This window comes from Eublepharis macularius, chromosome 18 (assembly GCF_028583425.1).
Source record: "Eublepharis macularius isolate TG4126 chromosome 18, MPM_Emac_v1.0, whole genome shotgun sequence".
In the NCBI taxonomy this organism is placed as follows: domain Eukaryota; kingdom Metazoa; phylum Chordata; class Lepidosauria; order Squamata; family Eublepharidae; genus Eublepharis; species Eublepharis macularius.
Window position 1 is genome coordinate 28925633 of NC_072807.1, and position 72089 is coordinate 28997721.

The window sequence follows — 72089 nt, forward strand, 5'->3', positions numbered from 1 at the left end:
CAACACAGTTTGGGTGTTAGAGATAATGAACCAAGGCATACCGAGTAAAAAAATGTTTTTTATTCTAAGAAACTCAAACTTTGCAAGCATCTATAAAATAACAAATCCTTACTAAAAAGCTAATTAAGGCTAACATAACTGAAACACAGATTAGCTGACTAATACTCCCACAGGTCGGCCTCATCAACGGACTCCATTGCATGATAACAGGTCTTGCGATGTTCAGATCAAAGTAGTGGTCCAGCAGCATCGATAGCAGAACAAAAGGCCGCGCCCAATGATAGTCTCCTCAATTGGATATCCAATGATAGCCTCCTCAGTTGGCTATCATTGATATTCCATATCACTGGATCACCTCTGTAATCTAATTTTTGCATTTATTGCTTCACAGTTTTTGACACTGATACACAGAAGGAAAAATATTGTTTGGTTATTTTGCATTTGTCAGGCTCTGTATTCTGCCCACAGGGTAACTGGTGTGTGGGACCATCCAAGGAAAGAAGCAGAGAGGGAGAAGTTTTCAAGATGACGGTTGAAGGGACAGCTCTAGAAGGCTCACAGCACAAGCCACAGAGTTTCTACCTGCATATCTCTAAAGATCAGTTATCAATGGAGATGGAGATAGGTCAAAGTAGGCAAGAGTTCTGATGCCATCTCCAGATAACCAGGGCCATCTATCTCTGGATAACCAGGGCCATCTCTATATGTCTTCTCATCCTCAGTGGCAAATGTAGACCAGCTAGGCAGTTTTCAGTTGCTTGGATAAAACCTACAGGGGCCTGAATCTCACAATATCAGACGACAATCTCACAATAGCAGACGACTGTCAACAGTATCACCTCCTTAGGCCATGACATGAGAACTATATATTGTTTCCCTCTTCCTCTGTGGTCATTGCTGCTACATGTCAAAGGATCTGGGCTCCATCACATTCCATTCATCATTTGAGATCAATACTTTACTTAAGTGAAATGAAAGACTAGCTGGCATCTTGGCTTTTTTACAACCTGCCCCCCAGATGTGGCTTCCATCCTTACTCCATTGCAGATCAGCAAAACTAGGAAAACTAAATATGTGGGTGGGTGTTTGAGATTGTTGCACCTCTGTACATTGAGCAGGAGCTTTGAACAAAGCCCTGTGTGTGCACAACTCAATTCATTTCCAAACAGTAGGGGATCCTGAAAATAACAGGTTCCCTGATTGTTTGTAGCATTGTACTGCATAGGGCAATTTTTTCACTGAATGTATAGAAGTTAGGAAATGAGGAAGGCTGGTGAAACCCCAGCGCACACACACACCTTTAACTTGTCCAATTTTGAAGAAGAATTCTTTTCTCATTTCCACTTATTCTTGAGTAGCAAAAACCGAAGCACCAGAACATTGTGGGAATGGAAAGTTGCCTCTGTTTGCTGTTGTCTCCTATAGAGAACTTTCCAAGCTGGCCAACTGGGAATCCTCTATGCCACGCTAATGTTCTTCTTCAGCCATTCTTTTTCATAGAATATGTTGGGAGGTGACCTAATCAGACCCCCATTGGAGATATGTAGGGTGTTAATAACAAGTGATACAAAATGACCATAGAAATTATATAATTTGTGCCTGGTATTGAGGGAAAGATGAAGAATTGGGGAAACAAAGGCGTTATTTTCCCTCACTTTGTGTAACAATGCCATTACTACAGAAATATTGCATTCTCAGTTTTAATATCTTTTCTGCTGAAGGTAGAGGCATACATTTTCCTATTCCTCATGGACGGAGCTCACAACAATACTAATGTTTAAGGTATACTTCTTTGGGAGAAACCCCCCCCCCCTACAATATTGTCCTCTTGGGATTTACTCAGTATATATATTTTTTTTAAATCATCCATTAAAACCTGGCAGAAATACTTTTGGGATTGTCCCCTCACCACTCTACAGATTTCAGTCTTTCCTCAAGGCACATCTAAAGCCTAGCAAATGAGGGGAAACTGTCCTTATAAATCCTTGAACAAATGCCATAACCTATCTGCTCCATAAGAAACTAGTCGGTCATGCCAAGGAAGGAATGTAATGCTTGCCCAGCCTTGCTGAAATATCTTAACATTACAGATTCCAGAGCAGAGAAAATTCATAGATTTTTTCCCCCAGCCCATGCAAAACCAATTAGAATATCTCCAATATCCTGAAACCTGTTAAGTTCAACTCAGGGCTTTTTTCTAGCTGGAACGCAGTGGAATGGCGTTCCGGAACCTCTTGAATATGGTCACATGGCTGGTGGCCCCGCCCCCTGATCTCCAGACAGAGGGGAGTTTAGATTGCCCTCCGCGCCATGCGCCATGCGCCATGAGCCATGCGCCATGCGTGGAGGGCAATCTAAACTCCCCTCTGTCTGGAGATCAGGGGGTGGGGCCACCAGCCATGTGACCATTTTCTCCAAGGGCAACCCACTGAGTTCCACCACCTCTTTTCCCAGAAAAAAAAGCCCTGGTGCAACTAATGCTTAACCCCGCCTATTTGACAACCTTGGTCTTGTATGGCATGAGTTTGTAGCTCCATGGAAAAGCTACTGCTTTGCATGTGGAAGGTACCAGGTTCAATCATCGGCAAGATCAGACAAAGGGTAAAGGGAAAGATCTGTGGGCAGATGCCTTGATTATTTAATTTGTTGCGATATTCTAAAAATTCTCTTAAGGCACACTAATATGTCCTGACATGCAGTTTAAGGGTGCATGCCAGACTAGGGGCCATGGCTTATTGGCGGATCACTTTCATTGCATGCAGAGGTCTGCAGGTATAATCCAGGGTGTCTCAAATTAAAGTATTCCAGGTAGCAGGAAAGATTATTAGGAAAGAGCTTTGTCTAAGAGAGCCTTTGCTTGTCAAAGTAGATAGTACTGAGCTGGAAAGAGAAATGGTTTAATTCAGTATAAGGCAGTAGAAAAGAGCAAGAGTCCAGTAGCACCTATAAGACTAACAAAATTTGTGGTAGGGTATGAGCTTTCGTGAGCCACAGCTCATTTCTTCTTCTGATCTGAAGAAGTGAGCTGTGGCTCACAAAAGTTCATACCCTACCACAAATTTTGTTAGTCTCAGGGCTCATTTTGAGGGGGAACGTGCAGGAATGCAGTTCCGGCAGTTCCCCAAAGAGGTCACATGTCAGGTGGCCCTGCCCACCTGACTCTCGGCCATTTTGGGCCCGTTTCAGCCTGGATTGGGGCCGAAACAGCCCAGATCAGGCCTCTGCCAGGTGGTGGATCACTCTCCCACTCAGCCATGGCCTGATCCTGACCATTTTGGGCCTCTTTTCAGCCCTTTTTGCCATTTTTGGCCCAATTTTGGTCATGAATGGCCAGGATTGGGTCCAAAATAGCCAGGATAGGCGATGTCAGGGGGTGTGGCATATGTAAATCAGTTATGCTAATGACACACTTCTGGTGATGTCAAGGGGCGTGGCATATGCTAATAGGTTATGCTAATAAGTTATGCTAATGAGTTCCTCCAGATTTTTTTCTACGAAATGACCCCTGGTTAGTCTTATAGCTGCAACTAAATTCTTGCTTTTTTCTACTGCTACAGACAGATGAACACAGCTACCCATCTTGATCTATCTCCAGTATAAGGAAGTTATGTATGTTCCTAGACAACCCCTGTGCAGAATTTCTCAAACATCTATTAATAGATGAAATCCTTTTCTTCCGAATTAAAAATGTAGGCACGCTATAAGATGATACTTGGAAAGTTTTTTTTTAAATGAAGGATTTTAGACTTCTTCAGAGGAACCTGCCCCCTATGTTTTTGCTTGTTTCTATTCTAAGTAGACCTCCATAATTGAAAAGTGGTGATGTGTCATGCAGAGAACCAACAGGCACACTCCAATGAAAACAGGTATTTCTATTAAACCTCTGAAATGGGAGTGTTTTAATCATCCCATAAAAGCAGAGGGAGAGGCTGGGGCGGCGGGAACCCTCTGCATAGGAAACTAATACATTATAGAGAAAGATTATTAGAACTTTTCTCTCCGATCTGCTCATTTTATGGGTGGATATTTTTGTTGTTAAGGGGACACATTCAGCCACTTGAGTCCTTCTCACCTACAGTCTGAAGTGGTACAGCCCTTTCCCAGCTTTACCCCGCCTGAGAACCAGGCCTCCATCTATGCTGCTTAAGTGAAGGTGTTGGATGGATTTGGTGTGAAATGGCTTTCTGTTTCTGTGACATGGAGGGGCACTTCTTCCTTTCTTCCAATTAGTTCCCAGCTATGAAAAGGATGCCAGCATTAAGACAGTCAGGGCAGCCTTTTCTTGCAATTTGGCGTTTGGCCTCCAGCAGTGGAGATTAGCTCTTCAAGAGGCAAAAAAAAAAATTGATTCCCTAGCTTGAACGCTGGTTAGATTGTCTCCGGAAAGCTTTTAGCACAAGCAACATGGAACACTTCTTACCCGCCTCAGCCCTCGAACACAAAAAAAGAGTCAAAATTGCAGCTTTTATCATAACCATGGGTACAGTCCACCGGGAGGTCTTTTACACAAGCCCTGCTGGAAAGGAATGGAAGCGATGCACCCTTTTATTAAAAACCGTGCCCTGTCTTTTCAAGGAAGGACAAAGAACAAGAAGCTCTATAATTAAAGTTCGGGTACTAGAAGTCTATTAACTAGGCAATAATTAAAAGTGATTTTGAGATCCAGTCACTTTCCCTTGATTTTAATTTCTTATACCACTACACTGAAGGAAAGAATCATAGCCAAGCCCTCCTGAATAGATGGGGCTGCCATAGCCTCAGGAGGAGATATCAAAAGGCAAATGTAATTCCAGTCACCAATGAGCTGCTGTGGTTAATTTCACCTCTTCCATTTTGCTGAAGACCATAAGAAGAGGCCTGCTGTATCAAACCAGTGGTCCATCTAGTAGTGGGAGAGAGTGCCCTCAAGTCAGAGCTGACCTATAGCGACCCCTGGTGGGGTTTTCATGGCAAGGGACTAACAGAGGGGGTTTGCCGCTGCCTGCCTCTGCAACCTGGTCTTCATTGGAAGTTTCCCATCCAATTACTAAAGGCCAACCCTGCTTAGCTTCTAACTGACGAAATCTGGCTCACCTGGGCTATCCAGGTCAGGACGTCCATTTAGCCCCACCTCCTATTTCTAACAGTGGTCATACAGAGGCCTCAGGGAGGCTAACAAGCAGGGCATGCTGGCAACAGACCATAAGAAGAGACCTGCTGTATCAAACCAGTGGTCCATCTAGTAGTGGTGGAGAGTGCCCTCAAGTCAGAGCTGACCTCTGGCGACCCCTGCCAGCTGCTCCCCAGCATCTGAGAAAATCTGCCTCTGAACTTGGGGCTTTCTTGCAACTATCAGGGTAAACAGCCAGAAAAGTCAGCTGTGCTTTCGACTCCTCCTCGGGCTTCCTGGTAGCTAACCACATGCGGGGCTGGAAGCCAAGGTTTCAGTCATGCCCACTGCACAATGCTGTGCCTTTCCCAAACAGAATGGCATTCTCCCCACCTCTGAAGCGACACTGCTCAAAAGCTCTTTGGCATCGGCAGGGAGACTGACCTTGTTGGTCTCTGTATACGAACAAGCTGGAGTGTGGGACTTTGGAAGAGAACCTTCAGGGACTGTAGGCATTTCACAGCACTGCTGTGCTGTGGAGTTCATGTCCATCCACCATTCAGCCTTGGTGCACATTACTGAACAGCAGAGTGAATAGCAACAGACTCCGAAAGCTCAATGGTAGCTCTAGTCTGCTGCACCCAAGCTTCAAAACCTACCGGGGATATTCTGTGAATCATCTAAAGACTGTTCAGCGGTCATTTTTGAGTCATTCAGGATTTCCGAACATTGAACATGCGGTTTGCACAGCACAGCAAATGCAGCTTGTGCAGGAGAGGCCCAAGTTTGTACGCAGGAAGAAAAGCGTGGGAAACACATTCCTCTTTCTCTTTCACCAGAAACTCCACCTGCGTGGTGGTGATGATGATGATGATGTGGAACTTTCCATTTAAAGTCTGCTTACCGGTTCAAGAACTTGTTCTAAATTGACTGTATTCCAAAACAACACAGAGAGCCCAATTCTTGGTGTGAGACAAGATGGACATTAGAAAATGACCTTTCTGGCAGTCTAGAATCACCCGTTCCTAATCATTTATGGATACTAGGTTTATGAATTCTAGCAGTTATAGGCCCACAGCTTCTGTTCCTAACAAAGATGCTAGATTTGGGGGCAGAAGGGCCCAAACCCTTCTTTATTTAATTGCTTTTTCATTCCACCCTTCTTCCACAGACATTGGGGCAGATTATAATGTCCTCCCCATTTTATCCTCAGCACAACCTTGCGAGGCTGAGAAGGAGGGGCTGGCCCAAGCTTCCTCAGTGAATTGCATGCCACAACAAGAATTTGAAAACACCTGGCCTAATTGTGCCCTTTACAGAGCAATCCTAAGCAGAGTTACTCCAGTCTGAGCCCATTGAAACCAATGGGCTCAGACTGGTCTAACTCTGTTTAGGATGGCACTGTTCGTTGTCTATTTAGGGAATTTATGTGCTGCCTCTCCAGACACCCGCTTGAGGCAGCTTAAAGCAGTAAGGATTCAATGAAGCATTGACAGTATGTGTAAATTGCTCAGGATCCGGACAGTCGGTCTGCCTTTGCAATTAACAAACAGAGTCGCACAGCTAGGAGGGACACAGAGAGAGAGATCTCACATCTCTGTCACTAACTGTGAAATGTAATTGTTTTATTGACTTAAAGAATGTTATGAATGGCCACTGGGGGTTTGGATGCAGCAGTTGATGGGGATAGCCATGAGAAAGGAGTACGGGCATGTGCAAGAAAGCTTCACTGTGCATGTGCAAAACAGGTTGATTGGACATGGGCAAAGATCGTAGAATCATAGAAGGTACCTCCAGGGTCATCTAGTCCACCCCCTGCACATTGCAGGAAATTCACAAGTACCTCCCCCCCACACACACTCCCAGTGACCCCTGCTCCATGCCCAGAAGATGGCAAACCACCTCCAGGATCCCTAGCTAAACTGGCCTGGGGAAAATTGCTTCCTTGCCCAAAAGTGGTGACCAGCATTACGTTGGGCATGTAAAAAGGGGCCACGAGAACTAAGCACTGATGTGACCCTTCCTGCTCTCCCGTCGTGATCCTCCTAGCTTCACAGAATCAGCATTGCTGTGTGGACGGTCTCTCCAGGGGTCGACTGTGGGGCAGTGGCTCAGTGGCAGAGCATCTGGCACGCCAAAGGTCTCGAGTTCAATCCTCAGCATCTCTAGTTGAAAGGACCAGGCAGCAGGTGACGTGAAAGACCTCCGCCGGAGACCCTGGAGAGCTGCTGCCAGTCTGAGTAGACAAGACTGACCAGGATGGACCAAGGGTCTGATTTGCTACAAGGCAGCTCCGTGTGCGTTTATGTGGCTGTGCTGATTGTAAACTAGGAGGCAGGTTACAGACGGATCCCGCAGGTGATCCAGCATCCCCGGCGTCGGGTGGTTTGAAGACAGCCGCCACTGTTTTCAATATCCGAACACAGGCATATCACACAATCCATCCTGCTGCTGATCACATACATAACAATAAAGCCCCTTTCATCCAGAGTCCCTAGCCAAATGGAGATGAATTATAACTCACGCGTAGCCCGGCTTTCTCATAATTGACTTTGGTTTTCACTCTCATAAAGCATCTGGTCTTGCTTTTCCCTCCACATGACTGGCGCTGGGGAAGTGTGAGCAGTTGGACTGACAGATATCGAGCAGACTTCCTGCTGAGCACCTGTAAGCAACAGAAAGATCGCATTGCTTACTTTCCTTTCCTCCCATTACAACCCTAATAAACGTTAATTGCCTTCAGCATGGGTCTCATGCAACCTACCCCTTATTAAAGGTTTGCTCTATTTTGGAACCTGGCAGGTGCTTACGGGTTGGGAGGTTTCTATTTGCCCTTGCATAAAAATGCTCCCCGTTGGAAGGAGCATCTCATGGTTAAACTCAGATCTCCCCCCACCCAATGCATACGCTAGGGTTGCCAGCTCCTGCTTGGGAAATTCCTGGAGATTTGGGGAGTGGGGGGTGGGAAGAGGAGGGAAGCAGCTATTTTCTCCAGGAGAACTGATCTCTGTCACTTGGAGATCAGTTGTAATTCTAGGAGATCTCCATCCACTACCTGGAGGCTGGCAACCTTAGCACGCACACAAGGAATGCAAATTGGGAAATCCATTTTGGCTTGCATTCCACAACTGCAGCTCAGCAAAACTGCAAACTTCCTCTAGCCTAAGGAGCCTTCTTATGACAGAAGGAAGCTCCTCCTGCAGTCGGCAGATCACTTAAGTTGGAGGAAGGCTCCTTAAACTGAAGCAAGGATTCAGATTTGGCAGGGTGGAGTAGAAGTATACAGGCCAATAGTCCCCCAGTCTTGACTCTTATCCTGGGATTTGCAGGCCATGGCCTCCAATGAACCAGCCAAACAGGTTCTGGATCGACCCGCCTTGGGTGCCATGTACAGTGAAATCCTAAGAAGAGTTACTCCAGTGTAAGCCCACTGAAATCAATGGTTTTAGACTGGAGTAACTAGTCTTAGGATTGCACTAATGAACTCTTGCTTTGTCCTGATTTTTGTAAATTTAAACGATATTTTTGTCTACTTAAATCTCAATTTTATGTAAAGTGCATTGCAGTGTTTCGATAAGCCACTTTGATTCCCCTTCGAGGAGAAAAGTGTTTGTTATTGGTCTAAGCCTTCTATTGCATTAGTTTTGTTTCCTGGAATGCAAACATTAGTATACCTAATACAAGGGCTTGAAGGAAGTACTGAGAGATGGAAACTTTCATACCCCCCCTGGGCAAGTACAGTGTCCTCTAGAAACCTCATTCCCTGCCAGTGAGGAGAAAAGCAGAGCAAATAGAAGCCTGAATGTATAAGTACTCCCATTTCTCTTTTGCATGGGCACATTGGGGAATGCAGAGATGAAAAAAGATGCACATTGGGCATGAGCGAGATGTCCCATTTGACTTGTGGCTGCCTCAGGGACTGACTATCACATTGCGCCTGCGGGTTCCTCATAGGAACTCAGTCCTAACACATGGCAGGGCCCAGGTTGGATTGGGACCACAGCACAAGGGGGGAGGAGCTTCTGCCTCCCCCCCCCCGTGTCATTTTCCTGAGCCAAATTGGGCTTTTATGGTGCATTGGAATTGAGTTTCCACAGCTGTGGCAGTAAGTGAGATGTAATGTCTAGTTTGGTTCTTAACTGCCTCAAAAAGTACGGCAAATTGCCCATTCAGAGTTTTCTGTAAAAAAATAATGAGACCAAGGGGGATTCTTAGGGCACAGGAAGCCTTTGGGCATGAGGACAAGTAACTGCAGACTCCAAAATCCAGGGAAAAGTTTGGGCAAACAGAATTTCAGAAGGATCCCTGATAGGTTGGCTGCCCATGCAAGTAGCCTTTCTGCACCCTGGCTCTCTCATGCCTTACATAGTCCTGGTTGTGTATCTCACTTTCACATCCACTTAGCTCATTGATCTGCACAAAATGCATGCTGGGACAAATAAATACAATTTTGTTATTATTATTGTTGTTGTTTGATTTCTAGCCACCCTCCCCACAAGCAGGCACAGGGTGGGGTACAACAGTATAAATAATACAAAAGATAAAAACATTTAAATACATTAAAAATCAATACATATACATTCCAGATCCCAGATAGTGGCCCCCTCCACTCTTCCCTAACCATAAACATGATCAGGAAGTAAAGGGGGCACAAATTGATATTATCACTGTGACTTCACATGTGGGGGGGGAGATGGTTATGTAGCCCCCCCCCCATGCAGAACGTCAACTTATGCAAGGTCACACATGGAGACAAAATTGCATAGGCCACGGCAGCCCTCTAGAATTTGCACAGCAAAGGAATTCCTTGGAGCTGCAATTTCAGGTAGATCAATTTATCTTGCGTGGCACTAGTGCCTCAGGCAACATTCAAATTACCCCATGTACCATGTCACTACAAGCGCTGAGAATGAACAAAGCAGTACAACCAAAGCCTATGATTTCACATTATTGTTAATGACACTGCCAACTGGACGCCGCCCAAATCTATCATGATGTAATCCACCTATGGTTATACAGCTGACGCATGTCAAATCGTTAATGTAGACTACAATCTTTTTGCAGGTTGGTAAGAGGGTAATGCTGTGTGCTTCACTGGAGTGTTTTCATATATAGCCATAGGGTCTTGGAGCCTTGACTTTGTTTCCCAATGTTTATGAATTTCAGGGCATACATGGAAGAGGGGCAGCAGTCATGGGGCTTGGAGCTGTCCAAGCTAACACAAATGCTTGCCATACATAAGGGCCTAAGTTCGACCCTTGATTTCACCAGATAAAAGCTCTCAAGTAGCAGGGTTGGGAAAGACAGAGATCCATAACGGCTACTACCAGCTGGAGTCAACAATAATGTACCATATTGACTGGCAGTTGGACTAAAGATAAGATACTATAATAGACATAAGGAATTGTGGGCTGTTGGGTCTGGGTGCCATATAAATGTGCACATGGGATGGAACACTGCACAGGACTGCCACAGTGTGTGTGTTCTTCAAGGCTTTGGGCATTTCCACGTCCTTAAAATAGTGGCATACTTCTGGAGCACTGGCAACTTCTTTGCACGATTTTTGTTTAAAATGGACGCAGGGCATTTTTTGGGTGCATAATGTGCAAAGAAACCGCCAGCTTTCCAGGAGTGTGCCGCTATTTTAAGGACATGAAACAGCCTCTGTTTCCCGTTTCGTGCAAAAACATGGAACCAAAAGCCCAGGAATTCTGACGTGGACAAATTTTCAGCATGAGTGCACATGATGAACTCGCGCGTATCAGCCATTTTGTTTTCTTGCAGTCCTTCATAACTCCCATTGGTTTCAATAAGGCTTCTGCAAGACAACTTTGTATGTCAGAGCCATGTCTTCTGGTCTTAAACCAGAACCTCAGGCTTGGAGATGGATCAGCGATACAAAGCTTTCGAATGGCCAGACCTGGTATTAAAACTAAGTGTCTGCCTTTCCTTCTTTGCCTGTTCAACGGAGCAACATTTTCTGAACTTCGACAACCATTTCAGGCTGCTAGTCTGGTTCATCTTGAGCCATGGTGCCAGCAGCTAATTTCAAGGGCCCATATTCCAGCTCTAGATTTAGACATAACCTCCACCAGCCCCAGCCAGAAAGTGGCAGGTCAGGTCTTTGGCTGACTTTCATTTTGTGCGGAAGGTTTGCTTTCCTCCTTCCACAAATAATGAAAAATATGAAGAACCTGAGGATGTAAATGAGAGGACCCATGTTTCAGTGGGAGCATACAAGTTTTTTTGTGCATAAGGGCTGAGGAGAATAAGAACAAACCCTCCTCTCCCCAAACTAGCTTAGGCTATGGAGAACAGAAGGAATCTCCTTTTGTTCCCACAGCCTTAGCTCTTGGTTGGTTGGTGGAGGTGGGAAAGCAGACTGCTACTTCTTCAAGTTCTCATTTTGGGGTCTTTTCTTTCCAAAACAGACAATGTGCCAAGCTGACAGCTTGGGAAGAGAGAACTGATCTGCAACAACAGAGATCTGCAACCACAGAGACCTGCTTGGGCCACAGAGAAAAAGAGCAGTCTGTATGTTGCCTGGCCTTCCTATCTACTGACTGTGTTTTCTTGGATGGAAGTCCCATTCGTTACAATGTATGTTCCTTCCTAATAGCTCCAGCACAACCTTTAGGCTCTTGTATGTCTTCCCTATGAAGATCTCTTTTCCTTTTAGCTTTTAGCTTTTAATACAGTCGCTGCTTGTTCCTTGTTCTTTTTGGAGAAATGGGAGGGCGGGCTGAACTTCCAATCAAAGCAAATAAATACATAATCACAGAAGACACTTTTCTTTATGGAAATGTCTGACATCACCATCAAGAGCCACAATCATTTGTGATAATGTGGCAATTGCTGGATATAAAACTGCTTAAATTCTGCTCCTGCCAAACACATTACAGCCATCCTTTTAAAAGGCATTTACAGGGAATTAGACTTGGGCAAGCCAACCTCTCCCTTCCTGTGGCACTCTGTTCAGTAAAATTGGATGTATTGGTTTCATTTTCCATCCCAAGCATTCAAGACATTCCTTCAAAGCAGAATTATGGCTTCTATTAAAATGTGGAGTGTCTCCCTAACTCTCCTCTTTTCTCAAACCTTAATATGAAACAATTGAGAGTTATATCAGAGCGTTAAGAAAAGAATTATTATTGTTATCGTCCCTCTCCGAGGACCTGATTAATGTATCCGGCTCACCTCTCTGACTGAGAATATTGCTGTAAAGATCCAACTGGTGAGCAATTGCACCATTGAAATGGTGTAGCGCACACATTTCTTTGACAGACTTGGTCAATAATTTCTCCGGAAGACAAATGCCCCTTTCAATTAAGATGGAATTGTAAGTAAACTGACATGAAATATGAGATGAGCCTGCAGTACCAGACCTACCTAGTTATTATCAAGAAGAATGCATTTGGGAAAACTCAATAAGGTGCCCCAACTGGATGCCAAACAAACTTGGGAAGACCTTGGAAATCAAGGCTGCAAGCTTTGGACTCTTCCTTGGGACTCACGTTTACAGGATTCGCTCAGATTATGGGCTAGAAGTTTCTTCCAGATCAATGAGCACCTTGAATGATTGGACCCTGGGGACTGGGGAAGAGGACACCTTCAATGATGGGCATCTCCATTTGAAGCCTTATGCTGACGGGCATGGGATGAGGTGGCACGGGTGGCCAATGCCTCTTGGAACAGATTTCTGGGTGGAGAAAAAAAACATGGCAGTTCTGCCAGGCCAATACTGGAGCCAGGATAGAATTGTTCAAAGGCCACCAATCCCATTGGGAAGCCTTTGAAAGAACCCATGCAAAAAGAGTCAGGAGCACTTGGCGGTGGTGTGCAATTGAACTAGGGTTGCCAGCCTCCAGGTGGTGGCTGGAGATCGCCTGGGAGTACAACTGATCTCCAGGTCCTAAAGATCAATTCAACTGGAAAAAATGGCTGCTTTCGAGAGGTCCCTCCTCTCCCATCCCCCCCAAATCTCGAAGAATTTCCAAACCTGGAGCTGGCCACCCTAAATAAAACTCTGAAAATTAACAAAGCCTAGTGTAACTTATTTGCTGAGGCCTGATCTTTGTTTTAGGTGTGGGGCTAAAATCGTTTGAACAACTCAAAATTAATGCTTGGGCTCTATCTGGTTGTGAGATGCATGCAGGTCCAGTGTGCTAATACATGCTTTTTTGTGCATTTGTGGAGTGATACTGTACACAATGTGGAAGCTGAAATACATTACAACAAAATCCTACTTTCAAAGGGTGAAAGAGGGAGCCAGGAGCTTCTGTGCACCAAAGCATGGCACTCCATGTGGCCAGGGCCAGTTTAAGACTGTCGGGGCCCTAAACTCTGTCACGGTTTAAGAGGTCTCACAGCACCTCCCCAATGGGAATTCAGAACTTTTTAGAAACTTGCTTGCATTTAAGCTCCTTTATAATCTGAGGCCCTAAACCGACTATAAATCTAGCTCTGATTGTTGCTCTATAAGAATGACTCCACAGGGTTGCCAGCTTCCAGGTGGTGGCTGGAGATCTCCCAGAATTACAACTGACCTCCAGGCCATAGAGATCAGTTGCCCTGGAAAAAAATGGCTTCTTTGAAGGGTGGACTCTATGGCATTCACTTTGCTGAGGTCCCTCCCCTCTCCAAACCCCTCCCTCTCTAAGCTCCACCCCCCAAATCTCCAGGAATTTCCCAACCAGGAGCTGGCAATCCTAGGGTTATGTCAGCTATGAGGAGAGTATCTAAGTGTTATAACGAATTTTCCTCTTACAGCAAAAAAAGGTTATTATTTTTGCACTGTCATCAATTTGCAGGGCTGAGGAAGAGGCGAGGACATAACAGACTAAAAGCGTGGAATTTGTGCTCTAGGAGAGTTGCTTATTTGGGAAGGGAATTACTTTCTCCTCCCAGGCTGATGTGCTGTGCTTCCTCTGGAATAAAGAGACCTCATTGAGGAATACGAATATCAAACTACTAGCCTGAGGCCAGATATTACAACAAAATCCCATTTTCAGAAAAATGAGAAGTCTGGCGCTTGTGTGCACCTGTGCACGGCTTCCATGCATTGAATGTGTGTGCATTGAAACAAGAAAGATTTACTTTTTTTCTGCAGTGTTTACATGGACGAAGTCTAAATATACTTTTCATTGCTGGGGTGAAACATCAATAATGAAATAATGCAACCTACCAAAGGAAAAAGACAAAGCCAATGTGCCTCTAAGCAAATGCATTTTCTTTACTATCTAGACTTTGGAAACCTGACTATGGTTTTTACCAGAGTTACAGAGAAATCCTAGTGCAATAGTTCCAAAAGTGGGCAGTGCCACACCCTGGGGGGCAGTAGGATTACTTAGGGGGGTGCTAAGAGGCAAGAGGGTGGTAGGGGGAGCTACATTTACAGAACAGTGGAGTAGTTACTAAATGTAGTATCTAAGATTCTTGCTAAATGAGTATCAGACTTTGAAAATCTGGTATCACTAGATTAAGTTCATCAATTTTGTTGACTTGATCAAACTAAACATTGGATTTTGAATAAACGTGAATTGTTTCTGTTTGGAATTTTAGTGTTATCATCTTCCCTAGTGGGTTGTGCAAACTGCTATTCTGAATAATGCTTTTTATAGGGTAAGGTGGAGGGCACTGGGGATGAGTTTATGGAAACAAGGGGGCAGTGGCCCCAAAAAGTTTGGGAACCACTGTGCTAGAGCACCCCACAACATGATGATGTCTCTTCCAGTTACACAGCTGGAAGTGATGTCATGGCATCATGAGAGGCTATTTTGGAAAGTCTCCACCTCACTCCAGTCTTTCGGAAGTTGCAAGCGCTGGCAACACTACTTCTGAATGATATGAATGTGACCTCCACCTAATTGGTTGCAACCAGCTGTTTACTCCATATGATGTTGTAGACTAGCCCTTGCTCCTTATTCTCCCACCTTCCATCACCTACAAGATCCTATGAGAAAAATCAACCATTGGTCTCAGACATGAAGCCGCTTAAATGCCACACTCATAAAGCTGTAACTTCAGTCCACCCAGCAGCTTTGCAATGACCTTATCCCCTACCTTATGAGCAGGTGGGCTAGATTTGCTGTAAACGTCCCTTTCATAGCCCTTTCCCCCCATTACACGGGCGGGTACTCGTATTAGTGGATGTTGACACACTCTCATCACAGCCAAGTGCAATTTCACATTTCACTGAACAGGAAGCAGGTTTGGAGAGTGACTGGAGTGTGGGGGACTTTGAGTTGGCCGTCTAGACCGGACTCTTGCAGCCACCCACTCAAATGGGACATAGCTGTGTTTTGTAGGAATTCTTTAATTAAACTAGGAACTGAACACCAGCATTAGAGCGACCCCTGTCATTCGGAAATACAACTTATTTAAAAACAGCTGTTCTTCTGCTTTGAACCTTTTCCCATGAGCCTAAAAGCAGCTTATCTAAATGTTCATGATTATTATGGCTCAGCTCTCTGTGGCCAAATAATGTTTTTAAATTTTTTTTTGCAGCTTTAGGATTCATGTATCAAGTTAGCTGGAAGGTCAGGGGATCATTTATCATTGGTCGCACTGTAAATGGGTAGCGGAGATTTTGCCAGAGTAGGAGGAAAGAGTGGAGGAGAAGAAAAGAAAGAGGACAGAGTAATTGAGGTCACATTGACAAAGCTCTGAGACATTTCAAGGTGAGACACGGAGAGCAGCCAGTCACAGGGAGAGGGAGAGAAAGGGGCAAGCGATAAGCAAGAAACCGGATGCCTGCTACTTTGCTGCTCTCCCAATGGCATAAGAAAAGTAATTACAGATTGCCTTGGTAAACAGCGGCAGCACCACCTTGTCTATTAACAAAGAGAAGCAGACAGGATTGCAAACAATAACCTTGGCAAAGCCTAAGAGGATATTGACTTTTTGGAAGTCTCAGCCAGCTCACCCAAGGGCCAAACCGTGGTCAATGGACAGATCCAAGGTCTTCAAACAATAGTCAAGGAAGTGAAGCATTAATTCATTACAATAAGCGAGCAAGGGCCGAGAGAGGGTTCTAAAGATGAAGACAACAATTTTCTAGAATATTCCAGAGTTAAAATCTGTGCACAGTGCCATGGCAGGATTCAGTCTATTAATGTTAGGATCCCACCCATTAATAACAATAACAAGAATAATTGATATCGGAAGAATAATTGGTATCTGCAGCAGTGAGTTATGGCTCACGAAAGCTCATACCCGACCACTAATTTTGTTAGTCTTATAGATGCTACTCGACTCTTGCTCTTTTCCACTGCTACAAACAGACTAACACGGCTACCCATCCTGAAGAATAATTTTGTTCTTTTACAGCAGCTGTTATTCATTGTGTTCTTCACCTCCACTTCCCTGTACCATTCTACAGACTAGTTCATCTCTTGCTTGACTTATGCTTATTATGTCATCAGATGAACACAGTTTCCCTGAGACAAACAACGTTGCTTGCTGTTTTTCAAAGGGCTTGAAAACACATTGTTTTCTCAGGGATCTTTTCTTGGAGGTTGGCAGAATTGGCTGAAATATGGCTGAGAGGCATTTGGGGAGAGAGTAACTACATGCCTGAGGAAGGCTGGCTGTATTATTGGGATTGTGCTGTTGTTCTGCTTCCAAATGGGGCTGTGTATTTGTGTTTTACCCACCTTGAAAGGGAGAGTATGAATGTACGAACTATGTGATCTTTGAGCTTAGTGCAAGAAGCAGAAGGTTCAGAGATGTGGTCGGGGTGGGTACCACGTCAACCATGTTTACCCCTAAAAGGAAATAATAGGGCCTTCTTACCCTGCAATAAATGCTCGATTGTAGGTGTTTAACTGTCACAGTCCATTTGCTTGGCTGAAGCATCAATTTTAACCAACTGTGGTGATGGCGAAATGAAACGGCCGTTTTCTAAACTACAGATCCTACTTCTAGGCCAGAAATTGTACTCGGCTTACCTCACCGATAACCACACAGTGAATGAAATATTGGGGGAAAGGAGACATTATGAAAAGAATAATAATAAAGGGGGGGATTTTTCCTGATGGGATTCTTTAATCATGTACAACTTGCTGGCGAACAATAAAATACAGTGAAGATTGCTTCAGAAATTAGGTCTTGACCTGAGTTGTTGAAAAACAGTTCAAAGCAAATTGAAAACATAAATGGATTCATGGGTTATTTTTTCCCCCAGACTGTATTTCAGAATAATGAAGACAAAGTCTGTATGTCACACCAAAGGCGAACATGAAAATTAATGTTACCACCTTTTTTTAAAAAAAAAAATTGATACATTGCTACACTCTGAGGGTATTGTGTGTAATATATCGTAACACCGTTGGGATGCATTGGACACAGATATGCTCACGGATACAGAACTCTCAAACTTGAGATAAGGTATATTTGTGGTACACGTAAGACAAATAAAAGAAATACAGATCTAAGCTGAAGAATTCTCTGCTTGCGGTTCTTGTTGTCGCCAGGGAGCACTCAATAGTGCAATGTTGCAGGGGTGGATATGATCAGAATCCTGGGTGGGAGGAGAACCCATGAAGTGGCCTTATAGTGGGTCAGGGCCAAGCTACAAGTGACGAATGACACTTGCCTGGCAAGTGAACAGACTCACATGTATTCCTCCCTGTTCACTTGCCCTCCACTTGTGCTCCACTTAAGTGGAGAGCAAGTGAATGGCAAGTGAACAGGGAGGAATACACGTGAGTCTGTTCGCTTGCCAGGCAAGTGTCATCCATCACTTGTAGCTTGGCCCTCAGTCTATCAAGGTCTGTATTGTCTGCTCTGTCTGGCAGCAGCTCTCCAGGGCCGTGGGCAGAGATCTTTCCCGTCATCTATGGCCTGATCCTTTTAACTGGAGATGCCTGAGACCTTCGGCATGTCAAGAAGAGGCATTGCCACTGAGCGAGGGCCCTTCTCCATGCACAAGTGATTTTGTCTTTTTAAAAAATCTCCTGAACATTCTGCAGATCCTCTTTTATCGGGGCGGGTTCTGAGCCAACACAAGCTGGGGAGCACCAAACTAAGTGAAGCCATCAACAGGCCCCTTGGGATCAGCCCCACCCACCTCGCTGGGTGATTGTTGTGAGAATAATAATGTTATAAACCGCTCTGAATGGGCATTAAGTTGTCCTGAAGGGCAGTATATAAATCATGTGTTATTATTCCTCCCAGCAGGCAGTGGTACAGGAAGTGATGTCAGGTATGCCGTCTGCCCCTATCTCCAGCTTCAACTGGCCAGGTCTGAGGTAGCCTCCCTGAAGTGCTGATATGACGGTGGAGCTCAGTCGTCTCTCAACCGTGGTGGTTTGTGTAGCTTGGTGTGTGGCTGTTGGCAAGTCCATGGGGACCCCCTTGCAATGTAGCTGGGACTGCTTGCCCGCAGTCAGGAGCTGCCCTTGAGAAGAGGCAATGGGCACAGTTTACTGGTATTCTATTAGAGTTCAGTTTACATAAACTTGCGCTCCAGTGCTTTGGGATGCTCCTGTGTCTTCTTCCTATTCCATCCCATTTTGAACCTGCTGGTTGGGATGACCTACCTCCACAAATCATAATGTCAATTTTCCATCCTACAGAGCTGGAAAGAAATGTTCCTGTTTAACAGCTAATCCATACCAGAGTTTTGCTCCAGTTTGGTTTCTTAACTGCATTGGTTTTTCCCCTCACTTGCATGCAGTTTTTGCAATGGTCCAAAAAAAAAATGGGGAACATTCTTTTAAAGGGATACTATGTGTAAGGGAGGGAGGAAACTGATGTTGTTAAGAAGCCAAACTGGAGGGGAAAACACATGCAAAAAAGGGCCCTAAGACCAGGAGCCCAAAATTCCTATTCATCCCCCTTTGAGTAGCCAGCTAATCCTTTGCTGTCTCAGGACCAAGCTACAAGTGACGAATTACACTTGAATGGCAAGTGAACAGACTCGTAGCTTGGCCCTTAGCTTGAGTGGTGGTGGTGGTGTTTGCTAGGACAGCTGAAAACTGCATCGGAGGGAGGCATAACCATCTGGAAGAAGCACAGCTATGTCTGCAGTCAATTCAACAGGCAACACTGTGAGACCAACGCAACCAAAGTAAGTCCCTTCTTTGCTCAACCTAGGAGCTCTTTGTGTACAACAGTCCCTGGAAGATTCAGAAGAAAATTTAGATTTGTGCAGAGAAATTACAATAGGCTTGCCATTCGAGCTCCTCCCACATCCTTTCTATGAAAACGAGACTGTCTGCAACTCTTGCTGACACACTGCTATATAACCATCATGGAGTAATGGTTAAAGAATTGGACTAGGATCTGGGAGACCTGAGTTCGAATCCCCACTCTGCCATGGAAGCTTGCTGGGTTACTTTCATATACTCTCAGCCTAACCAGCCTCACAGGGTTGTTGTGAGGATAAAATGGAAGAGTGGAGAACAATGTATAGGTCACCATTGATGAGATAGGTGGGGTATACATGAACTAAATAAAATAAATAACTGGGCTCCTGTGGGGAATACTAAGTATCAGACTAGGATCTGGGAGGCCCAGGTTCGAATCCCCAGTCTGCCATGAAAGCCCTCTGGGTGACTTGGGACCAGTCCCCTTCACTTTCTTAGCCTAAACAATGTCACAGGATTGATCTCAGGACAAAATAGGGATTGGAGGCCTTTGTTAGCCACCCTGCACTTATTGGAGGAACAGATGCAGTAAATGATGAATAAAATGGCACAGCGCTGGAAAATAAGATGCAACCGTCTGATCAGACTTCAGGGTTTTTTTCCAGTGGTGACCTGACACAGTTTGGTACCTGGAAAAACCCCTTTTCCCTCTAAATACTGTAGGAAACCAAAGAACGAACGTTTTCCTATCTTTGAGTGATTTCTAAAAATCTACCACTTGAAGCAAGCCTGTCAGTGAAGGCGAAAATCCCCCAAGAATGCCAGTTGGCTGCATATGCTCTCGACAGCTTTGATCTCTGCGTTAAATATACTGTGGGGCTTGACAATTGGTTTATTAGATCGTAGGTTTTATTAGATGATAGAGTTTCAAGAATCCCTCTGCCCATTTGTTAAAAGCCAATTAAAACACACCAAAAGTAAAGGAAAATGGCAGACGGCGCCATGCTTGGGATGCCGAATTATCCGGTCCCGTTCAGACTGGTGACATATTCAGAAAAGCACAGATTCTTTCCGTTACCCCTGCAAAGCAGAAGGTCAATGAGATGCATTCATAGGCTTCCTTGTGCCACAAGCTGTCCTGCCCTTTGCTGTGAAAATATTTTTATCTCCATTAATCCTTTAAAAAACAACCTCCTGAACTCTTCATAACGGCAGCATTCGAAGAGGAATAATCCATCACTGAGACTCCAGGCGGTGGGGATTATGATTTCGATGGCATTCGAGAGATGGGTTGCAATTTGATGGCTTATTATTATCATCTGTATCTATTATACACAAATAGCTCTTAAATGGGAGAAGGGAAATAGAACAGGAGCCAGGCAAAGACTTTGGAAGCAAGAGAATCGAGCCCAAGATGTCTGCCCAGTTGTAGGGGCTCCCAAGGCAGGAAGAAGGAAGTGATGTCATCAGTGGTGCTCATATTGGATTCTGCAATCCATTCAGTGCTGCAGCCTCTCTCTCAGCCTCTCTGTTGCTGACTCCTGATGCCCTCTGTAAGGGTACCACGCATACACCCCTTCAGTGGCACCACTGAAGGGAATCCCTTCTGCACCCACCTCATGAACCACTGCTGCCAGCCAGTACGAAACCTTCATCAATGTGCACCAAAAGAATGTTGCTAGCAGAAATCATATGTTAGCTTCATTTCAAAGGCAGTTCCCATTCATTTCAGTGAGGTTTGCAGAGATCTTCCCACTGTATTGAGTCCTCTGTTAACAATGTCAAAAGTTATCCATCGTCAACTATTACTTTAGGCAGGAAACAGGTACACCTGGAGAAATACCTCTTCCCAAATGCTTGAAAGATATAATGAACATGTACATTCCCACCTGTGCCATCTTATGCAAGAGTTATGCCTTTCTAAGCTTATTGACTTCAATAGGTTTAGAAGGGTGTCTGGGATTCTGCTATCTTTCCTTCCTCCATGGAGTTCAGGGTACCATGGAATTATCCTGTTGTTGTTTTTTTAATCATCCTGAGAAATAGATTGAGCCAAGAGAGACTGCAAAACATCCAGGGCTATTCGATGACTTTCAAACAGGATTTGAACACAACTTATTTCAGACTTTCCACCATATACAACCCTGAATCTCATTCATTCACTCATTCACTCGTTCATTCATTCATTCTGTTGGGGAAATTCTTAAATTCCTCAGTGTGCTGATTTGAGATTCCCCTCTTTCTTAGGGCCAAGCTACACATGACGAATGACACTTGAACAGCAAGTGTATTTCTCCCTGTTCACTTGCCCTCCACTCAATCCACTTGCCGTTCAAGTGTCATTCATCATGTGTAGCTTGGCCCTTAGTCTGAGTAATTAACTAAGGGCCAAGCTACACATGACAAATGACACTTGAACGGCAAGTGGATTGAGTGGAGGGCAAGTGAACAGGGAGAAATACACTTGCCGTTCAAGTGTCATTCGTCATGTGTAGCTTGGCCCTAAGACTTCAAAATTGATGATCTCAGAAGTAAAGTTTATTTTCTAATAAACCTGATGCAGACCAGAGTTTGGTAACATTCACTTTAATACTTTTCAAAATGAGGGGGATACAGGTAAACAATTTTGTTTACAGAACAAGAAATTATTACATGAATATATAAACAGTCAAGTGAAAGTTACAGGATGTTCAAACATGATGGATGGACAGGTTAAGTTCACATCTGCTTTGGATTAAATACCATAAACTAACTATGTGGATGTGTATATGTGTAGTGCTGCTATGTTTATACGGATGTGGTTTATGAATTGGATGTATACTATTTATTCATTACTGACTGTTTCTATTTATGAGCTATTGACTGTTGGTTATGCTTTGCACTTTGACATTGTATTAATACATTGACTCCTGTTTCTCATTGCTTATTGGGAGACCTTTTTGTTTTTGGTCCTAGAAGATAGAACAAGAAGGAGGAGATAATAGATGCAGGGCAGACAAAAGAAAGTTCTTCTTTACTCATGTAATTAAACTGCGGAGTTCTCTACCAGTGGAGGCAATGATGGTCATCATGAGCACAGATAGCTTTGATAGGTCCATCAGTGGTCACTAAAGGGAACCTCCATAGTCAGAGGCAGTAAACCTCTGAACACCAGTGCTAGGAGCCAACTTCAGGGGAAGGGCTTGGCAAATGGTTGGTTGCTGTGAAACAGGTTGCTCAACTCCATGGACCATTATCTGATCTTCTCGTGCTCTTCTGATATCAGCTGAGGATCATCACTGGCTCTCTAAATTATGGAGATGGATCATATATATCGGTCGTTGTATACATACCAGTAAAGATTTTCTTCATACAAGCCTTGTTGTTTGTTCTCCCACCTTTAGACGTGAGGCAGGTGGCCTCAGAGACACAAATTTTGGTGTCTCTCTGGCTTTTTTGGGAGCCAGTTTGGTGTAGTGGTTAAGAGCGTGGGACTCTAATCTGGAGAGCCGGGTTTGATTCCCCACTCCTCCACTTGAAGCCAGCTGGGTGACCTTGGGCTAGTCACAGCTCTCTGGAGCTCTCTCAGCCCCACCCACCTCACAGGGTGTTTTGTTGTGGGGATAATAATGACATACTTTGTAAACCGCTCTGAGTGGGCATTAAGTTGTCCTGAAGGGCAGTATATAAATCAAATGTTGTTGTTGTTGTTGTTGTTATTGTTATTAAGGGGTTAACATGTTTCACAGCATGCTCATTTTAAGGCACTATATGTTTTAGGCTACATTTATGCTCTTGCTGGATTTTAAAATATTTCATTATGGTGTTCATGTTCTTATGTTTTATTTTCCTATGGGTCTTCAGATCAAAAGATGCAGCTGCTATCAACACTTACTAATGATAGTTTTAAGAAGCAAGAATGATTTTGTCAGCCGCCTTGAGCAGGATCTTCGGAGAAGCAGCAGAGAAATCATCTAAATAAATACTAGTTTGACCTAATCTCACCTTGCCCCTCCAGGTATTCTCTCCTGCATAGCTCCAATTGAGTACCCCACCTTGGTCTTGATGTATAAGGTCCCTGTGTCAGCAGCACAGTGATACCCTCAAGTGTAGGCTTATATTAATAAAATGTTATTAATCCACCTGGACTCATTTCAGATATTTAACATGCATTCAGAAGCATAAATCTAAAGGGAGAGGAGGAGACAGGATTTAAATGAGTATACCTTTGGGGGCTTTGAGTACTTCCTGGTGTGTTTTTTTTTTAAGGCACACAGATCCGTAGCTGGCCCACATTCTTCATTAGAAATCTAATGACATCCATCTTAGAATCATGTCCGCCTGCCATGAATACTTCATCAAATGCTGAAATCCTCACGGTGAATGGGAACAGCCACCACCAAAGGGAGCCTGTAGCAGGCAAAAAGTCCTCTCGCTGTTAAGGTGACAGAGATAAATCCTGGTTTTAAATATTAATTCCGAAGGGCCTGGAAGCATCCCACCTTGTCATAGATTGAGGTTGTCGGCCCATATTTCAGTAGATTTATTCCAACATTAATGCTTGGCCAAGAGTAAGGGGGGCATGGAGGATGAAATATTTCAAGATACTGTGAGAATTGGGCTTTCTCCACCTCTCAGTCCCCTGACCAGCAGAAGAGACACCCCGGAATTTTGTCTGAAGCAAACCTGCAACTGAATTTGAAAAGTCCTTCTCAGGCTAAGTTATGAGATAATTTCAAACAGTTTTGACTAATTTAGCAACAGGGGTGGTTGAGGAGAAGTCATAATCCCAAGGGCCTCCAAATTTCTGCTAAAAGCAAAGGCTAAGGATCTCATATATATAAAACACAAGAATTTCAAGTGAAGCAAAAGAATTCCAGTTGTGATTAGTCACTGGTGGGTCATAGAATAAGGTTCAGCAGATGTGACAGTAGGCAGCAAAGGCCTTTTGGTTGTGGCACTAAGATGACAGGATCCATCTACTGGTACTGTCTTCTCAGTATTGTCGGTGGCAAACTTTTGTTGGTCAGACCTTCATCTGAGCTACCTGATTGTGAACCTGGTAAAATTGTAATGGGGAGACGGGCTTTTCTGCCTCCCTGATCCAATGTGGATCTTTTGATATGTTTAAAGTTATTTTTCTCCTGATTCCTGGGACAGTGATTTGATGTGCTTTAATTTTATGGATTTTGTCTTGTATTTTGTAATGGAGGTTACCATGATAATGAGGATTGCCAGCTCTGGGTTGGGAAAGTCGTGGAGGATTTGGAGGTGGAGCTTGGAGAGGGGAGGCTTTGGGGAGGGGAGGGACCTCAGCAAGGCATAATGCCATAGAGTCTACCCTCCAAGGCAGCCGTTTTCTCCTGGGGAATTGATCTATGTTGCCTGGAGATCTGTTGTAATTCTGGGAGGTCTCCAGGCCCCTTCTGAAGGTTGGCAACCCTATTGATAACAGTAATGTTGGCTCAACAGTATGAAGATCTCCCTGTCTCCCTACCACTGAGATAACAAAAAGCCTACATCATCTTAAGAATATAAAAATAAATTTCAGGGGCCTAAGAGTGCATGTACCATAATGTATTTTCCCCCAAGATGCATACAAACAATGAAGGATTAGAAAACAAACGTGAAAAATAATTGAGTTTAAATCATAGCCAGGTGTACTTAATGCTAAAGAAATGCCCATGATAGTTCTTTTTAAAATGGGCTTCATTTTCAGAGTAAATAAGTTATTAAACTCATCATAAAAGCAAACCAAATAATGACGACCTCTCTTTTAAATCTTGCAAAATCGTTTTGGCTGGTAGGAATGCATAGACATAAGAAATGGTGGGGTGAGTTACTATGACGTGAACAGTTGAAGGTTAGCTTCCTAAGGCCATTGAATAGTCGCAACAAAGCCTGCAATCATTTACAAGCTGGCGTGAGCAGTCAGCCCGGCCTCTGCCATTTTAATAGCTGTTTATGATATATCAAAATCATAAGCCACTCAATCGAATGCACTTCATATCGCATTAGCAAGCTGCCTGGCTGAGCGAAGCATTGCCGGATCCTGCCTGAGAGAATAAGACATGAATGGAATGCGAGTACATGCCAAGTGACTGGGTGCTATTGGCTCCTGCCTCCCCATGCTGCAGATGTGCTGTCTTTGACAATAGAGGCACTCGTGAGTTACCACCCCGAACATTCTAATCTCCCCTCTTCCCATTGGTTAAATCCTGTCCTGCAACTGAGGGCCATCAATCAGCTCTGACAAGTTTAAAACTCTTCCTGAGAACATTTAATCAAAACTCTAAATTAATCAATCAGCTCTGGGAACATTTAATTAACTACAGTTTCTTTGTAAGACACCAAGAGCAACCAATCTAATTTCTTTGTCACACTCCGGCAGCACCAATCAAGGTACTCAAACCTTTTGTCCGTCCAAGGAGACAACTGTTAAGGCCTTTGTCTTAATGGCTGAAGTCACTCTCCAGCCTCAGGGCCTGATTTGCCTTATAAGAATGTGGGCTCTGCTCCACTCAAATTGTGCACACTTATTCGGATCTGAGTACTGTATCCTCAGAGTGTCCCTCTCTGAGCCTCTCCTAGTCAAGAACAATGGCGACATCATTTGCATATGCGGCCTGATTTGTCCTCACCCCCCACATTCTAAACAGTAGGCAGTTACTATTGGGAATCCTTGAACATGTCCTGAGGTCAAATGCACCTCCCAATCTTCCCTTAAAAGTTCACCAGAATTGCCAATCTCCCTGTGGGGGCTGGCTTTCCTGTGTGGCTGGCAAGTTCCTGTCTGCTTGCACCCCCCCTCTCTCTGATTGATCAGCTATGGAACTTTGTGTTCTGAGGTAAAAATCAGGTCAAGGAAACTGCAGACAGTTGAAGAAAGACAGTACAAGACTCCTGAATAGGGATAACAAGCTTTGCTTTATTCAAATACCTTTATGAAGCTCAGCTACTATGCTATTATACTACAAACCAACTAAAAAACTAAATATTGTTGAGCCAAAACCAACTAAAAAAAATGTTACATACCCATAAGTATTATAACTTGATTTAAAGTAGTTAAATATTGTACCACCTACAAATTTTGCGGCCAGGGCGACTGCCCCTCCCCCCCCATGTTAAGCCACCGGCCTGGTGCATGCAGTAAGCAGCTCAGTAGACCAAGACCAGTCCAAATATGCTTTTTCAAGCAACCTTTGGAAGAAGCCTGGAAAATGTTCACTTCCCAACCCTACTGTTGAAAAGTCCACTAATGCCCCAAACCTTTGCAGGGACTGTGGCTTTTCCAAATGGTTGGAACTTTGGGAAAATCAGCAGTGTATGTGTTTAAATGGGCAGGTCATGGGTTCTCCATGAACAATTTTAAACAGCACTTGACTCAAAGAATGAGGATTTTCTTCTGCCTCTACTATTACTGCCAAGACTTCCAAGTTAAAGAGGAAACAGCAAAGAAGGCTTGATCCTTACTGCACAGTCTTGGGACTTTCTAGGCTCATGCCAGCTCCTTCACCAGCATGCCCCAGATCCTAGATAAAGACAAACAAAACGTTCCTTCCTTTTTGTTCTCGGGTTTTCTATATGTCCCTCTCCTGCTGCGCCAGCAAACTGGTCCACAAGTTGATGAAAAAAAATGTACATGTTTATCTGAATGGATCATTCATAATCTGTGGTGTTCTGTCCATAAGATGGTGGTCCTTACCCCAAGGTGCTTACAATCTAAATGTTGACAGTGGGGGAAGACGGTAGATGGAGAGAAGAGAAAGATGGAAAGGGAACAGCTAGCCCCATTCTACCGTATAACAAACAGACCATTTAATCACCTATAAGGAGGAGCACTGAGAGTCTGTTTCCTCTTTCACTAGGAGAGAAAAATCATAAAAAAGTGACAAGATTGTAAGATGATGTCAGGCGTGGCAGTAATGACTCCCAGCATGGGCTGCTGCTAATGAATTATTTGCTGACAAGCAAAACCAGCAACATAGAGAGGGGGAGAAAGTGTAAGGCAAGAAAGGAATTGAGTGCTAAAAGCCTGGAAGATGAAAAGCAAAATGGAAGGAAGAGTACAGAACAAAAGTTGGGGAGGGGAGGAACAGGGTGTTGCAGTAGACTGGGCCTTCATATCGGTAGTTTTGAAAATATATGTTGAGAGGGAAAGAAAGGAAGATAATGCACAAAAAGGTGAACCAGAGGAAGGAAGTGAAGGAAAGCCGCAGTCAGACGCCCTGCAGGAAATTAAATTAGCAACCAGACATGCTGCTATGTTGGCCGCTGGGCTTAATAATAATGGTCTAATAAGAAAAAGAAAGGTGAGACTGAAAGGAGGGGTGATATCTGTGGGAAAGGAGGAAGATAAACGATGGCAACTCTGTTCACTGGAAATGCACACGGATGCCAATTTGTGCAAGGAGGCAGAGAGTATGGCCAAAACAACGAAAGCTACTTGGCTACTGGGTTGATGTCTTTCCCTTCTCCGTTGATTTTCTAAGAGTTCTTGCAAAAAATGTAGGGTTATTCATTGACATTGTCATGAGTGATATCATAAAGTCATAACAGTCCAATCTGATTGGTTATGTGGTGCTGTGACATTATACTATTTATTGTGATTCCTGATCAGAGGTGATCACTCTTATAAGTAACAGAGCAATCAAGAGCAAACTACCCAAGCTTTACCCCATTGTAGCCATCAACAATGACTTCAGATCTGGGGAGAGCCCATCTCTTCAGCTAAATGGCACGCAATGGGTGCCTGGTATGGCCCCATAACATGCTAACTTATTCATGAATGGCTTAGAGCAGCAATCTTTTTCCTAAATGTCTCTACTTAAGATTCACTGGTGGCATTTTTTGTGATGTCATTGGGATGCAAGGAAAGAAAGCCTTTTGGAGAATCCATCCAGATGTTAATAACTTTTGTTCCATCATCAAGCTGAATCCACACAACATGCTCAATTTCTGGACACCACTGTAAAGCAGCATGATGAGGTCATAAGCTCCACCTTGTATCAGAAGTTGTTACACATAACTCCAATAACACCACACTTCTAGCCACCATTCACGGTGTGCTGCACAATTCATTGTCTACAGCCAATCCCTACAATCCAACCACCTGCATTCCAACACCCTGGACAGAGACTCCTGCCCAAAGAATTTGCTGTCCGTGGTGCTGAAATGGATGCAGCTGTGCAGGTATTTTAAAACTTATGAACGAAGGAGGTTCAGTGCCTTGCTGCAATGTTAGAATCCTGTAAGTTACTGGAAGAGGCAAACAGCAGCCCATGGATCTGGATAACTGGATTTTGCCCTTTGTTTACCTCCATCACCCAGGGAACAAAGGCACTCGGTTTTAGCCATCTTGGCAACATCCTCAGCTGCAACCACTCAAGCAAATCAGATTCGGGGGCTAGTCTGGGACATGTCATCAGGTAACAGCAGGTGGCAAAGCCTTTATACCTGGCCTCACCAATCCTGGAACTTTGTAGTTCCTACAGATCACGGTACCTGAGATTGCACATTCCTATTTTGTTCTTTGCCTGAACAGAGTTCTGAGGACTCACCACGCACATGCCTAGATGCCAACCAGAGCCGATAAAATCCCTAGTCCAACCCCTAGACTCCTTGACAACCGCCTTAAATTAGAAGACCAATGGCTGTAGGTGCTAATGGGTGGATGCTAATCTTCCACAAAAAAGGAGAGATTTTTGAATACTCAGGAAAGTATTTTTATTTTCTTGAGTCATGGTAGACACAGGTAGTCACAGACTTTGGCTCCATTTGCATGACTCAGTTTGTATATAACAGTGCAATCTTATAGAGAGTTACTCCAGGCTATGTTCAGGCACTGTAAATGTATAATCAGGAATCAAACAAGATTGCCTGTTGCTAATGAGAGAGAGCTTTTATAATAGTGACTACAAGAAACAAGCTGTCTACTTGAGAGAAGTAAGGAGGGGCGGGGAGAGAGATCCAAGATGCTAATTTTAAAGCGGCATTTGAGAATCCTCTTCAAAATGCAAAGTCTAGAGATGAAGGTGAGAGCTTTACAGCATTAGACATCTCCAGCTTCCCCCACCCCCCAAATCAAACACATCAGTGTTAAAACTCACTTTAAACATCAGCAAATTTCTGGAAGAGTGAGGTACATTCTGCTTAGATGTCAGATTTCAGCAGAATACAGTATTAGCGCTTTTAAAAGCAACCAGGAACAAGGAAGGATCAGGGCTTATGGTGCCTTATGTTGTGATTGCCAGTGTCGGATTTGAACTCCTACTGAGGTTGATTGTGAAGAATTAAAGGTTTTCAGGATTCAAGCCAAGAAAAGATTCTGTATTGCTTGATTTTTACAGCTGGCCAGAATCCAAATCTGGTACACACAAATAGCAACACAATTACTTTTTTCCCTTACACCTCTCAGGTATGTGCTGATGACTATACTTCTTTCCCAGCCTTTAGCAGAGAGAATAAATTTTAAAGAAACAGGTTTGCTGTACTGCCATCTTTAAAAAGAAGTTCTAATTAAGAACAAGGGTTGGATCTAAGCAGCTTTTCCACTGCTTGGAAAGGGAGGAGGGGATCCCATTTGACCATCCAAAAAATTATGCCAGAAAACCAGTTTGATGTATTGGTTAAGAGCATGGGACTAATCTGAAGAGCAAGGTTTGATTCCCGATTCCTCTACTTGAAGCCAGCTGGGTGACCTTGGGTCAGTCACAGCTTCTAGGAGCTCTCTCAGCCCCACCCACCTCACAGGGTGTTTTGTTGTAGGGATAATAATAACGTACTTTGTAAACCACTGTGACTGGGTGTTAAGTTGTCCTAAAGGGCAGTATATAAATCGAATGTCATTGTCGTTGTTATTATGCATGAAATTGTGGGACTTGCATGGGAAAAAGCCATGTTAAACAAGGGCTGTAGTAAGGAAGGGAACTGACTGAAATTGAATAGAAAAGCTAGCTGGATTCAATCTCAAACTTTATTAATAATTAAAGTGGAGGAGGGGGAAACATGGGGGGGGGGGGTAGGGGTAGATCAAGGGGTAGATCACCAGTCCAAAATTGTCTCCAAGCAGTCCTGCAGGAAGAGACTCCCCACATATACCGGGGGGGGGGCTTATTCTGTGGTAAAATTGGTGGCCCTCAGTGGCTGGATCATATGTAGAGATTTTATCACCCTTTACAGTGCCACCATTTTAATATGAAAGCCCCCATTCACTTTCTTCTAGAAATCACACTGAATCTGTAACCTCATAAAGAAAAATGGTGTCAGGAAACAGGCATGAAGTTGGAGAAGCGTCAGATGGATTCACATACGGAAGAAGCAAAATCAAAAGAGGGATTTTCAGACTGAAAGAGTGCAGACTGAGAAATTTGCCCCCTTGCCCCCTTGCCCTTTGGTTGTGTGTGGGGGGGGGAGGAGGCAGTCCCTTGCTCGTTATCGCTCCCCTCCGCTATGCCAAAGACTGGCTGGCCGCGCCTGATGAAGTCTTAATCATCATTACTTTGTCATGATTAAATAATAGTTCACTTCTTGTATTAATTAGAATTTCATAATTATGTCGCCATAATATTTGACTGAGATTATATATTATTCTTATTTTACATTGTTCTTGATTGCTTTTCATTTGTTCTATCTAGAAGTTATATATGCGCATTCATCTTTTAGTACAGTTCATTTTGTTTCCCCTTTTGTATATGTGGAATTCTTCAATTCCCCAATGAGTAGGATGGACTGGAGATATACTTACAACGACATCCTAAGCAGAATTACACCCTTTTAAACCCACTGAAGTCTATGGACTAAGAAGGATGTGACTTCTTAGAACGTCTCTAGTGGACTCTTTCATAAGAGCCAGTTTGATGTATTGGTTAAGAGCGGCAGGACTCTAATATGGAGAAGCAGGTTTGATTCCCCACTCCTCCACCTGAAGCCAGCTTGGTGACCTTGGGTCAGTCACAGCTCTCTCAGATCTCTCTCAGCCTCGTTCTCCTCACAGGGTGATTGTCATGAGGATAATAACAACACATTTGTAAACCACACTGAGTGTGGCATTAAGTTGCCCTGAAGGGCGGTATATAAACTGCATGTTATTATTATTATATTAAAAATGTTATTATAAATGATCATACAGGATCTTCATCTCTTTCGCTGATTCTCCTTCATCATACCATTGCACACCATACTTGGAACTCTCCAAAACAATATTTTCCCCCCACCTCTGCAAATGCTAATGGTGTCTGTTGTGCATCATTTGCATGCACTAGCCAAGGATGTTACAACAGCAATCAACATTTGACAACTCAGTAAAACACTACCACCCCCAAAAGCATCTCGACACAACATGAATCTGTGCATTACTTTGACAGCTGGCATGTAGTAACAGGCAAATATGCATAGATTCATATTTGACCCAATTTAAAAGACGGCCTTCATTAGCCATCAATATTGGATTTATCTGATGAGCCGCAGTGAACATTTGATAGCAGATGTAAAGCAGTTGCCATATGAACATATGAAACTGCTATCAAGGTATTTCATGGACTATCAAGGTCAGTATCGTCTACTCTGATTGACAGGGTCTCGAGTGCGGATCTTTCACATCACCTGCTTTGTACTGAGTAGATCCTTGGTGTGTCAAATTCACTATTCTCTATATTATCTAGCATTGGCCTTCCGGGGTCTTGGGTTAGGATCTTTCATATCACCTACTAGCTCATCTTTTTTAACTGGAGAAGCCTTTGTAGCTCATTCCCAAGGGAAGTTAGAAGGGCCAATTCTCTTGTAGGGCTACCATCCTTTTTTGATCTGTCTTATGCCTCAAGAAGTATTTTTCTTTCATCAGAGCTTTGCCAGTCTTGTGTTAGGATTGTCTGTATGTGTGTATTTAAGATTTTTGCTTCTGGGATTTCAGTGTTTTTATGGATTGTTCTTAATGTCTGTAAAATCAAGGCATTATATAAATGCCTAAAGAAATAAACAAACAGAGCAAGCTGTCTATTCCCCTGTCTTTTGTGATAAAGTTTTGAAAAGGATGCAGGCAATATTTAACAAGAGTCATTTTGTAATTCATCGATGTCTAGAGAAAACATTCCTTCCTGCCCACCTTCAGCCTACCATCTGGTTAAATTGACTGCGTCTTGCACTGGTGGTGAGTAATCTTAATATGATATTGAATGTAGGGTGCCATTAAGATTCTTTTTGTGTTGTGTTTTATCAGCAGACAAAAACACAAGCACGCTTCAGTAATACACTACAACAAAAAGAGAATTTCAACACAGCCCCGTCAAGATTCCTTGGCGGTATTACGTCAGTGCACATCTGAACATTTGCACTGGGTGTGTGGGTTGGAAAGATTCCGATTAACTGAAAGCAGTGGCAAGCCGCACACTGCAGTTCTGGAATTAAGATTTAGACATTCTATTAGAATTGAGGAGAAGCGAAATGCAAAATTCTGGAACGCATGAGGCGGCCTTATTCCGAGTCGGCCGTTGGCCTATCGCATTTCCTATAGTCTATCCTGATTGGCAGTGACACTCCAGAGTCTCAAGCCGAAGTCTTATGACAGCTCGAACACAGGAAGCTGCTTTCTTCTAGCCCCGAGTGCACAATCTCTCCGGGAATTCAGCCAATGTGTGGAGATGGCATGGGCAACTGTCCCGCTCCCTGCTTTCTTACCATTGCCAGGTCGTCTGCATGATGAGAATCAGGGCCGGTTCTAGGTTTTCAGGGCCCGGGCTCAGAGTTCCTAGTGCTCCTTATATTCCTCACAGGCCCTCCCACTACCTATGCAGTGGGATATGTTTGATATGTTTTAATGTTTTTATAATGTTTTTACTGTTTTAAACTGTTGTTAAACCACCCTGAGCCCATCTGATGGGGAGGGTGGTCTAGAAATGTGATTAAATAAATAAATATGCTCACAGTGGCCTTTTCCAAGAGGCACAGGACATCTGGAAGCACAAGGAGTGGACTGCTAGCAACTGACTCGCTGTGTCAGCAGGCTCTGCCAGAGGCCCTGAGCCCTAGCAGCCACCCCATCTCAGGATACTTATTTATTTATTTAATTCAATTTATATCCTGCTCTCCCCGCAAGCAGGCACAAGGCGGGTCACAACAATAATAAATACAAGGTTCAAAACACCTTAAAAGAGAAAGTAAGTCCGAAGGCATATGGTGGAGGCTAATTTTAGTCCATCGTTGCCGAGCCTTCCACCGGTCTCCCTCTATGAGGGGTTATGGACAGTCCACTGCTGGCTGCCCCAAAAGGGGGTACAGTATTCTATTTGTCCACTACAACCTCCCCTTTTTGCATGCTGACGGGCAGGAGTGCCGGACTGCCCCGTCTTGGAATGGTTTTATTGATTGCTGTTTTTATGCTGTGATTATTGTTTTTATGTTGTGTTTTAATCAATGTTGTGCCTCGCCCTGAGCCCACTTGCAGAGAGGGTGGGTTAAAAATATAATAAACAAACAAATAGACAAATAAGTCCCATAAAAACCAGCAATTAAAAGGCATCAACTATGAGGTCCTAATGAGGCTGTAACAAGACTAAAAAGTACAGCCAGTAATGCAGAACGGCTGATCACATCCAAGGCAGCCCAGCGTGGAGCACAGGAAGTCAGGAGGGATAGATCGCGGACAGGATACGCGGACACCAGCCCAGATGTGAATACATAGAGGAAGTGTCAGCTCATACAGTCCCTCTCTGTGATTGGGGTTGGTGTTTTCAAAATGTTCCTGATCATAGGAAGAAAATGCATGCAGAGGCTCCTCCTCCCTGCGTTCATACCATGCAGACAGCCCAACAACCATGCAAAGGCAGGAGGCAGGGCCAGTTTTTTTGTGCCCACTCTTCCTCTCCAGACATTGACTGAACCTGCAGAAGGGTTGTGCATTTGAGGCAGGCTACTGATCGCCTCGGACTAGCCACCATGGCAATCTCTGAGGTCTCAGGCAAAAGTCTTCTATGTCGCAGAGCACCTGATCCTTTTAATTGGAGATGCCTCGAACTGAACTGGGGACCTTTTGCAATCAAAACATGACCCACGGCCCCTCAAAGAGGCATCAAACATGCCGTGACCAAATGCCACTATCTGACAACCTTCCTGCAAAACAGAGGTCTTGCATATCACCTGCCACTTGTTTTGTTAGACTGGAAATGCCAGGGATTGAACTTGGGCCCTTCTGCATGCAAAGCAGATGTTCTCCCACTGAGCCACAGCCCCACTAAAGCTGTGGAACTCAGTAAACCTCTTCATCCCTAAGCATGATGTACTTCAATGCATCCTCTCACCTAGAGAGGACAAGCACATTTTTGTGTTTGTTGCAAAAAAGGGGGAGGAGTGGACAAAACCGAAAGACATCCCCTACGTGTGCGTTGTAGGACGCATTGGCCAAGAGCCAGAAATATTGCCACGAAAAGGATTGCTTAGGATGAAAGCGTTCTGCATTGTGATCTCTTTGAAATGTGCAGTTTGATTGGCGCATGTGCCATACCCTGGAGGGTAAGCTTATAAATACTGTTGTGAGAAGTCCTAAGAGACATTGAAAGGTGGAGAGGGTGAGAACAGAAATAGTAGGGAGAAATTGAATTCTCTAGGAGGAAAAAGGGAAAGCTTGAAGAGGCGACATGCTGGTACAGTACCAGATGCAAGAGTCTTTTCGGTCTGCCGTCGCTTGGTGCGCAGATTATTTCTGACAGATGCTCGGTGAAATTTCTAGGAACAATGTATCGAGTCTAAAAGCCATGTCTGGGTCAGGAAATGTGTGCTTCTTGATGGGATTGACCCTTGGGCAGTTCTGGGATTCAGAAAGTTGGAGTCACTGGGTCTTTTTCTCCAGCTAGCATCTTTGGATAAAGGAGAACCGAGGGGGAGTCCTTTTTAGAAGTAACCCCTTGTTCCCTTCTTACAGATATGGGAGGGGAAGAGGCAGGGAAGATGAGAACTCAGCCCAAGACCAGTGAACCATACAGCACTTAACATCAAGGACTTCTTCAAAAATGATGTGGAAAAGGTATTTGGAAAAGCAGGTTTCTCCCTCTCCATCTATCAGAGACCTGGGGTTAACACTGTTTTATGCTCACCCCAATTGTCTGAGCAAGGAGAAAGTTCCAAGGGCTAGCAGGCACTGAAGTAACTGAGTTACAGGTGCTCAATACGACATTCTAAGTGACAGTTCTGACCTGCGAAGCCCTAAATGGGTTGTGGAACGGCTACTAATAAGAACATAAATGCTCCTGTTCTCCTTTCTTTTAGTTTTTACTTTAGTCATCTTTTGAAAGAAACTTACTTCTTGCTTGATCCTGGTGTAAGGGGTGAACTAGGGAGGGGGACAAAACTTCTCCCTGAAATCCGACAATCCTTTTCCTCAGTTCAAGAATTTGGAGTCAGTTTCTGGTGGTGATGGAGAATGCCCTCAAGTCATAGCTGACTTATAGCAATTCCTAGTAGGCTTTTTATGGCAAGAGACTAACAGAGGTGGTTTGCCATTGCCTGCCTCTGCAGCGCTGATCTTCACTGGAGGTCTCCCATCCAATTACTAACCAAGGTCGATCCTGCTTAGCTTCTGAAATCTGACAAGATCAGGCTCACCTGGGATATCCAGGTCAGGGCAATTTTTAATCAATCCCATTTTTATCCGTGAGAAATTGGGGGAGGGGGGACAGAGATTCTGCAGATTTTCAGAATTTCACTCTGCAGATGCTCAGAGGCACAACAGAGAATCTCCCGTGTGGTATTATGTCTTCACAATTGTTTTAATAAAGGATATATTAATTGAGTACTGTTTCACAAATTTGTTTATACAGAGTAAGGGATGTAATAAACAATTTGTATATTCTTTTGTTTCTCTTGACACAACCATATACTACACCATATATTGCAACCTCCCTAGACCTCAATTATACAGGCATCTTATGCGTTCTAAAAACAATTCATTAAAGTGTCCCGTGCTCAAAGTGCTATCATGGATGTTATTAAAGTGCAATTGCTTTTGGCATCCTATGACACTATTTCTCATATAGAACTCGATTTGCCTTGCATACAGGTACAATACAGGTACAGTATAAGGGTAATTCCAGACACTGTGAATGTCACAGATCAAAAAGACCTATAATCATAGGTACACGTAGTTGGTTCTGTGACTGCATTCTCTAACGGACGGTCCAGATCCTTGTAAGGTCCGTTTCCAAGCTTCTTTCTCAAAGAGCACAGATGCTGGAAAATACACATAACAATATAATACATTCCCAAATTTTAAAACATACAATAGTATATTCATATTACAATATACTCACTCAAAGATTCATCATAGTTAACCTTCCATATCCCTCTTTGATTTGTCAATTACTTCCATTTGTGTCCCATTGACTAACAGCTGTATTATCTACAGAAAGCCATCCACGCCCTAATCACACAATCTCCGTCCTTAAAGTAACATTGTTATTATCCCAGAAAGCAGGTGTAATCGTTGGCTATATTTGGGAATGTATTATATTGTTATGTGTATTTTCCAGCATCTGTGCTCTTTGAGAAAGAAGCTTGGAAACGGACCTTACAAGGATCTGGACCGTCCGTTAGAGAATGCAGTCACAGAACCAACTACGTGTACCTATGATTATAGGTCTTTTTGATCTGTGACATTCACAGTGTCTGGAATTACCCTTATACTGTACCTGTATTGTACCTGTATGCAAGGCAAATCGAGTTCTATATGAGAAATAGTGTTATAGGATGCCAAAAGCAATTGCACTTTAATAACATCCATGATAGCACTTTGAGCACGGGACACTTTAATGAATTGTTTTTAGAACGCATAAGATGCCTGTATAATTGAGGTCTAGGGAGGTTGCAATATATGGTGTAGTATATGGTTGTGTCAAGAGAAACAAAAGAATATACAAATTGTTTATTACATCCCTTACTCTGTATAAACAAATTTGTGAAACAGTACTCAATTAATATATCCTTTATTAAAACAATTGTGAAGACATAATACCACACGGGAGATTCTCTGTTGTGACAATTACATTACCGTGTTGCTCTATTTTGTTGTACGATGCTCAGAGGCAGGCAAAACTTCCTACTCTCCATCCCAAACCTTCCTAATCTCCTGATAGAGCACTACCCTGTGACGTGCATTTGTAACATAAAACAACTGCGAGGGCCGAAGTTACAACAGGGTGCATTGATTTCTCTTCAAAGAGAAATAAAAGAGAAATCCCTCTCTTAAAGGAGAAAAAGAATAGGAGGACTCCGTGGGTATATTTTTAAAAATTAATTACAGAAAAAGAAATTTCTCTCGCAATCGCAATCCTAGACAGGGCCCAGGGAAATCAGCGTCTGGGACCAGAAGAACCAAGCCTTGCATGTTAAGAAGCATGCTGTAAGTTGTCCTCCAGATCTGGAATTAAATTTAAGAAATTTTCATAATAACATCTGAAGAGGGCATGTCAAGGAAGAGAATGTGGTGGCAGGGCTGATGGAATCTTCTCATCCATAATGGGTTGCCCCTGTAGAGAGGAGAACTTTTGGGTTTTTCCTGTTGTATTCTTTGCAAATATCACACCGTCCTGGAGTTTCAAGGGCATCTTTCTCCCCCTGTTTCAATTCCCACCCCCACTCCCCATACACACAGTTTGTACAAGGCTTTTCTGGATAGATTTATAATGACATCTCTTAGACCTTCACCCAGAAGAAAAAAAATGGTTGAGCTCTGTGTGTGTGTGTGTGTTCGACTTGAGATGTTTGTCCTGATGTGGTTTTTATTTTGATGGAGCAGGGGAAAGGAACCGTTATTTCTATCTCCTTTTGCGGTATATTCCACAGGAAGAAAATATTTAATACATGGCTTTGTTTTAAAAGTAAATATTGTATATCTCGAAGATGGGTTTGTTTTTTTAAACCTCTTTCCAGCTGTAAGTAAATGCAACAATCCCTCCGCTGTAATGTTTCTTATGGAACTGGGAGTTGAATCGAGCCATTCTCCTTCCCTCTGTCTCATATCTGAAACCACAGAAAAGGAAACTGTCAAAGCAGTGGTCCTCCATCACTTTACCGAGCAGGGGGTCACTGCTGGCTGTCACCCATTAAAGATAATTCCAGGCTTTGTCTGGGGTGCTCCTTTTCTGCCTCACTGTATTCCCCCTCCCCTTCTTTTTTTCCCCCTTCTCCTCTAGGTGTAACACATAACCTTGTCAGGAAACGAAATATAGTACACGTTGCTGTAAGAAATGGAGAAGTGCTAAGGACTTTCACGCCCCCTTTTAGAACAAGATGCAGGGTTATTTTTAATAGCTACTTGACAAGTAGCAGAAACATTTAGAATATGGTTGTTGTTTTTGTGTGCACATGTGGTTAGCAAAGACTCAGGAACAAGAATCCATCCATAGGCATAAACCAAGGAGGGAAAATAGCCCACAAGTGATGCCCGCCCCCCCTAGTGAGCAATGCACATGGAAGCACAACAGGCACACCAATGCACAATTCCCTAGCAGGATCTTGCACACACATGAACCTATGAAGAAAGCTTGTTTAACAAGCTAAACAAGCTAACACGTTAAAGCTTGTTTAGCTAGCTAGGTCTCCTGCAAAACTCCACGTCAGTTGTGGCGTGTGCAGATTTCTTTGTATAGCACGAACAAACATGATGACAGAATCATTGCAACACGGATGGCAAATGGCAAAGGCATTGCAATAATTATTTGTATTTATTTTATTTAGATATTTATACCCTCGGGACTCAAAGCAGCTTACAACAGTCACTCTACCTCCTCCATGTTCTACTCACTATGCCTACCCTGCGGAGTACGGTTAGGCTGAGGGAGAGAGAGGTTGGCCCAAGGTCACCCAGCAAGTACCCATGGTGGAATTGGGATTCGAACCTGGGTCTCTCAGATCTTAGTTTAGCATTCTAACTACAACATATCACTCTGTATTGACCTTAGTGGTGGTGGAGAGTGCCCTCAAGTCATCGCTGACTTATGGCAATCCCTGGTGGGGTTTTCATGGCAAGAGACTAACAGAGGTGGTTTGCCATTGCCTGCCTTTGCAACCCTGATCTTCATTGGTGGTCTCCCATCCAAGGCTGACCCTGCTTAGCTTCTGAGATCTGACGAGATCAGGCACACCTGGGCTATCCAGGTCAGGGCCTTGACCTTAGTACCTTGATCTTCTTTAAGGAGCTCAGGGTGCTGTGCATTGGTTTCTCTGGTTTTATCTTGCAACAATTGTGACAGTAGGTTAGTCTGAAAGGTAGGTTTCACCGAGGTAAAGGAAAGCCACCCAGTCAGAGCCGATGCAGAGCAAGGTTTGAGATCAAATTTCCAGTGCATTTTTTTTTGTAAATAACATCTGAGAGAAGCCCCACTTTGGACTGGGACCACAGCATGTCTTTTCCTGACCTCTGTGTCAGGTCTGACTATGTTTCTTGTGTGGTCTAACCAAAGAGGCTCCATTTTAATCCTGTCGGTGTTTTAAGTGCTTCTTTTGCAGGTGGCAAGCAGTTCAGTAGCAGTTATCTTAGAGAAGAGGAATGTTATGACTACAACCTTTCCAGCCTTGGGAAACTTTCACTTTCTCAGCTTCAAGCCGTTTGTTTTGAGAACTATGGGGGGAGGATGGGGCCTGCAGGGTTATGCTATTCTGTACCTTAACCTTTGCCTGTCATTCGTAACAATACTCGTGTACCAGCCAAGATATTGCATCTTGGTTAGTGGACTATAATGGTTGTTTATATTCAGTAAAATCTTTTGAAATCAATGGACTCATGTCTAATTGCAAGAGATAGTCTGGACTGCAACTTTTAGTAAGCCACTGTCTGACACTCTGTGGCCATTTGAAGCTGTTACTCTTTGGGCAGAAACACCCTGTATACTTCCTCCTCACAGGGCCAAAAGACAGCTAGGAGGAACATTAGAGGTCAGGAAAAAAGGCCAGGGAGGAAAAAGTTAAATTCCTTCTGCATGCTGTAATCTCAGTCTGAGCCACTTTAGTCTATGGAGATAAGGCAGGACATAAATACAAAATAAATAAGCAAACAAACACACAAACGAAACAGGGCCTTCTTTAGCTGTTAGTTAATTATATTTTAAACGTTGCAATTCTGTTTCTTCTTTTGGGACTCTTTTGGCTCTCCGCTTCAAGGGTGAATAGGGATTCAAACACAGGTCAGGCTAACACAAATTCAGGACTCCAACTCGTGTGCCATATTGGACTTGAGGGTGACGTGATGTCATTGGGTTGGATCCAGCACAAAATTTCTGCTTGCGCTAGAGCTCTTGTGCAAGTGGAAATGCAAGGGGAAAAAATGTGGTAGCCTCTTGCACCAAGTCAGATCCGCACTTCCCTTTAGGCTTGCAAAAAATTTTGTGCAACCAGTTCCTGGGTACCAGAATACATAGGGTGGAAAGTGCTTGGTAGTTTTCAGGATCTTGCACGAGTGGAACTGTACTAAGTCCATTGCACTTCAAAGGATCCAAGCGATTGTCTATAACAGAACTTAAGACAGGATCCATACATTGTTCGATATTGGGCTATTCATAACCAATCCCTTCCCGGATTTTGTTTCGACAGCCTTAGATGCTACAGTAATGTTTTCACACAAACCGGGGGATGGCCATAGCCCAGAACTAAGAATGCTCAGTTCATCAACTGTTTTGCCATTTTTTAAGTCTTTTCATGGTGTAGCCACACTGTCTCCAAAGAGGTTTGAGTTCTCACTGCCAGCTCCTTAAATTCTAACCCAGATTGGCTCAAAACCAATGTTTCTCAATAATGGAGGTGTTTGCTCCAATTTTGCTTTAGGGGGAAAAAAGGATGCCATAGAAATCTTGGCGGTCTTTTGCCTGCAAATTTGCGATGAGTAGAGTCAGCATTTGTCCGGATCTTTCTTTCTGCTGCCTTCCTAAGTGTGAAAAACCAAACGACTGCCGTTCTCTATCTGTTCATTGCCAGGTCTATTTTGGACAGATGTTCGAATGCAGTAATGATTTCCTACTTTGACTAATCCAGCCAAATTAACCACTTTGGACAAGATTCAAAGGCCAGTTTAGAATATCACCCCCCTCCAAGAAGGTGCAAAAAAACTTCCTCCTGGAAAGAATCTTAGCCTACATAAAAGACGAGAATGTGACTTTCCCATAAGGGAACAAACCAGACAGGCAATCCTCTAACCGCCTTCCCCTTCCAAGATGGCAACTATTACTGCCCCTGGGTTCAATATTCTCCAGTTAGCACACTGGCTGAGTCTCTCTCGTCTAATCAGCCAGGCAAATGGCACTTTTATTCTTCAGCGTCATTATCACCATGACAACTTTATCAAGCATTATTGTGAAGGAGAACATTGGAGGGGGGGGGCGTTAGTTTTGGCACAGGATTTTCCCCTTTGATCAATCGTCTCTGGAATGCACCTGAAAGAGGCAGGAGTACACAGAAGGAGGACAGTGAAATAAGGCATCTATTAAAGCAACACCCCAATTGTAAAAAAAAAAAACTTTACAAAGAAGTGGGGGGGGGAAGAGGAATAAAGTCATTAGGCTGAAAAATGGGCAATCAAAGGAGCGATTGAATTCGGCAGATGGGAAAGCAGCAGGTGCCGGGGTGTGATGGGACCCAGCTTCCCATCACGCACACTCCACAATGATGCAAGCTGACAGGGAAGGGAATTAATGTGTCTGCAAGAAGGCACTTTCTGTCCATTAGCTGATTCTTCATACAGGCTCCTGGCTCTTGGATCCGCACGCAACCCCCCCCCTTTACCCCAACCCCCCCTTAAAAAAATAAACAACAGCCCTATTGTTCCAAACAGTACACAGGAAGAGACAGTTGCGGGTGACCCCCCCCCTCCCCGCTGGTCGCCATCCCACATTAACAGGGTGTAAGTGACCGAGTAAACATTTCTCCACCCCCAAACTGGGATTTGAGATTTCAGCCTATGAATAAATGATGAGAATGCAGATGTTCGGAATACATTAAGGTAAAGTACATTGGCTGGGGTCCGTCAGAGCATGGGGGGAGGTGGGGAAGGTGGTGGGAGACTGTTGATGAGCCGAATGTTCTCCGTCCAAATTCATTTTCCAGAGATGCGAATAAGGTGCCCTCTGCGGAACATGACAGGGCACCCACACCGATGTTTTCTGGAGGAAAGCCCTCGATTCCATAGGCAGTTTTTGCCCAAGAAAACTCATGAATGGCAGGAATGCACCAACAAAAACTCTTCCAGATTTTTTTTTTTTAGAAAGGACAACTTTCCCTTTCCAAAAAGGATTTATGTTATCCACACATATGTGAGTGTCTCAATAGACAACCCCAACATTGGAAATGTCCACAAAACTAACCAGAGATAGATGGCGTTATTTCCACACCTCCTTTGGCCTGCACTCAATGGCCATCTGTGGAGGTTGGTTTTTTAGCTGCTTGGCTCAGTAATGACCAGAATGACAATGGCAAGTATTAGAGTTGGCAGCAGCAGGACGATACGCTTTGAAGGACCGGTGCCCAACAGAAGGCTTTGCAGAGATTAAATACCAGGCCTCCATTAAAGGGGACAAAACTGTGAGGACAACGGTTAGCTAGGATGGCTGTAACTATTTATTTGGATTTGTATCCACTTTTACTTTCAGACCTCTAGCAAGATGAAGAGAATTCTAAAGGAAAAGATGGATTTCTCTTCCTCGTGGCAAAACAGTGATTTAAGCTCAGAATGAGACCACAAAAAGAACCCTGCCAGATTAAACTGAGGGTCCATCTTCGTTACAAAAGCCAGAGGCTAGACAGAAGTCAACAAAAACTGGTTTCAAGCTACTCTTCAAATTTGCTTTTAATGACCGGTTTCATTGTTTTGCTCTGTCAATGTTCTGCAACAATGGCATTTGGCCTTCTTCAACCATGTTCAGTAAACCAGCGACCTTGGATCTAATGTTAGAAGAAAGGCAGGCAGAAAATTTTAAGTAAAATAAAATGGGATGTGAGAGCCATAAGAACATAAGAGGATCCTTTATGGATCAGACCCATAGTCCCTCTAATTCATCCACTTTCCCACAGTGGCCAGAAAGACGCCACAGAGAAGCCTACCAGCAGGACAACAAGTCTTCAACATGCGACAATCAGAGACACTCTACCTCTGAACCCAGAAGTCCCATTTAGCTGCTGGTGGTGGAGAATGCCCTCAAGTCACTTATGGCAACCCCTGGTGGGGTTTTCATAGCAAGAGACTCTCAGAGGTGGTTTGCCATTTCCTGCCTCTGCAACCCTGGTCTTTGTTGGAGGTCTCCCATCCAAGTACTAACCAAGGCCAACCCTGCTTAGCTTCTGAGATCTGACGAGATCAGACTCCCCTGGGCTATCCAGGTCAGGGCTCCCATTTAGCTATTACATATTTAAAAGGCCCACCCGTGTGGACTGAAAAAGACACAAGATTGGGCCCCCAAGGCTAGCGTATGTATTTCTGTGGCTAATTCCCAGATTTTCAGAAAAAAAATGTTTAAAAGTTTATATGTAAACATATCTTTTCTTATATGTCATCTATGCACACACAGATCTTATAGTTTACTTGAAAGGGGGGGTCATAGATAGGCAGAGAGAGAGAGAGATGGATGGATTGTATTTGGAATACATATAGAGTTAACCTCGCCTAACCTGCAACATGTGTACCTTCATAGCCATCACAGGTGAAAAGCCATGTGAAAATATAAAACAAAAAAGTTAGGGGAGGGGAGGGGAGGGTGGGAAACTGCCTGATTGGACTGGTAAAGGAGGGGGTGATTGGATTAGCTGGAGGGGGAGAGGAGGAAGTGCACAGGTCAAGGAAATGGGGCCAGTGGTGAGATGGGATTTTCCTTCTTCTATAGCAGATCCCCCTATTGTTCTGGCTAACAGCCAGTGATAGTCACATTCTATCCGTTTCTCCAATCCCCATCAAAGCCAATGGTCATCATCACTCTATTTGACAAGGCTGACTGCCCATTGTTTGAAAGAATGCCCTCTCGTGACTGCCGATCAGTCTCATTCAAGGTCCCGAAGTGACTGTGAGCATCTGAAACTACGTAACGCTGGAGGACAATATTCCCTCTGAACCTTGAGACTCTATCTAGCTGTCGTGGTCAATAATTGCCAATAATCGCCAATGACTCAGTCATTGTGAATTTATCTAAACCCCTTTTAATGTCATCTGTGCACCACCTAGCTAGAACATGGCTGAGGAATATGGTGCTGTGGATAAAGTATGGATTTGAGGTATGCTTTTGTACATTGCACCATCAGGTTTTGTGCCATACTCTCACAGCAGGCCTTTGGTGGACCAGAAAAAAAGTCCATGTGCAAAAAACTGTTGCAGTTTACTGGGGCAAACGTTTTCTGTTTAAATGTTCTAACTTTGGTGGATATGCCTTCTTGCTCTCATAAACTGCATGTTCTGCTTCTTAATTTCCATAAATTTAATACATAACTATTACCCCAGGGAATATGAGAAATTCTAAGTATTTTGATCTTTCCATAGATAGATATACTATTTAGCATGTTTTTTTAAAAAGCATGGTATTTTCTTAACGCACTTGAAAATGCCACTGGAATCAATCAGGGTCAGCTGTCTTTTTCTAAAAAACTTCCACTGTAGTAAGAAAAGTTCTATCGGCTTCAGTGGCTAATTACTTCTACTTTTCACAAAAGGGGCACTTTTAATATGTAATACACAACTTTAATCTGCAATAGAAGATAAAGTATAATGCAGGTATACTTAGCCATATCCCATAAGAGTCCCGTGGCGCAGAGTGGTAAGCAGCAGTACTGCAGCCCAAGCTCTGCTCATGACCCGAGTTCAATCCTGGTGGAAGCCGGGTTGAGGTAGCCGGCTCCAGGTTGACTCAGCCTTCCATCCTTCTGAGGTTGGTAAAATGAGTACTCAGTTTCCTGGGGGTAAAGTGTAGATGACTGGGGAAGGCAATGGCAACCCTCCCCCCATAAAAATTCTGCCAAGAAAACGTCGTGATGTGACGTCCCCCCATGGGTCAGTAATGACTCGGGGCTTGCACCTTTACCTCTTTTTTTATACCGAGGCTCACAAATCTTCCTCTTTCTATTCCTTTAGATTCTCCAAGTTCTCCCCGTTCTGCATTCCTCATCTGGGTGAATAAAACTAGATTGCTCACAGTTGGCTCCATCAACCCATCTTTTCTGTCTACCAAGCCGTCCTTTCCATCTATTTGATTCTTCTCCTCTTTGAGTTATCAGCATCCACTCACTTATTGAAAAAACAATGCAAAAAGGCAATCTCAGTATGGCTCATCTGTTGTTGTAAATTCGGTAAAACACAACGAAAGAAACTTGATGCAATCGTACATGCGAACACATGAATGAGTGAGCCAGTGTGCTGTATTTGTTCAAATGCAGGACTAGGAACGATCCAGGTTCAAATCCCCACTCTGCTGTTGAAGTTTGCTGAGTGACCCTGGGCCAGTCCTGCACACACCCATCCTGTCCTGCTGTGAGGATAAAAATGGAGGTGAGGAGAATGATGTAAACCACTTTGGGTCACCATTGAGGAGAAACGGAGTATAAATGAAATCAATAGGTGAATGTTTTTGTAATGTTTCATTAATGCACAAGCCCACTTTGATAATGTAGAGGAGGAAAGCACAACTATACAATGAAGACTGAAAGCAAACTTGCATGTGGAATATTACATTTTGGAATTTTTTTAAAAAATGGAAGATTTTGACTGTAGCAGGTCTTCTACAGAAACAAGGCCAGAGCAATCTGAACACCCAAAATCCCAGGGAGAAATTGGAATAGAGAAAATTTCAGAATGATCCAGTCCATACCTTGGTATACAGGTATACAGAATCAGCCTTCCTGAAGTGCAGCCCTAGAATCCGCACACACAAATAAGTGCTGGGTGTACCATTTTTCTTCCAGCAGCCAACATACACAGGGCATCTATGCCACATGGCACAGCCTTTGCTCTGCCGAGCTGCATTGCCAGACGTAGCTAGCACCAGGGGTTTTTTTCTGGGAAAAGAGGTGGTGGAACTCAGTGGGTTGCCCTCGGAGAAAATGGTCACATGGCTGGTGGCCCCGCCCCCTGATCTCCAGACAGAGGGGAATTTAGATTGCCCTCCGTGCCATGGAGATCAGGGGGCGGGGCCACCAGCCATGTGACCATTTTCAAGAGGTTCCGGAACTCCGTTCCACCACGTTCCAGCTGAAAAAAATCTGCTGGGTCTAGGGCTCTGTAGGCAGATCGGCACTGATCAAACTGCAATCCAAGGAGGGAAGTGCCCTCTCTTTCTAGCTCTGAGCTCAGCCCTATGCTCTGCATTCAAGCTCTTTCCCAAACTTGTAAAGCCATCTCTCATTGGTGGTAGCCAAGTCAGTAGGTGATGACAATGGTGCGTCTTCCTCAAGAATTACAAGCCCCATTTCTTTCACTGTTTTTGAACTACAGCACACCAGAAAGGAGGCATGTCACCAATTTCCACAACCCCTTTGCTTCCTTAAGCAACTGAAGTTGTATATCTGGGGGTCTCTTCCAAACAGCAATCCCATCTGTCAAGCAAAGGAAGATCGGACCCCTCCCTATTGGAGCCGTTCACCATCCAGTTTTAAAGTAGCGGATTGACTCCCTCAAATTAGCTGATTGCTGCTGTATATTTTAACTACATATTGTATTTTTGTGCTGCTCGTTGAGTTTAACTGTTTTTAAGATGTAAATTATTATAAATGTTTTCATTTGACGTAATCTGCCCTGGGCTTGCTTACATGGGGAGGGCGGAATGATGATGATGATGGTGATGACGATGATGATGATGGTGGTGGTGGTGGTGATGATGATGATGAAGAAGATGACGATGATGATGATGATGATGATGATGATGATGATGATGGAAGGGGAAACCTCCATTCCCTCCCTGAGCAGCTGATCAACACAACTGCTATTTGAAGGCGATTCCAGATCCACAGGTCCAACCCACATAGACAAAGCAAGATTCAGACATGTGGATTACTAATATGTCCTGAAGTCTGACCAATTCAGCACCTCTGGGTGGTTTACATTCCAACCCAACACTCCCTTATTTCTTCAGACCTCTCCTATTGAAGAGTAGATGCCTCGGTACATTTCCTCTATTAGCCTCCTATGATCTCTTTTATGTAAACATAGGTTGAGGCAGATTGGAACCTGGTCGAGCTACCTTTTCACGGGTCTTATCTGTTTTCTAACTTCCCTTACTCTCCAGCAGAGCGAGAGGTGACATTATCTCGGAAGGTATGACTCATCCAATATGCATCTCGGAGCGCTCAGAGAGTCTGTGATGCTAATGGATGCATTTCAACCCGAACTGTAGCTGTTTTTGCTTTTTTTAGCACAGTTCCAGTAACAGATGCTAACAATGCAATCCTAAACCTGTTGACTTCAATAGATTTAAAAGCATGTAACTCTGCTTAGGAGGACTACGCAGTCAAAATGACAAAGGCCTTTCCCTTAATTCCAGGGTTCAAAGGTTCCTAATATAGCCTCCTTGCCAAATAAAAGCTCACAATAAAGGCATAGCCAAGCTTCTAATGATTGTAGGATGTTAACAAACACGGTGCTGCCAGCAATTCACAGCAGATTTAAGGCAAGATAGTGTTAACAGTGACATATTGATACATTTCAGTGTCTCTTTGATGTGCTCATTTATAATCTGATCACATGTCCGCTTTTTTTCCCAAAAAGAGAGAGAGAGAGAGAGAGAGAGAGAGAGAGAGAGAGAGAGAGAGAGAGAGAGAGAAGACTTCTATGTGGAATGAATAAAACACAATTGCTAAATGATATGCGTAATCATTCAGTGCTGTCACTGCCGAAAGGTGATATTGCAGTGACATTGAGAAAATTAGATCTATTCTTCATACAATTATATAGCTACACTTTCACTCTAATGCCATTCTAATTGGAAAGGAGCACTGAAATGTGAAACCAGGCGCATTTTTGGTATCTAATTATCACTCAGTAACTCATTCTTAAAATAGTTTTTTGGGGGAAAGATGCTTGCTGAGAATGCCGGTCTCGTTCTGTGCCCTTGCGAGAAGGGCCTGGTGCGTATTTTGATCTCTCCTTGCAGCTCCCCGTGAAAGATAATGGAAGGTGACAATAAATAAATAGTGGGCAGTGAAATGGTTAAGCAAATAAGCTGTGAGCCAGGAAAACACAGGGGCAATTTTCATATTAGGATGTACAAGTCTTGCCTTTTTAATTTAGCTTTGGTTTTGATTGTTGTGGCTGAGGGCCTTTGTGTTTCATTGATTTTCATTGTTGGATTTCCCAATTTGTTGCCTCCTACTGTTATGATTAACTTCATTTATAGTTTGCCTTTCTCACTGAGATGCAAGGTGGATTACAAAATGCTGTTTATGTGCCATTTTCATGCTCCTTGTAGTTGTTCTTAGGCAAAAATGGTACAAAAAGAACAGTGAAAATATGCTAATTTTGATGGGAACAATTCAGGAGGAAACAGAAGAACATGCCAAAATAAAAACCCATGGGTTTGAATAGCACAATGGAGAAGCAAAATCAAATGGTCAAACACCCATCTTGCAAATGTAAGATTCCAGGTTGAATAGCAAAGCAGAGCTTTAGTCCATCAAGTTCAGTACCATCTTCTCTGACTGGCAGCAGAGCCAGATCTAGGGTTGCCAGCCCCCGGGGCATCCCAAGTCCAGTGGCGCCCCACCCCTGCACATGCGCAATGTGCACACGTGCTCCCATGATGTCATCACATAGGTCCCCCCCCCTCAGGAGTGTGCCACCTGCACTGCCGCTGAAGGGCCGGGAGCATGCGGTAAGCTGGCCACCCCGTCAGTGCTGCAGGTGCACGGCATGGGCAGCTTCCTAGCCCTCCCATGCCTCTGCCTGCACAGCTACTGGAGGGCCAGGAGCACGTGGCAAGCCATCTGACCCATGCACGCTGCAGGTGCATGGCACAGGCAGCTTCCTAGCCCTCCTGCGCCTCCACCTGCATGGCTGCTGGAGGGCCGGGAGTGTGCTTTCTTGGCCAGCCGCCACTCGGTGCTCTCTGTTCAGCAGCACTGGGGGCAGGCGGCCCTCCTGCCCCCCACAGATCCAGCCCTGACTGGCAGAGATACCCCAAGATCTAAGGCAGAGAAAAGTCTTTGCCAAGCCCTGCTGAGATCTTTTAACTGGATATGCCAAGGACTAGACCTGCAAACTTCCGAATGCAAAGCATGGGCTCTGCCACTGAGCTTCAGCTCCCTTGCAAAAGTTCTGTTGTGTGGCTCTCTGCATAAGAGAGAAGCATGCCCACAGTCTCTTGCCATGTTTACTATTGGCACCGTGTACCTATGAGATACACATCCCACACATCTCCTCCATCACACAGATTTCAAGAGACTTCCCATCTGTTCCTCCAGACAAGTACTCTCAATGAACATCATCAAATGTAAAGATGATTGGTGGGTGGGAATGAGAGATTGGAGCCAGAAAAGGTGAGAAGCTATGGGGCTTTCAGGGGAAGGAAAGAGAAATAGTGGGAGGAGGGGAAATGAGATGCCCCTAGCAAGTCCTTGTAGGTTCCCCCATTCATATCCACTTATAACCAGAGGTCCAGAACTGTTGTTAACCAGTTTTCAAAGCAATTGCAATTGGGTCCAAGTAGCAATACATCAATAGCAATAGCAATACATATAGCAATAGCAATACATCATTCTATGTAATCAATGCTTTGTTCCCCTCTCCAGATGTGACCAGGGCAAACTCACTTGCTCATGGACAACATGATATTGATTAAGGCCCCTTGGCATAAGGATAGCCCTACTGGATCAGACCAGCAGTCCGTCTAGTCCAAAATCCTGTTTCATACAGTAGCCAACCGCTTGCCCCAGAAGGTCAACCTTCCTCTGATGTCACTTTCTAGCACGAGTATTCAAAGCTGGAGGCTCCCTTTAGTCACCGAGGCTAATAGCTATCAATGGATTTCTCTTCCACGAATCCAAAAGAACATAAGAGCAGGAAAAGTGTATCCATCCCTCACTTTTTGATTAATTAAACCTTTATCTTTTCTCTTTCTTGAAACACTTCAAAAACTTCTGGAAAGTAATAGGGTTTTGTGAGCCGCCAAATGCAAAGGACTGTTAGTTTGGTGTAGTGGTTAAGAGCGGCAGGACTCTAATCCGGAGAGCTAGGTTTAATTCCCCACTCCTCCACTTGAAGCCAGCTGGGTGACCTTGGGTGAGCCACAGCTCTTCCAGAGCTCTCTCAGCCCCCCAACCTCACAGGGTGATTGTCATGAGGATAATAATAACACACTTTGTAAACCGTTCTGAGTGGACGTTAAGTGTCCTAAAGGGCAGTATATAAATCAAATGTTGTTATTATTATCTCTTTGACACAGGTGTTGTTAATATGCTGTTCTGGACAAATATTGCTTTATCAAGAGACTCCTTTGGTGTCTCACGTATCTATTTTTTCTATCCCACTTCTTTTCTCAATGTTGCTCCTCAAGTGCTTAAAATGAACTCTTAAAATCTCATAGTAGCTCAGTGACAAATCATTTTTGTTGATTCCCCAGCATCTCCTCAGGAGTTGAAAAGCTCGGAGCTTAAGCGGCTTGGAAGCCAAGTTACACAAAGGGAAGAGGCCGTTTGCCTCACGGGGCCAAATGGGATGGCTGAATTTGTCTCCGGAGATGCAGCTCTGTGGGCATTTCTTCCTATAAATTGTGGTGGCATTATACTAAAGACGCTACAGAGTTTTTTCAATCCCACTGCTTTGACTCGAAAAGCCCTGTTCATTTCACTCGTACAAATAGAAATCTAGGACTTTATTGTTGCTTACTTTCTCCTTTAAACGTGTGCAATTTGTAATTTTCTTTTTGCACGAATTGCATGAAAGTGGCAAAGAGTCCGTGGAGGAAGGGTTATAAAATATGCTTTGTTCATAAAGACCTATTAGCTACAGCAGTACAACTTATTTGGGGAAAATTGGGCTACCAAAAAAAAAAAAATGGAACAAGGGGGCTCTGATGGCTTTTCTTCACCACTAGAATCATTCTTGTTTAGGATTTAATTTGTTGGAAATTGAAAAACAAATTTTATTTTGATTACAGGCGTTTTTTAAAAAAAGTAACGCTTAGAGGAAAACTTCAAAACATGTTTAGAAAAGAAAGGAGAATCTTATTTAAAAAGCAGGAACAGTTCTTTTGTGGTTGTGGAAGTCCGCTCTGTTTTCCTTTGATTATGGACTCCCATTTCTGTCAAATCAGAGGTCGGTTTCACCTCTATAGTGAAATGCCTTCTCCTGACAGTGTTAGGGGAGAAAGCTTTGAAGTTGAGATGCCTTTTTTTCTCCAAGGTGTTTAGGCTGGCATCCAAGGACTGTCTACTCCCTTATGAACCTACCCAAATGCTAGGGGGCACCCACCCTCTGAGATTAGATTGGTGGCAACATGAGAAAGGGCCATCTAAGTTGTGACCCTAAAACTCTAGAACTCTCTCCCCAAAGAGACTCATCTGTCCCCTTTTCCAGCAAGTGAATACTTCTTTGTTTCCTCTAGTGTCCCCTCAGTTACCTGTCCTCCTTCAGTTACCTGTTTCAATTGTCATTTTTATGTAAGTGCTTTTTATTGCATTGTCTGTGTACATTTAACTTGGTTCTGATTGTTTTAATGATGTGTTTTTGTTGGCTTTGGGGTTTTTAAAGATGTGTTTTTATTATGCATGTGATTAATGTGTTACCTGCCTTGGTGGCCATGATGACAGTAGAAAGGTGGGGTACAAATTTTGTAAATTATTAAATAAACCTTGAGGGATAGGGCATGCTGAAAGAGAATGACTGCCCCAAGATCACCCAGCAGGCTTCATAGCCTGAGCAGGAATTTAAGCCCCCATATCATCAATCCACCCAGCACTAATAAAAACAGCAAACGGGCTTTCTGTGAAGAGCTCCACAGAAATAAACTAGCTGCGTTTGTGCGTCCATAATTACAAAGTCACCATTCCTCCCTCATTAGCAACAACAACAACAATATTTGATTTATATACTGCCCTTCAGGACAACTTAACACCCACTCAGAATGGTTTACAAAGTGTGCTATGATTATCTTCACGACAATCACCCAGGGAGGTGGGTAGGGCTGAGAGAGCTCCAAGAAGCTGTGATTGACCCAAAGTCACCCAGCTGGCTTCAAGCGGAGGAGTGGGGAATCAAACTTGATTCTCCAGATTAGAGTCCCGCTGCTCTTAACGAGAGATGGGCACGAACCGAAATACGAACTAAAATTAAGCATGAACCATGCTGGTTCATGATTCGCGAACCAGCAGTTCATCAGATCCTATTTCTGACAAACGGCCACGAACTTTAGGCTGGTTCGTTTGGTTTGTTTTTTGGTTCGTCACTGCAGACAGCCTGGTGCCAGTCAATCAGTTTCCTGAGCAACAGGGGATGGACTTCCTGCAGATCTTCTGCTGACAAGGAAGTGAGCTTCTGCTGACCTGGAAGTGATGGTTTTCAGACCTGGATGTGATGTTTTTATGAACCAAGCGAACCAGGGGCAGGTTTGTGAAAGTTCATGGTTCATGAAATTTGACAAACCATGAACCACATGGTTCGTTTTTTTTCTGGTTCGTGCCCATCTCTACTCTTAACCACTACACCAAAGTGCCTCTCTACTTTAAGTTAAAAGGCTTCTCCCATCAAACTTTTTGCCACTTGCTGAAGTTGGGAGCATAAAACAAATATAAACTGGTCTCAGTAACAGGGCACGCAAGGTGTACAGATCTTCATTCTTCAGAAATGATGAGCATGTGAGAGAAAATGGATTTCTCTGAATGTCATGAATAACGTGCCCCTTCCGCATATAAACAAGCTGGAAGAGAGTCAGATGCAATGGATTTGCATTCTTCTTACAATAATGTACTGAATTGCATTGCAGAAGTGGGAGGGGGAGGAGAGAAAGATTTACCAAATGTTAGATCTTCTAAAATATGAATAGCACAGCTCTGTTTGCCATGGAGAAGTTCAGGGAACAAAATGTCAAATCACTCAGTTGTTCCCTACATAACAAGGTAAGAAGCGCTTCATCCGTTTCAGATGGAAAGAGCAGATCTCTGTCAATATGCTTAGAGCACATCATGGATCCTTAGCTGTGATGAGAAACAGGTGATTGGAAATAGACTCACTTACGAGGGATTTCAAAACTGGAACAGCTCTGCCTCGTTATTTCAGGTCACTTGATTTTGTGAATGCTTTTTTTAAAAAAAATTCTTGATACTTTCTCCATTTCTTTCACGGAAATTTTTGCTATCATCTTTGTTTGCGTAGCCTTTGATTTGTAATAATATCAAAATAATTTTCTATCCATGATGCAGGGGTGTTTTAGGAAAATTCAGAAGCTTGAAGAAAAGTTGCATTAGGTATATTAAATGCTTGCATGGATTGCCCAGGAAATGAATGAGATTTTGAAGATGTTTATCTACTACGCTTCTATCCTGCCTTTCTTCCAAATAGCTCAGGACAGAGTGCATGATGCTCTCTGCTCCACCTAATTCTCAAAACAACCCAGTGAGGTAGGTTAAAGCAGAGAGTGTGTGAGAAGCCCAAGGTCACCTCTGGTGCAAGAGCAAGATTCGGGCTTGGTAGCACCTTAAAGACCAACTAGACTTCCAAGGTATGAACTTCCAAGAGCCGAACCTGCCTTCATCAGCTAGGTATCTGATGAAGGGTGCTTTAACACTCAAAAGCTCATACCCTGGAAGTCTAGTTGGTCTTTAAGGTGCTCCTTGACCCCGATCTTACTCTTCTACTACAGACAAACACTGCTACACACTTGAAACTGTGGCTCAAGGTGAGGCTTTGGAGTCTGATTTCCCAGATCCTAGTCCAATACCCTAACCACTGCACCACCAAAACTCTTATAGTAGCATATGTTAGTTGCATGGAGAGCAGCTAACATAGAGATTCTGTTTGGAAATCCTGAAATGGTTGAGTATTGATTGGAAACCCTGAGACGGTTGGATGTAATGCTGATGAAATATGTACGTAATGAGCTCATCATCTGAGGTTTGACCGCTCATAATAGTCACTGGTGTTATGAGTCGAGCACTGTATTTGTCATTAAATATGATTTCTCATTGGTTGCGATTCCTAATTCTGCCCTGGTCTTAGCCATGGGCAAATTGCTTTCTCTTTAATCCGCCTTTTGTGAATGGAATGGAAATACTAAGGAGCTATCTGACATCGTGATTGTAAGCATGAATGACAAAAAGACCCCTGCACATTCCAATGTGCTATAGACCTTTAGGAACTCCTTGGTGTCTCCCACTTTGGGATACATTTTTAATTGCAGTTTTATGACTACGGTTACTGCAACACCTTCAAGGGTTTCCAGCCCCTGTAAGAGCCCAAACAATGACTGCCCACTCACCGAATTTTCCCCAACAGTGTGGAACAGGCTTCTGGAGGTATTAGAAGATCTATATCCCTTCTGCAGCATCAGAGGGGCTACTAGGCTGAACTTTTAAGAAGGCTGTTGGCTCACAGAAGAAATGGCTTGTAACATTCTCGCTTTAAAGGGCAATTGCTTGGACTTTTAACATTTGTTATTGCTGAGTTTATTTAATGGCTATTTTAAACTTTTTTAAATGATGTAGTAGTTTTACTGTTGCTGCTGCTACCACGTTTCCTGGTTGAAAGGCAGGTTTGTAAATATTTTACATCTGCACACATGATTTATCTGTGTCCTATATGCAGGGCTTTTTTTCTGGGAAAAGAGGTGGTGGAACTCAGTGGTGGAACTCAGGGGTCCACACAATGATGTCACTTTGGGTCACCTGGAACAAGGGGAGAATTTTTTAAAGTTTAAATTGCCCTTGGAAAAATGGTCACATGGCCGGTGGCCCCAGCCCCTGATCTCCAGACAGAGGGGAGTTTAGATTGCCCTTCACGCCGCTGACACAAAGGGCAATCTAAACTTCCTCTGTCTGGAGATCAGGGGGTGGGGCCACCAGCCATGTGACCATTTTCAAGAGGTGCCGGAACTCCGTTCCACCGCGTTCCAGCTGAAAAAAAGCCCTGCCTATAAGGACACAAAGGAATGCTACATTTAAAAAAAAGTTTTGACAGTTAGGAATAATGGTCAATATGTTTATGGCACCCATAGTCTCCTCCACACATGAACACAGTTCATTTGTTGAAGGTGTTACAGATATTCACACAATAAACCAAACATCAATGTAATACTGACCATGCAAGATCCAGGGTGCAGAGACATATACTGCCATGTAAAGGCAAACTTTGTCAACTGCTAAGTGAACAGTTGATAGCCCACAATAGGTGTTTCCCAATCTTGCCCCTTACCCTGCACAAGCCCAGTGCTCCAGAAAGTCACTGGGACCACCTTTCTCTTAAAAGTGAAATCCTAAACAGAGTTACTCCAGTCTAAGCCCATTAAAATAAATGGGCTTAGACTGGAGTAACTCTGCTTAGGATTTCACTGTTCATCCGGCCCTGATGCCATAGCCACCTACTCTGCAAACCTGTGGCCGAAATCCTAAGAACACTTTCCTGTGAGTAAATTCCATTGAATAAGATGGGACTTACTTTCTGAGTAGATTTGCTTCGGCTTGCTCCCTGTGTCACTTTCTGAGCTGTGAGCAGGTTGTGCAAATGTGCACATCAGCTTTATCACGGGTTAAAAATTCTCATGCTCATTTAGACTGGCGGTGATTTCTTTCTTTTTCCTGTCCGTTCAAGATGTAAGCAATAGATACTTTCATCACTTTCAGCTCCATTTTAACCCAGATGGATTGTATTTTTCCTCCATAGAGTGATATTTTTTTTACAGTTTTCTGAAAGAAGGATGCTCCCCTGTAATGAGAGAAGGCACTAACAGACAGAGCTACACCGGGGTAGCTAATCCGTCTCTTCGCAAGCTCTCTTACATCTAACACATGAGCTTGTCAAAATCCACTCTCATCCTTCAGGCTAGGATAGTTAATAGTTAAGTCCACACCTATTAAGCTGATTGGAGGCACATGAAATTTCACAGCTTGGCCGAAGGAATCCAGAGTTTTTGACGGGATATTCCAAGCACGGTTGGAGGGCATGTAGAGGAGAGAGAGATGAATAAAGGCCTTGACATCCTAGTGTTTGTTGAGACTTCGTAGGGAATTGTCATTTCTCTCTCTTGAGGACTGGAACATCTCTTAGCAATTTGCTGGTGAGTCTCACTTCGTTTAATGATATTTAATTTCTTTATGCATTCACCAAATTATCTTTTGTCGTTGGACAGGACAGCTCATAGGGTTGCCCACTTCAGCTTGGGAAATTCCTAGAGATTTGATGGTTGTGCATAGAGTTTGGGGAGAGAACTCGGTAAGGACGTGATGATGTAGTGTCATTCCTCCAATGGAATTGGCCCCTGAAGTCTGAAGATCATTGATAATTCTGGGAGAACTCCGAGCCCTACCGGAAGGTTGGTAACCCAGCAGGACAGCATTCCTATATTCCCAGCACTCAATTTCCCCTAAGTTAGAAGAACTGAAGATGCGCTTCAATCTTACAATGTTTTAGAGTAGCAATGGGCAAGCTCCCATCCGCTTACATCCTGTTTTGGCTGCTAGTTATGAGCTTCTTCTGCAAACGAATGAAGAGAGGAAGATTGCTTTTTTTCTCCAGGAGTTCCAAATTGGCTTGTAATGTTTTGGTGTTCTCTTCCTGCTGGTTAACACTTCTTACAGGAGTATGCCGATAGGTTGCAGGGCCATACTTGAACAACCACATTAAACGTACAAGATAATTATTAGATCGCCAAGCTGCAGACTGAATTAGGCCATCCTGCTGTAAATTATAGCTGTATTGTTTTAAAGCACCCATGAAGGAAGGGGCATTCATCACGGCCAAATAAGGGCTTGAACTTAATTAAGTTCAGAGTACACAGACCAGACTCAGCTGTTTGGTGAAGGGTATGGGTTCAAAAGTGAGTCATCAGCTCCAACTATTTATTGCAATTACAAATGAGTTGCAAGTTATGAGATACCTGCTTCATAATATAATGAACACTTTGCCCAAACGCATCTCCACATTGCTGCAGTTCATGCACAGAGGCTGATATCGTACATCGTGTATCACGATGCCTTGCAACATGATTCTGAGCAGGTGCCAACACAATGACTTCTTTTGGGGCCTCCTCCGTGCTTTCCATTCCATTTCTACCAGCCAGCCACCGACTATAATGAGGCATGTCACCAACTGCACAACTACAAAGCTGGCCCACAAATTCAAAACGTACCTCATTTCAAATGGCAAGCATACCAGCAATTTGAGAGTATGGGGGATTCATTCATATGAAAATGGGCATTATTTGTCAGATAAGGTTTTTGTTACTTGCAGGGCACCCCTGTGGCAAACTTAACCTCCTCTAATTCAGGAAAGAATGTTCCAAATAAGCCAGAATTCCAGAACAGTAGTATGCGAGGCAGAATCAACCCACAGAACAATAAAGGAGCAGAACGGGGAAATCCATTTGTCCTTATTTAGCCTTAAATGAAAGCGACTTCTATTTGATGCAATCCCTAAGAGAGCAAATGGCTCTGCCAATTAGAAAGAGTGAACCATACAGGGAGTAATTTCATTCTCTATAAAGCTGACTTTGAGCAATGATGTCTCATCTTGGCAAAGGACGGACATTCAATAACGGTCTCCAAGCAGCTTTCAACGGAGAAGGAAGACTAGAAACACTAAGTTATGTTGTTTTGGAAGCAAATCTTTTGTACCTGGACATATTTCTGTGGTTTTGATTCCCTACACCTGGCCTTTCATGTTAAATTTGTGTAAACTCAAGGCTTCAGTAGACTTACTGCTGTGTATTGTCGAAGGCTTTCACGGCTGGAGAACGATGGTTGTTGTGGGTTTTCCGGGCTGTATTGCCGTGGTCTTGGCATTGTAGTTCCTGACACTGAGAGATCTCTGTCTTTTGGTGCTACACCTCTGAAGATGCCAGCCACAGCTGCTGGCGAAACGTCAGGAACTACAATGCCAAGACCATGGCAATACAGCCCGGAAAACCCACAACAACCATCTTTCTGCTGTGTTTTAGCATGTTCCACTAAAGAGGATCAAAATATGCCTGTGGTCTATGTTGCTTTTAAAAACAAAACCGTTTTTCTTCCAAGCAATTTGGGATAACTTTCATAATCTCTCCTGTTCTCCATTCCCCCCCATAACAACAAATAAAAATGCTTGTATATTTCAAGCAACCCCCTCTACGATGTTGCTAAGTCAGGGATCAGCAGCCTTATAATCAAAGAGCTGAACTATGTCAAATCTTGGAGCAAGAGAAAAACAAAGTATAAGAAAGTATACATCTTTCTGATGACTGACAGGTCGATAACCCATAATGTTTCTGCAGCCCAAACACTAATTGAGAGTCTTGTAGAAAGTAGCACACACAAGGTTTCACTGTAAGTAATAACTGTAAAGAAGAGTACCTTGAGCCAATGTTTTACTGCATTGACAGGAATCTATGCATGTTTTGCACTTGCATTCCTGGCGACTGTTCACCTGTATCTTTTCCCTTTCTGTAAAGCATCCCTGACAAATCCCTGAGTCCCATAAAAATCTTCACCTGCCACTCCCTTCATATATATCTGTGGTTCTAGCATCCCTCCTGGGGGAAGACTGGGAAGCTAAAATGGCCCTAGAACAAACCAAACTGACCAGACCCTGTGGCAGAAACAAGGGGCATTGGGTCACCTATTGCCTCTTCCCACAAAATGGCAGAACTGCAGAAGGAAACAATAGTATTCTTACACTGATCATTGTTGCCTCTGAAGGGTCCGCGCCAAGTTGCCCCCCAGTACTGGCAGAGCGGGAGGGGGCTTGGTTTTGCGTAATCCTGGCCTCCAGTGGCCCTCCGGGACAGTGGCCCTCTGGGCAATTTCCCTGTAAATCTGCCCCAATCCCACCTATCCCCTCCACTATATTTACAACACTTTGTTTTCTTGTTTTTTCTGTACTGAGCCACATTCGCTTCCCCCGCAGTAAGTTGCAGGCATCCCTGCTCTGTGAACAGTAGGTATCCATGAGGATTGACTCAAAGGAGGAAGACGTATTTATTTATTTAAATATTTAAATCCCACCTTTCTTCCTGGCTTAAAGTGGCTTACAAATAATTACATTCTCCCTACAACTCAGAAAAATCATCTTCTTTGATACTGTTGGAAATGACCCATTTTCAGTTCAGCGTAAATATATATGACTAGCTTGATACCTATGCTTTGCTACAGTGAGAGGTGCATTTGACCTCAGGAGTCACATCAACTGCATACTGTTTAGAATGTGGGGGGTGAGGACCAATCAGGCCACATACACAAATGACCTCTGTGTTCCAACTGTCTCTTGGGGGTGGGGGAGGATAAGGTGTGGAATGTTGTGAGCCCCAATCAGCCCACATATGCAAATGACCTTGAAAGGCTGGTTCAATCAGGGAAGAGTGGCCAAGCTGGCAGCGGGCAGGGGTGCAAGCAGGCAGTAGCCTGCCAGCCACACAGGGAAGCTGTATCCCTTTGTGAAAACACATTTGACCCCTTTTTACCCTCTTGGGGGTAAATTTCTTAAAATCCCTTCTTAGTGGGTGTTTGCATCATGAAAGAAATGTTCTCCCCAAATTTCATGCTTCTAGGTCCAGGGGTTTGGGATGGGCATCCATGAGTCAGTCAGGACACTTGTCTTTATATATATAGAAAATGGTTCTGTGAGAGTTTTGCTTTCTGAAACCCTACGTCTCAATTCATAGCTCTCTTCTGGAGCCCTTACTAGATCCCAGCATCTTCCAGAATCTACTCTGGGAGTTTTGAGCCACATTAGAAAATGCTTTTAGAGGGAATCTAGTCCTCCCTATATTCCAGTAAAAATCATTCCGACAACTTCCTTGTGTGTGTATTTTATTTGAATTTGGTCTCTGTTCTGGAATGGAAGTTTCCCTTTTGGATGTGTTTTAACATCATCAATTTTGTTGTAACGTCTTCCATTCCAAGGCATGCATGTTTTTTTGTAGTCACTTTTTTACAGCTTGGATGCTTTTGATGGTTCCGATTGTGCTGATGCCTTATTTAGTTTTAGTGTCTTGAGGATCTGCACCCAGGCCTTGAGTTCTCTCTCCCTCTTTCCTTTCATTGTCATGGCCAACCAATTGTGGGCTCAATGCCGAGTGGCATATTGAGGTTTGTTTTATCCTCAGCTGGGTTTCTTGGCTGAGGTAGCAGTGGTTCTCAGCCATCATACCAAATGAAGAGGTTGGTTTTAATAATTTATTATATGTCATCCTTGATTAAATACTTTGGCTCCACCTCAAAAAGTTGAGTGTGCAGACAAATGACAGCCTGTTAGGGCCCTAAGATTCTCAATAAATGGATGTGTTTAAGGACTACTTTTTTGGAACAAAGAAGGATGTTTCGATTTCCATTGGTCTCTCTCTCTCTCTATGCTCTGTTCATGAAGGCCCATGACTTCTCCACCTGAACAGCCCATCTCAGACGCCTACTGCATTTTCCAGCAAGGATTCTGATGGCATATTTATAGATGATCTGTTGCACTGAGATATGGCAGTAGCCAGAGCTGTTTGAATCATTGAAAGGGCTGTGGAGTGACCAAGGACCAAAGGTAAGTTGCAGCATATTTGACAAAGGGAGCTTTGACTCTCCAAAATCTTATACCTTGAAAATCTTGTTGGTCTTTAAGGTGCTACTGGACCCAGAACTTGCTGTTCTACTGCAGACCAACACAGCTATCCACCTGCAACTTTCTTCATGGAATAAAATAAGCAATTTGTCACTTGGTTGCATACATCTAAATCCCCCCAATGCAACAAAGTTTAGATGCTTGTTTATTGTAATCCTTGGGTTTTTAACAATTTGCCAAGAGTTGTTTTGATCATTTCTTTTATGGTTTAATTTTAATCCCTTTCTTGTTTGTATTTTATGGTTTTATCATTTCTTATATTAAATCTTTTTCTTCTTTATTAAAAAAAATAGAAAAAAAAGTGTGTCTTAGATCTTCAGATAGTTTTGTCAATAAATAATTGCTACTTACGCCCAAACGGTGAGATAGATTGGAATTGTGATGCCAGCAATAAGCTTAAGCATAAGATTTGGTTGACCCTCCTCTCTGCCCCAGAAGCTCTTTTAACTTTTAAACAGCACATAGTTAGCCTATCACCATCTAGGGGTAGCTGGAGATCACACAGCTGTCACTCCCAGACACGCCAATCCGCTAACTGTGCTTAAAGAATTCATCCAAGATCAGCCATTTCATTATTCATACGGGTAGCTGCAGACTGCCACATATCTCCGGCCTTATACGAAAGTGTAGGGATTGCTTATCTCCAGTAAGAGATCACTACACAAATCCTTATCCCTTTGTACTTCTGACTTTTTGCAATGTCATTTCCAACTATGGCAAGGTACAAACGTTTCTCTCTGAACTGGAGTTCTGCCTCCTCAACATCTCCTTTCCGTTAGAATGCTGTAATTGGAAGACACCAGAACCAACCCCTCTCAAACATAAGAAGCTTTCTTTCTTTTCTCTGATTTCCTACAAGTTTAAGAATGTCGTTGATCAACGCAGTTGCACTTGACCCATGGAAATGCAAACGGCTCTTTTCTTTAGGGCAGCCTTTCATCAAAGTGGCAGGATTGAATAGACAGTCAACACTATCACGGTGGATGTTGAACAGTAGGCTTCACAAGAGGAAGTATTAAGCATGCAAGCGTTTTGAATAAGACGTCAATTATAAATTGCAGGTAGCTAAATTCCAACACGGCTCCTTTCACCAAGACAACACTAGTTCTTCCAAATGCAACCGCATCAGCTCTTCACAAGTTTGCATTACATATGCTTCCACCCATTGTCAGGTCACTACAAACCTATGCAAATAGCATAGTGATTTATAGAAACTACAGGGTTAATCCAGCACCTTGAGTATCCCATGAGGTCTTTGAACAAAAGATGCTGAACTTTATATCTGTGCATTCATGAGGGAGAATTTGCAATTATTCGCTTTGAGGAATGTACATTTTACCCATTTCTCCAAGCTTGGAATACATAAATAGACGATTACAACCAAAACAAAAGCAAGGGAGCTATTCTAGAGAATTGTTTTCTGTTAAGCTTTTCAGGCAAAAGCTAGCTATTTCTGCTGGACAGAAATATCTCTAATAAAACACAGAGATGGTATGAATGTTCACCTTCCAAAATCTTTTATCTATTTCTTCATTTAGAGCATTTTTATGCTGCCTCTTCAGGAGAACTGCTCTTATTTGGTGCCATGCTTGACCCTCATTTGTTACTGTTTCAGCACCAGTTTTTGCCCTGACTGTTGCATCAAACCTCATGAATTAAATCGCTCAGGGAACCATACCCAATCAGGATGCACACAGTAAATGGGAATGCATTGCCAATCAGATCGGGAAATGTCATTAACCCACTGGGGGCAGGTGATGGCAACGTATGTGAACACAAAAATGTGTTCACAAAGTGGAGGGGGGGATCTACCCCAAAACAGGAATGCTGCAAGTTTCATCACAAATGTGTTTGACTTACAACAAGCAACATACAATCTACGAACACAATCTACCAGTCATTAATAGAAATATAAGCAACTGAAGAACAACAAAACTTTCATGGATCTGTATGGGAAAAACCATTTAAAGAAAAAGAAATTTTAAACGTTAATAGTAAACTTGTAAATAAGTTATTGTTATGTGAATGTAAAAGTAAGACTTGAATTGGACTATGTGCTTGATAACCTTTAATAAAAACAAACAAACAAATGTGTTTGACAGTCAAATTCATGGTGATGGAAGGTGTCAATCACCTGGAAACCAGTCACCCAGCCCGTGGGTCATGCCAAAAACCTGCAAATGCCCGCTGAGCAGGTTTGCACTGGATTTTTGCAAAACTGCGCATGCGCGAAGATGCTGCTAATTCAAACTTACCAGATCCATTAGCTTTTCTGTGGTCTAATTAGATGAACCCCAAAGGATAGGATTTTGTTAAAACACAGCATTTATTTATGACTGACTTAATTATCCTTTTTTAAAGAACTGCCCACTGAATGGAGCAGCCGTGCAGCATAGTTAGAGTGAGCAATAGAACTCCATGGGGTTGTAAGAGAACACAGGGGCTGTGGCGCACTGGTAAGAGCATCTACTCGGCATGCAGAAGGTCACAGGTTCAGTCCCCGGCATCTCCAATTAAAAAGAACAAATAGCAGCTAACGTGAAAAACCTCAGCCTAAGACTCTGGAGAGCGGCTGCCAGCCTGAGTAGACAATATAGATCTTGATGGACAGATGGTCTGATTCTGTATAATGCAGTTTCATAAGTTTGTGCATGCATGAAAAGCCAATGACACTGTACTGCATGGTTAAAAAGGAACACAGTAAAGCCACCTGCCTAGCAGCCGTGAATGGGTAAATAAACTGTCAAACTGATCACTGCAAAATCATCTCTGTGTTCAAGAGCCAAACCGGTGGGTGTTTGAACATTCCCTTTCCAAAGGGCCAGCACTTTTCCAGCACTGATTCCTGCTTAATTTTGGCTCAGTAATATGAATAAATGCATGTTGATGAAATAAGAAAATATACTAAATACTACATGCATAGATGCAACCTAATATGGCATATACACTTGCAAGGTTTTGGTGACTTTGCACTGTTCAGGGAAACAAAGCTGTGATCAACTGAGATTTCCTGGCTTGTTAAATCTAGTTTTATGTCTGTTTTGTGAAAGACAAAGGAGCTAAAAAGAGCGTGCATGAATCAAAGTCTCATAAACCTGTACCTACGAATGGAACAGAAAATACTAGTATTCATTAAAAAAATGCTTTTCTAGGCTGCAGAGCTCCGTGCAGACTCCTCCAGTGTGGTATGGGATTTCCGCACATGTAAATGGAGAGTCACGGATGGCCTCCTTTCAATAGACTTCAGCATCCTGCTTGAAATTCATTGCCTTGCCTGAACTGTCCCCAAATTCATTTTGAGCTCATATTACCTCCTGGATTAAGCAGCTTTATAGACTTTTTTTGTTGAAAACAGGGATAACATTTAAAGCACAGGATATTTCAAGAGTCTTCATAAATATGACTAAGAACCGATCAATGCCTCCGCGCCATCTCAGGTTCAGCCTGAAAAATAAGGCTACTTTTAGGTGTACAAATGGCTTGTTTGGATTCAACGACAGGCTCCTGTCTGTCAAAATTCTGAAAATGCAGGGTGAAAATACAGAACTGGAGTAGATATTAAACTACACAATTGCTTGGGGATCAATTGGCCTACTGATAATGTAATACAGGGACTGCTCCAACTGCGGGTCCACAAGCTTAGAATGAGCTCCCAGAATAATAAAAGTGGTCCCTCAAGGCTCTACCAAGTTTTTATTATGGGAGGTTAAACATTTTTTTTCACAAGTTCAACTTGTAAGGGAGGATTAAGCAAATGCCTGTTAAGAAATGCAGCCAGAAACAGTAGCCATCAGGAGTGGGGAGCCTCAATCTTTTGCTAAAAGGAAGTGATGTAAAAGCTGGCTCATAAAACCAGAAGTGATGTCACAGCAATGGGCCACTGTTTAGGCAGTCTTGAGGAGAATAAGGAGATAATCTGGAGCAGGGAGGCTCTGGGATTGAGGTAGCATAAACGGCTTTCTCAGAGACCAGTGGAAATCAAGAGACGGGAAGAAGGTGTTGCAACCCAAAGTGGGAGTGGTTATGGATCTGACCATAACATGGGCCACAGGAGGACCTCTTTGCTAGAAGGAGGGGAACCCCTAGCTAGGGGGTATGACTATAGTCTAGAGGCAGCAGTGGGCACAAAGAATCTCTGGCACCTTGCCTATTTGAAAATATGGTATTTCTATGCAGATAGCAGGAAATGTCCTTAGTCTAGTTCTATCCGATGATGAAAACTTTCAGTAGAGAACTTCTGAATTCAAAGATACCATGGAACATGACCTGCCTCTTAATCCCCAAATAATCCTTCTTGAATATCTGAAAGATATTGATTCAGATTTGGAGATAGTTATGAACTTTTGGCAGTAAGAATCTCGATAGCCATGTTCTAAAAGAAAACATTTTTACCCCCATCAGAGATTGACTTAGAAAGGTCTGTCAATAGCTTTGATGTCCAAATTGACATTCCAGGAGAACTGGTGTGAATTTGCAATAAATACATTTGTTAAGTGATGGATTTTTAAAATTATTATTATTCTTTGGAATGGATTATTTCAAAGTAACATTGAATCATTTCTTTTGATCTGTTATATGACTTCTTTGGTATGTTATAGAGTATATTGTTAATTTACTGTTAGCATCTCTATCTATTTATGTTTTACTAATTTTTTTCCTTTAGCTGTGTGTTTAGTTTTTTCTCTGTGTTATGATGTATACTTTACCTCTGATCTGTGCGCATTTTTATACTTTGTAATCAATTTTAAAGACATGCATAAATCCAATTGGAAAAAATTGTCACAGGCAAAGTGAAAATGCGGTTTAAAAAGACTAATGGAGTTCATTCATACAAAGAAAAAAAATAAAATAAAAATATGTATTTCCAAGCTGAAACATTGGATTGCGAAATCTGGTAGCATCTCCTACTTGTATGGAAGAAAAAAAATCAAATTGTAAGAAAGAATGGTTCTTCCTCCTCTGCAGTACAGTTATGTTAACAGGTACTGGTAAAACACATTTAAAAAGCAATCTGTATATAAGACTGCATCAAGCAATCTTTTTGTATGGTGTTTTAACAAAGTGCAGTAATATACTTACGCATCAGGAACACAGGGAGGAATGGAAGGTGCCAGTGGGTTATATGAATTGATATCTCTGCTAAACTGCTTGCACTTCAATTCCAAAATTAGGTTTTGGTTAGTTTAAATTAAGGAGGAGTGAAACACAGCACAGAAGCAAAATTCAAGAATAAAGAAATGGGAAAGTAGGGGGAAAATGTCATCTTACAACACCCATGGACCATACTCATAAAATGCAGCTTTTATGATTATTTCCAGTACCATCGAGTGCAGATCTAAGGAGCACTATTATTATTCTAGACAGAGATGATTATATAAAGAAAGTTCATAAGCAGCTCAGTGACGATATCTATTAACAATAGAGATCCCACTGAGGAGACTTCAAACTTTATTGCTATCGTTGTGTTAGTTTTGGATTATGTTGATAATAAAATAGTCACATTTCTAATTAATAAGCTTCCAAGGAAGCTCGTGATTTATTCTATTCTAAAAATACATAAAGCTGACTTGATTATCCAGCACCAGCAGAACAGCATTTCTAGTTCAGAGTTGTGTTTGCAACAGATAACTATTTAAATTATTTTCTACTGAATTGTGTGTCCCTTCAACCAGCTTATTGATTGACTGACTGACAGACTGACAGACCGACTGGCTAACAGCACAATCCTAAGAAGAGTTACTCCTGTCTAAGCCCATTGAAACTGTTAGAGTCTCTCTACACGAGACATCTTACACTAGGATGCTCAAGGGTAGGGAGACGCAATGTTAGCCAGAAAGCATAGTTTAAAAAGACACAGACAAAGCCTCTGTCAATTTCACCTCTCTACAGGAGGGTAGTTTAAAAAGACAGAGCCCACTCCTCAGAGGGTTTGTTAATTTCATCTTTGCTTCCCAGAAGGCTCTGTCAATTTCACCTCCTCTCGGAGGAGGTACACCTCCTGGCTAACATTGCATCTCCCTACACTTAACAACTACAACAACAACAACATTTGATTTATATACAGCCCTTCAGAACAATTTAACACCCACTTAGAGCAGTCTACAAAAACCACTACAAAGAGATGACCTTGCATAAAACAAGGTCATATCCAAAAAGACAGCATAAGATTAAGACCTACCCACCTTCAGAGGAGTCCACCTCCTACCATTTTGCATAAGTCTCTATCAGAACATTAACTCACAGAGGGAAGCAACAGGCATCATTCCCTGAGGGTGGATGACTTTACTAAGTGGTTGAATGATCTTTTCATACCTGATGCAGCTGTGTGGCAGAATTTCTGGCTGCCAGGTAATTGGAAGATAATAAATAATAATAATAATAATAATAATAATAATAATAATAATAATAATAATAGATTTAGATACCACTCTTCAGGACAACTTAACACCAACTCAGAGCGGTTTATAAAACCTGTTATTATTATCCCCACAACAAATACCCTGTGAGGTGGGTGGGGCAGAGAGAGCTCTGAGAGAGCTGTGGCTGACCCAAGGTCACCTAGCTGGCTTCAAGTGGAGGAGTGGGGAATCAAACCCGGCTCTCCAGATTAGAGTCCCATCACTCTTAACCACTACATCAAACTGGATCTTGAGCATCCCCATGTAAGATGTCTCATGTAGAGAGACTCTTACTTACTTCATTTATACCACATCTTTCTCCCCAATTGAGATTTCCCAAATGGCTTACATCATTCTCCTTTTTCCATTTTATCTTCACAAGAATGCTGCGAGGTAGGTAAGGTGGAGGGTGCATGACTGGCCCAAGGTCACCCAGCAACTTTCCATGGCAGAGGGTGGATACGAACCAGGGTCCTCTAGATCCTAGTTGACATTTATCTTCGATATTAATAGCTAAGTGTAGCTGATCTAAGGATACTTAAATCTGCAGACTAGAGATGGACACGAACTGAAAAAAACCTGAACATGATGTTCGTTGTTCGTTGCCATCCATAAGCAGGGACTCACAAACACTTACGAGCATGACCTGTTCATGAACATGTCCGTGGTTGGATGTTCGTGGGGGCCAGCAGGCTCTCCTCCAGCCATCATCCAAGTTTGGTCAAGATCTCTACTGCACCACTCCCAGAAACCTGACCTGAGCAGGCACCAGGAAAGGTACCAATAATAAATAATAGCTTGGCCCCAGAGCCGGGCAGCAGCCCTGGAACCTGAAGGGGTAGATCCCTACCACACCACTCTCAGAAACCTTACCTCAGCAGGCAGCAGGAAAAGTACCAATAGTAAATAATAGCTTGGCCCCAGAGCCTGGCAGCAGCCCTGGAACCTGAAAGGGTAGATCCCTATCCCACCACCCACAAAGAAAATTTACACTCCAAAGCACTTTCCCTGTCTCTCTATCAAAATGCCAACAGCAACTGTCTCTCTCTCTCACTGTCTACAAAAACAGAGCTGGGAGCCCCCCTCCCCCCTGCTCTGTGCTTCCTTGTAACAAATTTGGAGCTCCACACTTCAAAGGAAGACCTGCCTATCAAGCTAAATTGGGCTTAGATTGGGGTTTCTAGGGCAACAGCATGAGTTCAGAGTTGCCAAGGGAATTGATTGCAGGTGCCAGACTGTCTGGCTTGCAACAAACCAGGCTTGCAACGACCACCTGTTCGTTTAGAATGGGGCCTCACAAACAACTTGTTTGGGAACAGCAGATTGGGGTGTTTGTGGCTTTTTTTTGTTCGTATTGCTGTTCATGCCCATCTCTACTGGAGACTGGAGCCATGGATGTACAAGACTGGTTTTCCCAAACATTTGAAAAATGCTCTAGGGATCCATCCCTGGCAGAGGACAGGAGGGAACGTGATAATTAAATGGGCCATCCCAAAACTGCAATAGTAAGCCTGCTCTTGGAGCCAGTATTTAACACAAAAGGGAAGTGTGCCCCCAAGTTTCCAAAAACAAAAGAAAAACTGGGTTCCAAATATCAAAGGCTGTGAAACTCAGTCAAGACAAGCTCTGCAGAAATCAAGGAGCACAGATGTTGGCATATAATGAAATTGTATGTTGCAGCTTTCCCTAAATTGCAACTGAAAACTGTAGGTATAGATGGCATGTCTGAGAGTTTCCTGAATGAAAAATTCCCAGTTCATAGGCATGTGGGCAGATAAAGCTGCCTTCTACAGACTCAGAGAACTTAGGGCTGTCAAGATCAATATTGTTGTCCGGGGCTTTTTTTCTGGGAAAAGAGGTGGTGGAACTTGGTGGTGGAACTCAGGACAGCACAATGACATCACTTTGGGTTAGCTGGAACAAGGGAGGAGTTTTTTAAAGTTTAAATCACCCTCAGTGAAAATGGTCACATGGCCGGTGGCCCCGCCCCCTGATCTCCAGACAGAGGGGAGTTTAGATTGCCCTCCGCGCCCTGATCTCCAGACAGAGGAGAGTTTAGATTGCCCTCCACACCGAAGGGCAATCTAAACTTCCCTCTGTCTGGAGATCAGGGTGGGGCCACCGGCCATGTGACCATTTTCAAGAGGTGCTGAACTCCGTTCCACCGCGTTCCCACTGAAAAAAAGCCCTGTTGTTGTCTATTCTAAATAGAAATGGCTGTCTGTAGTCTCAGACAGAGGTCTTTCGCTTCACCTACCTCCTGAAGCCTTTTAATGGGAGATGGTGGGGATTGAACTTGGGACCTTATGCCTGCAAAGGAGCTGCTGCAACCTTGAGTCACAGGACCAGGGCCGTTTTCACACATCTTTAAAACAGCACGATACACATGGAAGGCTGCTGCCTTCCTCACGCGATTTTTGACGCCATGCATTTACAAATCACCATGAAAGCACCATCATCATTGCCTGCCTCCATTTTGTAAATGGATGGTGTCAAAAATCGTGCGAGCAGCTTTCTGTGAGTATCACGTTATTTTAAAGACTTGTGAAAACTGCCCTGCTTATGAATTGAAACACATAAAGTTGCCTTATACTGACATGATCAGTCTATCAAGGTCAGTATTTTCTACTACAACTGGCAAGGTCTCCAGGATCTTAGGAAGAGGTCTTTCCCTGCTACTTTTACCTGGAGATTCCAGAGGTTGAAGCAGGGACCTTCTGCATGCCAAGCAAATGTTCTGCTACAGAGCCACGGCTTCATCTCCCCAAAGAAAAAGGGTCCCTAGTAGAGATGGGCATGAACCGAAATATGAACCAACATTTGTTATGAACTCGGCCATTTTTGGTTCGCGAACTGGTGGTTCGTCGGAGCTCTTTCCTTACGAACCGTGACGAACTGCTATGATTTTTAGAGCGGTTCGTATGGCTCAGTTTTTGATTTGTCACTGCAGACAGCCTGGCACCAATCAATCTGTTACCTAGGCAATGGGGGGGGGTGAGCTTTCTGCAGACCTTCTGCAGCCCCAGAAGTGATGAACCGACAAACCAAATGAACCAGTTTACTAACTGGGCAAGTTCATGGCGGTTCATGATTTGTGAAACGCAGTGAACCATGAGCCACAACAAACTGCCATTTTCCCAGTTCATGCCAGCCTCTAGTCCCTTTGCTAGTCTTCTCTCTAACTTGCTAGATTTCTATGCACAAACAGCATTCCCCTCCACACACATATCAGGGCACTTAAACATGCAATCCTCTACTTGCTGATTGAAACAGAACTGTCCAAAAAAAGCAGACTGATGTGAATCCACTGGCTGGGCAAATTGGCTCTGAGTTTATCTGGTGTTTGAGCAAAATAATTCCATCCGCCCAATACCCCAATCTACATTGCAACAACATCACCCGGTTTTGACTGCATGGTCTGAGATTTATAGTGCTCAAAATTCTATTTATATGATTTCTTCTCCCTCTGCCCAATGATTCTGTTCCTCCTCCACTGTTCTTCCTTTCCAAATCAAATTCTGGCCTTCTGTCGGAACGGTTGCCTGTGATTGAATGATGTTATTCCAGGGGGGTGGGCGGGGAGGAAGAAACACTCAAATCAATTGAATGCAGATTCCTTCCCATGTCCTGCCTGACCCATCAGGGCATCGACTAATAGATTGAAGTGGTTACTTCCTGAAGAGCAGATGACTCGGGGAGTGCTTAGCAATCAATTCTCATCATTGTGACTGTATAATCTGTCTTTAGGGTTCCATCGTGACTCGAATTCCATTCAATGCAGAGAGGCCTGATTTACATCCATCGAGGGCCATTCGGCCACAGCCACTAAACAAAACAGTTGCAACAGAATAATTAGGGTTGCCAACTGACCGGAAATATTGACATAGCATGTTCCTATGCCTTTCTAAAAACGGTTATTTATGCCACTTAAATCCTATGCTTAGAGGGGCCTTGTAGGTGTCTTCCACATAAACAGCCTACTGGAGCCAATGTCATGTAGAGTTTATAGCATCAAATTTGTTAGAGATTATGTATTTTATATATTTAGTTTAGTTTAATAACTTAGCAGAGTAACATAGCAGAGCAATTTAGTCAGAAGCATTTAAACCCTCACAAACGTGCATTAATTAATCCTCAGACAAAATCCATAGAAAGATAGAACTTACAGTTTATTGTAGCAGATTTCTTCCATAGCAATATCTTCTGGTAATAAGAAGGGAACGATCCTAATCTAAAGAGTTACATTCCCTAGTCTATGCCACGGCCTGAAACTAGGCAGCGAGGCTGGAAGTGGGTTTGTGGACAAAGAGAAGGGCTCCATAAGGAGCATGGTGGCTTTACATCTTTTCTCTTGGAAGAGCCTGAGGGAAGGTGTGAAATCTCCCAAGAGGCACAGAGGCAAGAGAGGAGGAGTTAGGAGGCATTCCCACCTTAGACAAGAGAGTGGCAGATTGCTAGACTTATACATTATATTCAAAGAGACATGCAGCACCCCCCCCCCCAGTGTCCAAAGGCAGGCTGAGTCGCCTATTCCAACAAAATTAAGATTTAGGAGATCCAGCTTTGAATCTCTACTCTGCTGTGGAGGTTTACAGGGTGACTTCAGGCCAGTCATACATATGCAGCCTACCCTACCTCACAGGGTGGTTGTTGTGAGGATAAAATGGAGGGGAAGAACGTTGTAAGACCCTTCGCTGGGTAGAAAAGCGGGACATAAATATCAAAACCGATCAATAAATATCCACCTCGGCTCAGTTCCGTAATTGTATAGCAACAGGTACTTCCATGACATTCACTGCAATCCTTTCTCT